The sequence below is a fragment of the Amborella trichopoda genome, chromosome 10, assembly GCF_054954075.1.
Source record: "Amborella trichopoda isolate Santa Cruz 75 chromosome 10, AtrichopodaSantaCruz75HAP2 v2.0, whole genome shotgun sequence".
In the NCBI taxonomy this organism is placed as follows: domain Eukaryota; kingdom Viridiplantae; phylum Streptophyta; class Magnoliopsida; order Amborellales; family Amborellaceae; genus Amborella; species Amborella trichopoda.
In genome coordinates this window covers 12260951-12333039 of record NC_142345.1, presented here as the reverse complement: position 1 = coordinate 12333039, position 72089 = coordinate 12260951, and the positions used below count along the sequence as shown (strand labels likewise).

General features: G+C 37.5%; 2 protein-coding genes across 3 annotated transcripts; one reads left to right on the top strand and one right to left on the bottom strand.

The window, feature by feature from the left end:
• The first annotated feature begins 41277 nt into the window (after positions 1-41277).
• Positions 41278-48365, top strand: LOC105421015 (uncharacterized). The gene is made up of 3 exons (XM_011626820.3): positions 41278-41791; positions 42150-42216; positions 48030-48365. The coding sequence occupies exons 1-3, from the start codon at positions 41578-41580 to the stop codon at positions 48172-48174; spliced, it is 426 nt and encodes a 141-aa protein (XP_011625122.2). The 5' UTR covers positions 41278-41577; the 3' UTR covers positions 48175-48365.
• Positions 48366-50719: 2354 nt separating this feature from the next.
• LOC18438878 (Na-translocating NADH-quinone reductase subunit A) lies at positions 50720-69561 on the bottom strand. Of its 2 annotated transcripts, XM_011626819.3 has the most exons (4): positions 69316-69561; positions 51765-51865; positions 51357-51405; positions 50720-51214 (listed from the first exon to the last, which is right to left on the bottom strand). In XM_011626819.3, the coding sequence occupies exons 1-4, from the start codon at positions 69365-69367 to the stop codon at positions 51156-51158; spliced, it is 261 nt and encodes an 86-aa protein (XP_011625121.1). In that variant the 5' UTR covers positions 69368-69561; the 3' UTR covers positions 50720-51155. The 2 variants fall into 2 exon arrangements, with proteins under 2 accessions (XP_011625121.1, XP_006848971.1); XM_006848908.4 differs by lacking the exon at positions 51357-51405.
• Positions 69562-72089: the final 2528 nt, after the last annotated feature.

Genomic DNA, 72089 nt, shown 5'->3' with positions numbered 1-72089 from the left:
AAATTTCCCCTATATGTCTCTTGAGTATTCAAAAACCTTAATTTCTTTGGTTAAAACGTAGCTCGAAACTTTGTTTCTGTTTCAAAATTCAATCTATCTTCAAAACCTTCTAAAGGGTTTTAGAAAACGAAGGAGGTTCATGGTGGCTTGGATATGATGCGTCCGCTACCACCAATCCTGGATTAGCATTCTTGCAAACCCTTAGGAAAACAAAGACCAACCCATAGGTTCCCATTCCAAAAAATCCTGAACTTGTGGACCCCAAGAATCATAATCAATGGCGAACAAGAGGTTCAATTCGCCAGAAATTCATCATCCTATGATTTCTTCTAATTCAAAATCTCATTCGATTGGAGAATCAAACCCTAAGAAAGAGGTCTAAAGTCGAAGATGACTACACTGGTAGCTTCCCAGGTAGCATTGGAGTGACTACAGCAAGGAGTATCACCGAATCAAAGATAGCATGGTTCCTGTTGACTGTCACTTCGAATCTTGATTGTCGAAGACCTCTCAACCGCACTGACTCAAAAGATAGCAGTGTCAGTTCAATGTCTTACGGAACAAAACCATCCATCGGCGTACCGCCTACCCAAAAGTGTACTGGTCATTCAAAAGAATGATCGCTCAAGAAAGGTTTTCCTTCCCACCACGTCTCAAGTGTCTACTTCTTTTCCATTTACCTGGTGCCCTAGGTGAATGCCAAAGAAGGGCAACTATAGACACCCCCCTCGAAATTCTGGCTAAGAGAACTCTTGAAAACCTCGATTTCGGTCTTAAAAGATCACACAAACCCTAGTAGACCATAGGAAATCTAGACCCATTTTAATTGCTTAAAAACAACCCAAATCCTATTCCAAATTGAAGTAGAGCCCGAGATCTTTCCAACGGTCCAAGAATTGCCTGAATCGGACTTATATATAAAACGATATACCAAATAATAATTTAGTCCCTGTGTGACCCAAGCGTCATGCCGCGGGCCAGGCTTGTAACGCTCCCTAGCAGGCCCATACACGGATTGATGATATAGACGTGGATTGATGATGTAGTCGATGTATTTTATGATGTAGTAAAGGCAATTTCTTGAATTAGATAAGGGTAAAACTTCAACATAAATACAAAAAATTCCAAAAACAATTCCAAAAAAATCAAGAAAAAACACCAATTGAATCTTATAAATACCCCCTCTCCCTAACCCAAAATGAGGATGAAAAATAGATAAAACAAACAAAATAAATCCCTTATAAATTCCCATAATTTGCTCAAAAATACCCAAAATAGGAAAGACCCCTTAGAAAATTCCTAAAAATTAGAAAAAATCAGAGAAAGTCTGAGAATTCATATTCAACTTCTGGATATCCTAAAACCCTTAGAAAACTAAGGAAAATCTCCTACAATCCTAAAACAAATCCTAGGTAGACCCTACCTAAAATTCCCAGCTTTTCCCCGTGCCTTAGGAACGCTAGATCTAGGTCAAAGAACCTTAGATCTACCAATTCCAGTAAGCAAAGATATCCAAAAAAAAGGAGATGCTGGCACAAATTGGAAGAGCGACCTAATCTAAACCCGAAACTCCGGGTTTCGGGTCCCTAGATGTAAGTATCACTTTTTTTTTTGTTTAATTTAGTTTATTTTTCTTCATTTAATTCTCTGTTTTATTTTAATTTTTGAGAATTAAATTATCATTAAATTTGATTAAATTTAGAAGTGTTTTTGAGTAAAAATACAGATTTGGAGCGGGGGTTGCCAGTGGACTCAGAAAAAGACTGGATATGTATAGATTTTGGATTTTTTGGCATCCATAATTCAAGCGACCCCACTCTCTCTACATTTTCAAAAGTAACTCAGTTTTTGTTAAGATTTGAGCAGATCTCATCCCAGAAATTGACGTAGATTGAAAAACTGCTTATGCTCCAATCTGCAACAATATCTGGGATGAGATCTGCTCAAATCTTTGCAAAAGCTGAGTTATTTATTAAAAAGGTAGAGAAAGTAGGGTCACTTGAAATATGGGCACAGAAAGTGGGGTCGCTTGAAAGTGGGATCTGCTCAAGTCCGGTCTTTTTTTTAATCCACTAGCAGCGCCAGTTCCAAATCCGTATTTTGACCTAAAAACGCTTCTAAATTTAATGAAATCTAATAATAATTTAATTTTCTAAAAAAAATAAAATAAAACAAAGAATTATATGAAGAAAAACAAAGTAAATTAAATAAAACAATGATACTCACCTCTAGGGACCAGAAACCCGAAGTTTCGAGCTTGAATCAAGCGCTCTTCCGATTTGTGCCACCATATCCTTTTTTGGATGCCTTTGCTTGCTGGAATTGGTAGATCTAAGGTTTTTTGACCTAGATATGTTGTTCATAAGGCAGGGGGAAAGCTGTGAATTTTATATATGGTCTACCTAGCATTTTCTTAGGATTGGAAGAAAATTTGTCTAGTTTTCTAAGGGGGATATCCAGAAGTTGAACATGAATTCTGGTATTTTTTCTTATTTTTAGGGATTTTTCCTAATTTTTTAGAAATTTCCTAAGCATTTTTTTTATTTTTTGATATTTATGGGTAATTTTTATAATTTCAAGATTTCTAAGGGATTTCTTTCTTTTTTTAGTCTCTTTTTGTCCCCTTTTTGGGCTAGGGAGAGGGGCTATTTATAAGATTCAATTGATGATTTTTCTTGATATTTTTGTTTTTTTTGGAATGTTTTAGATTTATCTTGAAGTTTTAGCCTTATCAAATTCAAGAAAACATTTTTACTGCACCATAAAATGTGTTGACTGCATCATCAGGTCGCGTTTGCATCATCATGCCGCATATGGGACTTTCGAGCCGCGTTACAGCCCGAACCTTGGCCAGACAATTGGGTCTCACAGGGACTAAATTGTCATTTATTATATCTTTTTATTCGTAAGTCTAATTCAGGCGATTCTTGAACCGTTGGAAAGATCACAGGCTCTAATTCAATTTGGAATAGAATTTGGCTAGTTTTTGAGTAATTAAATTGGGTCTAGGTTTCCTATGATCTACTAGGGTTTGTGTGATCCTTTATGATTGAAATCAAGGTTTTTAGGAGTTCCCTTAGCCAGAATTTCGAGGGGGGTGTCTACAATTTCCCTTCTTTGGCTTTCACCTGAGGCACCGGGTGAATGGAAAAGAAATAGACACCTGAGACGTGGTGGAAAGGAAAACCTTTTTTGAGCGATCATTCTTTTGAATCACCAGTACACTTTTGGGTAGGCGGTACGCCGATGGTTGGTTTTGTTCTATAAGACATGGAACTGACACTACTATATTTTGAGTCGGTATGGTTGAGAGGTCTTCAACAATCGGGATCGGTAGTAACAGTCAATAGGATCCATGTTATCTTTGATCCAATGACACTCCTTGTTGTAGTCACTCCAATGCTACTTGAGAAGCTGCCGGTGTAGTCATCTTCGACTTTAGACCTCTTTCTTAGGGTCTGATTCTCCAATCGAATGGTTTGCAGGTCCTGGATTTTTGGTATGGGAAACTATAGGTTGGTTTGTTTCCTAAAGGTTTGCAAGATTGGCAATCCAGGATTTGGTGGCGGCGGACGCATCATATCCAAGCCTCCATGAAACTCCTTCATTTTTTTTTAAACATTTTAGGAGGTTTTGAAGATAGATTGAATTTTGAAATAGAAACATAGTTTCGAGCTACGTTTTAACCAAAGAAATTAAAGGTTTTTGAAAACTCACGAAACAAATAGGGGAAATTTTGAAGATGGCTGAGAAATTTTGAAAAACTAGTTTTGGTAAGCAGTTTAAGGTCATGCTACCATGGAGCTCTCTCTCTCTCTCTCTCTCTCTCTCTCTCTCTCTCTCTTTTCTGTTTTTTTATGAGTTGAGCCTTTACTTGGGACTTTTAGGATGAGGTATCATTAAGTACTTCCTCATCTTCCATTCTTGGCTCCTCTGTCACAATTCAATAAAGATTTTTTCTTGTTTTTCAAGCAAACTGGTGTCTTGAGATGTATCTCAGAGTGCTCAAAATATCATTGGACTTCCAATTTTGTTCCTCTACTACCACTCTTTCAAACTTCAGATAGTTGAGCCTCTTTCAGTTTTCTTGAAGTGATGTCTTCCTTTGCTTTCTGACGCCATTCTACCTTGAGAATAGAAGAATTTCTGGAGATTTTGGAGAAGAGACGAAAAGATAAAGAAGTTCTATTTTTCTATCCCCCCGGGGTCCCATTCAAGTGTTCAGCCTAGTAGCTTTTTTTTCCTACTCTAAGGGTTCCTTTCCAATTTTTAGCCCAGTGGATTTTTTTTTTTTTTTTTTTTTTTTTGCCATTAAGTTCACTTTCAGGTGTTCATCCCAATGGATTTTTTTCGAACGTTCAAGATTCCTTTCAGTTTTTCATTTCAACGAATTTTTTTTTAGAAGAAGAAGATGAACAAAGAGGAGGAGGAAAAGAGTCGATGGCATTTTTTTTTTTCCTTCTTGTGGCACTTTGTCCTAAAAATATATATTAGAACCTGATCATCCTTCATTTTTCCATGTGGAAGAGAGGTTCTAGTCTTAGTCATCCTTAGATTTTCCTTGCCCCTAGTTGGTATCTGATACTTCCTTGACAAAGGTTGTCAAATCTTTTATAGAATATTATTTCCTCTTTGGATTACTCCACTGGAGTGCCTTGATCTTCAGACTCGGAGTCACTATCACCTTCCTAGTCCTTCAATCTCTTGTTGGGTTGGCTAAGCTCTATTTTTTTTTTCTTTTTTTCCCCAACTCCTTAGGTTGTCAATACCATGCAGTAGAATGCCAAAGAAGAGCATGGATGCCCCCACTTGACTTATTTAAAGGGTGGAGTGAGTGATTACCCCACGCTTTTTCGGTAATCTTTTTCAGTTGCAACTTCATGTTGCTCTTGAGAAGTATATCACCTTGAGGCATGTTGGGAGTCGTCAGATAAAGCGTGGGCCTCACCGATTGCCTCTGCTTTATTTTCATCATCAAGTGAGGGTACTCTTATCAAGTGGTTTGACAGGGCTGCCCTTGTAGGGTCTTTTTCCTGAGATCCTTTCTCTTGAGGGAATAACATGATTTGATCTTCAATGTTTTGTTCTTCATCCCATATAGATGGGTTATTATGAAAATCATTTGAATGTAGTCCGAGTGGTCCCAATTGAACTTCTAGGGGTTTGATTTCTTTTAACTCTTGCAAATGTGTTGGATCTTTAGGATTGATCAAATTTGGATCCCTTGGTTTTTGTTTGTTAATCAGCTCTTCATCCTAAATAGGTGGGTTTGCCATGAAGTCAGGTGAAGGTGACCCAAGTGGGCCTCTTAAGATTTCCAAAGGTATTTCTTTCATCCATTCTTGAGGGAATGGATCTTCTTTTGGGTTCACATTAAGGGATAGTTCAATTGAATCTTCTAGGATTGACTTTTTTGTTTCTTTGTGGATTGTACTATCGAGATTAAGGAATTCCTCACAAATGTAGTCTTGGGAGTCCCTAGCTTCAAGATCTTGATTGAGCTCATTGATGACTTGAACCTCATGTGGGTCATCCACTAAACTTATTTGAAAGATGGGATCATTTTCTTTTATGGTGACATGTATCACAGGAATGTCTTGAACTTTTCGTGCACTCGTTTCTTCAACTGGAATCGAGATTTTTCTTTTACGTTTCTCATTTTCTTAAGTTTCAGAATTCTGGCAATAATTATTCTCATCAATTGGAACATTTCCCCCTGCCCCACGGCCTAGGACAGGGGTGTCTTGAGCATTCTGCAAGTTTATTCCTTTCACTTCAATTGGAACTTCTTGTGCGAAAGTTTGCTATTTCATTCTCTCTTGAATCATGGACCCTAAGCTAAGGCAATCCTTGGCATTTTCTTTATTAAATTCCCTAGCCATAGGGTTTAAGTGTACTCATGCTCATCTGGTATTTTTTTCATAGGGTGGATAATTTGGTCCCATTGTTCTTCATATTCTCAACTTTTATTGGGACTACTGGAATTGTTTTCGCTTTTTGTGGGTTGGACTTCTCTAATTCTATAGGAGCTCCCCATGGAATAAATCCAGACCTAAGGCAATTCTTATCATTCAATTTCTGAAATTCCTAAGTAAAATACGTCACTATACCATTTCGGTTTTCATTTTTAAGGTGGTTTCTTCCTGTGCCCTAAGGCCATGTTGGATGATTTTCAGTCTTGAGCATGGATTTCAACTCATCGATCTTTATCAAGTTGATACGATCTTCATTTTCAGTGCGGTTTCTTCTTGTGCCTCAATGCCATATTGGATGATTTTCAGGCTCGACTCGTCAATCTTTATCAAGTTGATACTAGTTAGGACTTCTTCATCTACATCAATCATATCATCTTCATATTACCTAGCTTTGCTTTGAGTAAGCCTCATCTATGTCCTTAAATGATTCTGGTGATGGTTCTGACTTCAAATCGCCGTCAAATTCTTCAATTGTCATCTCTTCCGGGTTACTTTTAGATGAATCTTCATTATAGTCAGGCTCTTGTTCCTTCATGACTTCATCTGACTCTTGCCCCAGTATAGTTTCATCAGGCTTTTGCCTTAGTATAGTTTCATCAGGCTCTTGCCCCAATGTAACTGGTGAGCGATCATGGGCCCTTTCCTTTGCTCTCTCATAACGTGAAACCATTTCTAGCATTGAGTCAAAAGAGAATGGTTGAATGTTTTACTGAGGTAGAGTTTATACTCAGAGGAAGCATTCTCTATGGCAATACCGAGCTTAGAGGCTTTAAAAAGCGTGCAATCAATGACTTTTGATGCAGCCTCTCTAAATCAATGAACAAAATCTATAAAAAAACTCATCCGAATTGTGTTTGGTGGAGTCCAATTTGCCAAGGGTCATTGATCTCTCTTTGGTCTCGTGATACTGCTCAACAAAACATTGAAACAACTCATCGGGAGTTTGATTCAAGTATTTTGATACTACCTCTCTGAATCATGTTAAAGCTTGTCCGGAGAGAGTGTACTGAAACATGGCCTTGAGACGGCGAGGTTTCTCTTCAAGTGTAGGAACAGTCAATAGGTAAGCGATGATGTGATTTTCAAGATCACCTTCCTTATTGAATTTGTTTTCAAATTGAGCGAATTCGAAACCCGGAGGAAGAAGTTCAACATCCCTAAGAACATCTTTGACGTAAGGTTTTGGAGAAAGTATATTTGGAATTCTTATCTTAGCCAGGGTCTCTTTAAATGTGGTTAATTCGCCTTTCAGCTGGGCGAGTTCAACTGACTCAATGGTTTTAACATCAGAGGTCTGTTGGTTTCTCAGAATTGATGGCATAATTTGTGGTGCAGGAGATGCAATTGATATGGGATGGTGCATACATGGGGGGCTAAGTTAGAGGATAATACAAGTTGTTTACAATGCAAATTGGACAAATCTCCTGAAGAAGATCCCATAAATCTAAACACCGCAAACTGATTTTTAAAAGAAGGTAGAGATAGTGGGAACAATCGAATTCTGATCTGAGGTTAGATCTCCTAAGGAGTGAGCAGATTTGCTCTCAGATCAGTGGCAGAGCCAGCATAGATCCAATATATGAAGTACATTTAAAAGCAATGAAACTAACTATTTCTAATTAAAATGAATAAAACAAAAAAGAAATGATAAAAAAGAGTAAGAAGCGATACCAAATCGGGCTAGATGGCTCAAGATTCCCGAGGCCTCGCTCGTATCAAAATCGGCATTCTCTTTGTCTCTCATTCTCCAAGTGTTGACCAAGTCTTAGCCTGGTTGAATGGATGTGTTGACTAGACCTTAGCCTGGTTGAATGGGTGGTTTTCTGCCTTAAAGATTTTTTCTTAGGTCTAGGCTTCTCAGGTTTAGGGTTTTACAAAAGGTCTCAAACTCTGATCTAACTCTAGAGTCGACAGAGCAGACCCCTCAAGCAGCCACGAAAATGTCATTTAATGGACTGGGAATCAACTAAAAAAGGAAACATGCCCTAACCAGCAAATCACCCAGCTTGGACTGCGGTTTTGAGGGTCTTGGGCTTGGGCAACACCAGCAGTGTCACCTAGCCAAATATGGTCCAGGTTCACTGAACCTGGCCCAAAAATGGAAGAGACATTCTTGCATGCGAAAACTGTCGATTCCAGGCTGTCAGAGTTGGGTGGCACTGGTAGTGTCGCCCAAGCCAGGACTGCTCAAAATTGGCGCTTTCCGATGCAGGGCAGATTTTGGGGTTGTCAAGTTGCGGCGTACCAAATAATAGTCCGTTTTGGGTCAGTTTGAGCTTAGACTAGATCTGCCCAAAATGGCAAGTTCCTGTTCAAGACTGATCTCAGGGTTGTCCTACAAAAAATCTTCAAAATCAGGTCAATTTGGGTTGGGCAGCACTACCAGTGTCGCCCGGGCAACACTGGAGGCATCACTCAGTCTAGTAGGCGGCACTCCCAGTTTCGCCTAGTTTGGGTTGGGCGACACTACCAGTGTCGCCCGGACCACAACTGACCAAAGTTGAGAATTTTTAGTTCAGATCTACTCTACATGATCTTGTGATTCCTCTGGAAAACACTTGGGTCAAAATAAGGTATTTTATTATTTTTAGTGATTTTTTTGGTAAAACTGGGTATTTGTAGGATTCTAGATTACAGGGTAGGCAGTATGGTTCTGGATCACGGGGTAGGTAGTATGGACTATGGCCGTTTACGATATGGGGGCTCGCTAGGATAGTGTGGTCCTAAGGGTTCACAAAAACCATGAAATTCGTCAGTTTTAAAATGGGGTGTCTACAGTTGCCCCTCTTAGTATTCTTTGTCCTTCAAGGGATACGTGAGTGGCAAAGAAGTAGACATTTTGGCATTCCCTGTCCTTCAAGGGGCAGGTGAACGACAAAGATAATGCAGATATTTTAAATTTCATCTTGATGTTTCATGATCAGAGGGCACACCAACTATCCCTCCAAGACATTGCACTCCCCGATCACCCACCTGGGGCATTTTCCTCCTATGGTTTTCAGCGTCAAATATCGGTGAGTTACACAAGCTTGAAACTCGAGTTGGATTTTCTGACCATGCCACTTAACTTCATGGGTTTTCACAATTTCAAATTTATTAAACCTGACATTTTCTTTGATTTCTTTAAGGCTTCCTATGGTATTCTATAGGTTTCACCTGTTTAAGAAAAGGCTAGACAAGTCAATTCTGAAGAGCGAGATGAGGTGACAACGCGGTGATCATCATATACGGGTGTCCAATCTCCTTTGTTTTAGAAGACATTTTACAAATTTTGAAAATAGGGAGAGATTATAAATAGAACACAAAACTTGGACAGATCACAGTTTTAACAAAGGAATTAAAGTTTTTGAAAACACAAGACATATAATGAAAGTTTTGAAGAAAGAATGATATTTTGATAAAAAAAATTTAGTTAGCAGTTTTAGCTCCTGCAACCATAGAGCCCTCTAAGCAGTTTAACGTCATGCAGGATGGATAATACACCCGACCTTTTACTTCATACGAGGCTAGATGAATACACCCGACCTTTTATGTCATACGAGGCTAGACATAGATATTTTATGAATACACCCGACCTTTTACGTCATATGGGGTTGGATATTTTGTTAATACACCCGACCTTTTACATCATATGGAGCCAGACGTTTTTTGAATACACCCGACCTTTTATGTTATACGGGATTAGACGTTTTCTGAATACATCTAACCTTTAACATCATACGAGGTTAGACGTTTCCTATTTTGGCTCTTTTACGTTGCACAAGTTTGACGTTTTCATGTCTCGACACTTTTACGTCGTACGAGTTTGACAATTTTCCGGTCTCGACCCTTTTACGTTGCACGAGTTTGAAGTTTTTCCAAATTGGATTTTGGTTGGCAGTTTAGGCTCGTGCCACCAAGGAGCGCTTTATTTTATTTTATATATATATATATATATATATATATATATATATATATATATATATATATATATATATATTATTCTTTTTTAAAAAAAATTGGTTGGCAATTTAGATTCGTGCCACAGAGGAGTGTTTTCTTTTTTACTTTTTTTTTTACCTGGACGACACGGATGGTGCCGCCCAAGAAAAGAAAAAACAATTTTACTTTTTATTTTTATTTTTTGGCTAAGCGACATGGGTAGTGTCACCCAAGAAAAGAATTTTATTTTTTTATTTTTTTATTTTTGGATGGGGGACACTGGTAGTGTCGCCCATGAAAAGTTTTTTTATTTTTTTATTTTTATGTTTTTGCTAGGCGACACGAGTAGTGTGACCCAAGAAAAAAAATTATTTTTTGATTTTTCTATTTTTCGCCAAAGAAAACTTTTGATTTTTTGATGTTTACATTTTGGCTAGGCGACTCGGGTGGTGTCAGCCAAAAAAAAAATTATTTTTTTATTATTTTATGTTTAAGATGGGCAACGTGGGTAGTGTTGCCCAAGATTTTTTTATTATTATTTTATTATTTTTATGTTTTGGCTAGGTGACAAGGCTAGTGTCGCCCAAGAAAAAAAATTATTTTTGATTTTTTATTTTTTGGATGGGAGACAAAAAAAATTTATTTTTTTATTTTTGTGTTTTAGCTAAGCGACAAGAGTGGCATCACCCACGAAAAAAAAAATTGTTTATCATTATTATTATTATTATTGGCTATTGCCCTTGTTTTGGGGATTTTATTTATTTATTTATTTATTTTCAACTATCCTTGTTATTGGGTATTTGTTTATTTTTACATGTGCAATTGATTTGTCGAAGTAGAGGGGGATATTTATCTACACACACTTTTAGACTAAATTTTTGACAAACCCAGCACCCTTGGTATAAGAGTTTTTTCCCAAACTTCCGGTTATCGAACCATCATACACACACACAGGGATGAACTTGCCTCATTTTGCCTCAAGGGATCCAACTGAGAGAGAAAATGCTCCAAAACTAGCCAATGTCGTCATCGACGAGGTTCACCCATCTCCGAATATGTGTTTGTAGGCATTTAAATTCATAGAACCATGGAGTGCCTGGCTAGTTTCAAGCCTTCATAACAGGTATAGGAAGTTGGCTTCGAGAGCGAGGCCAGTTCGACTAATAGTTTAACCTCTTATAGTGATGGAGGAAGTCTTTTCTAGGAAGGAAAGATTTTTTAAAAAAATTGATCAATTTGAAAAGAATTTTCATAGAGGGACAGGCCTTAGAGGTTTTTCCACCTGTGGCCTTTTTGGTAGTCATTTTCTTTATTTTCTCTTTTTATTCATTTATTTAAAGTTGATGAAAAGGATTTCCGCATAAGATCGTGAGGGTTCAAGAGTCTTGATATTTTCCTCGGCCTTTAGAGCTCTCATCTTGTGTTTCACAGAACCATGAAGAGTTCTTTGGGTACTTATTGAGCTTCCTTCTTGGAGAGGTCTAGACATTCTTCCTGGAGTTCATTGAAGTCTTGGGTCTCCAATTCATGTTGCCCTCTCATGTCTTCTCGAGGTTGGTTCTGTTGGGAACCTGCAAGGATTAGGAGGAGTCTTCACTCTCAGGGTCTGCTTATGCAGTATTCTTGTAACTTGCAAGTACCTGTTTGTACTTGAGGTTTTAGACTAGCACATCCTTTTTGAAGGATTTTTTAAAATTTTTACCCTTTTTTATTTTTTACTCGTGATTCCATTTCAGGTTTTCACCACGTCCCTTTCTTTTTCATTTTTTTTGAGCCCATTACGAGTAGTATTTTATGAGATAAATTGCATTAATGGGGTCGTTGAGTTCATACCCCTCCTGATTTTTTATTTTATAGGAATTGCCTGCATGCACTCGAGTTACCATGAATGGTCCGTCCCTATTAAGTTTGAATTTGCCTAATGGGTGCGAATTTGCAGAAGGTTGGAAGATCTTCTTGAGTACGACGTGTCCTTCTTTGAATTGTCGGGGAACAACTTTTCTTTGGTATGCCCTCTCGATTCTACGATGGTAAGCTATGATATTTTTCATTGCTCGTAGTCCTCTATCATCTAGAGTATCAAGGGCAGTGACTCACGCTTCGATCTTTTGTTCCTAATCTAAATCTTTATGAATGAGTACTCGGAGAGATGGTATCTTGACTTCAATAGATAGCACAACCTCCATACCATACAATAATGAGTATGGGGTCATGCTAGTAGGAGTCTTCTCAATTGTTTGGTAGGCCCATAGCACGTCGTTTAGGATAAAGGATGAGAGATATGGTTAGGTACTCCTTAATTTGGTCGAACGCCTCTTGGCATTCATTGTCCCATATGAATGGAGTATCTTTCTTAAGGAGCCTATTGAATGATACACAGTTGTCTGCCAGTTGTGAGATAAAACGTCTTATGGCTTGTATGCGACCTTGAAGCCCATGGATTTCCCTGATGTTTTAGGGAGGGGGCATTTCTGTGATGGCCCATATTTTAGTTGGGTCCACCTCAATGGCCCTTTGGCTTACTATATAAAGCCTAATAATTTGTCGAATTCAACTCCAAACGCACATTTTTGTGGATTGAGTTTGAATTGATGTTTCCGGAGTCTTTCGAAAATGGTTCTCAGGTTAGTAAGGTGATCGGACCTGACCTTTGACTTAACCAAGATGTCATCGACGTAGTCTTCCATGATGGTATGCGTTAAATTGTGGAAGATGCTAGTCATTGCTCGATGATAAGTTGCCCCTGCGTTTTTTAGGCCAAAGGGCATGACACAGTAGCAGTAGGTTCCCCATTGCGTTATGAATGATGTTTTGGTTTGGTCTTCTTCTACCATGAGGATCTGGTTGTAACCCGAGAATCCATCCATGTATGACAACATCTCGTGCCCTACAGTATTATCAACCAAGGCATCTATGTTTAGTAATGAGAAATTGTCTTTGGCACATTCTTTTTTGAGGTCTCTGTAGTCGACACACACTCGGATCTTCCCAGCTTTCTTGAGTACAACCACTATGTTGGCCAACTATTCTGAATAATCAACATGGGTGATAAATTTTACCTTGAACAGTTTATCGATTTCTTCCTTAATTTTGAGCTCAAGGTGGGTCTTTTGACGTCGAAGTTTCTTCCTTACAGGCTTGGCCCCTTCGTTGCATATTAGATGATGTTTCACCAATGTGGAATCGAACCCTGGCATATCATCTTATGACCAAGCAAAGACATCACTATATTCCTTGAGAAAGGAAATCATGTTTTTCTGCTCCTCAAGAGATAGCGAGGCTCCAATCTTGGTTAACCTTGGGTCCTTCTTGGTTCCTAGGTTGACGTCGATTGTCTCTTCGATGGTAGCCGTTGGGTCACCATCAAATCTCTTCTTGAACTTCTCAACATGGGAAGTGAGTTCCTCGAGTTGAGGGATTTGTTCAGACTCTTGGTTCTCTTGATCTTCGTCCGGATTATCCAATTCGTCATCTTGGGTGTTTTGCACCATTAATGGGCTATCTTGAGTGTTTGCCATTTTTAAAAATTATTTTTCCTTATTATCAATTTTATCATGTTTTGAATTTTCAAGGGTTTTTTAAATAAGACAAGAGGTGTCCTTTATGGGACTTACTAGAGATACGTTGGGGATCGGACACACAGGGTGGTTAGGTGGCCACCCCATGCCTATCCATTTTTTGGCACCGGGACTTGAAGGTCCCGATGGTATGCTTCCAACAATTCTTAAGATAGGGGAGTGATTGACCAATTTTGTCCTTGAGTTCGAATAAACAAATGAACACGATTGGCTGTGTTAGAGCCAATTATGTATACTTTCAAGTCCAGGTTAGCAAAAAGGTCTTCAATTCCCAGTTCTTATGTGTGTTGAGGTGTGAGAGAATAATTATTCAACGTTGGGGATTCAAGGATCACCTTTGGTCGTTTTGAAGGACGGGCATCGAGAGGGTCGAGGCTTTGAATACCTCCAGAAACAAAGCCCGAATAGCTTGAAGACTTCATCCGGCTTTGAAATAAGGTGAGAGAACACCCGAGAGGTCTTCGATCCCGATTTTAAGTTTTAGCTTGGGGTGATTCAGAGATTGCCTCTGTTACACCTTGCCCTTGACTTCCCAAGCCTTAGCTTATTAGGAAGCCCTGGGAGAAGAGCATGTACCAAGTCTCAAGGGAACCGAAACCGTATCGATGTTGACATTGGATAATCGATTTTATCGATGGAAAGTTTGTACAATTTGATGAACAGGCTAACTGGCCTCTAGGCGTAAGGTTGCACAATTGGCTTGCTCAAAGGAAACGAGCAGGATTTCTCCGAGCTCGACCCCTACGGCTAGCTTCCCATTATCTACACTAAGATTCAAAAGAGAAGGGAGTTCAGCACATACCTTTGCGACACCATTTTTGGTCGGAAATTTGAGGCACTGATGGAGTGTAGAGACCACCACGAGATTTTCATACAGCCACAATCTTCCTAACATCATGTTGAATGAGGGTTTTATGTCCAAGTCATAAAACTTTATCACTTGGACGATGGGGCCGATCTTGAGTGTAAGTGTGGCAGTATGCCTTCAATTTGTCTCTTGGTTGGATTGTAGGTAGCGATATTGAGTTGACACGGCATGAAGTCATCTGAGCTCTTGCCTATCTACTTCACCATTTTCATCAGGCATATGTTTAGGGATGCCCCGTTGTCAACGAGTACCCTCTGTATTTCATATTCTTGCATGAAAACGGTGATGTGCAATGGTTGGACGTGAAAGTGGTTGAAGCTGATCAAGATGTCGTCGTCTGTGAACAAGATCGGTGTTAGTGCCATCAGCTGGTTGATCATTCCGCATAACTCATCCAGTTGTGTGTTGCTTGGGATGTGTGTCTTGGTAAGGACTTTCTCATTCTGGGCCCCATGCGCCGGTGAGTTATTAAGCAGCCCCAAAATGGAGATTTGAGCCTGGAGTTTTTTGAGGTGAGCTGATAGAACATAGATGGTCGAGTTTTCTCATGACTCCTTTTAGGGATCTTGATTTAAAGTAATCGTTCATTGCTTTGACCCATAGGTTCCTCATATTCTCTCCTCGAGGGTATCGGCCATCAATCTGATGAGCTTGAGAACTCGACATTTTCGGGTCAATGAGTCTACTTCACCTTTTTGAAGTTCGATAGGATCCACCCTTGCAAGAGTAATGGGGAACTTTGGGGCGTTGGCCCCCTGATTGGAGGATGATCCCTTTTCATTAACCCCGACCATATCGATCTCTAACATATTGTCTTTATCATATTGATCCCACTTAGGTGGGTCGTCAAGGTTTTGAGGTGAAGGGTTTCCTTTTAAAAGATCCAAAAGATCTTCTTCAAGCTATTAGAGGAAGTGACCTTAAGCAAATATGAATTGAGCCAGGTCATCTTCCTCATCTCCACTCTCAATCATGTGAATGACAATGTTCCCCTTGGGGTTGTCTTGAGCTCCCTTTTTCCAACCGTTGTGACCGTATTTTCAGGGAGAGGATTTGCAAAGATACCCAACTTTTGATTAGGCTCTTTAACAGACTGATTTTTTGGTGGGACAATGATACTTCCCTTTTCGATCAACCCTTGAATAACCCATTTCCAATGATAGCAATTTTGAGTGTCATGTGCATGGTTCTGGTGCCATTTGCATTTGCTCTTATCTATGACTTGAAATGGTGGCTCAGATGGTGGTGTGAGATAAACCATGTCTCTAGACAAGTGTAATTGTAGAACCTTTTCTAACGGGTCTTTGAGAGGAGTGAAATTATCCTCTCGCCTTTGGTTGTTATTTTGAACATTGACTCTAGGCCGACCTCTTTGGTTTTAGTTCTGATTGTTTCGTTGAATGGTTGATCCTTGAGTCGACCCGTTAATGACAATTTCATTAACCTGGCTAGAAGCATTCCCCTTGTTGCACTTTTTTTTTTTGTTATTTATTTTGGGAAGTGGTTATCGATTTATTCTTGGGCCTGGTGTTGAGGGGTGTTCCTCTAGCCCTTTCATAACGTGCCACCCTCTCTATCCTGGAGTCGAAAGAGTAGGGAATAAGACCTTGGCTGAAGAAGGTCCTGTATTCGGGAGCGACATTTTCTAAGGCCATAGAGATTTTGGCTGAGTCTGTCAGTAGATATTCGATGACTCGCATTGCCGCTTCACGGAATCGATTGATAAAGTCCTCGATAGATGCTCCCAGGTTTTGTTTTGTTACACTGAGTTCTTCTAGGGAAAGAGGCCTTGGTGTCGATCAACGATAGTGGGAAACGAGTAGATTGAACATTTCATCTGAACTGATGTGAGGTTGAGTACTCATCATTCTTTGATGCCTATTCAGAGCCTCACCAGACACCGTTTGTGAAAATATGGCCTTCAGTTGATTGGGCCTATCTCACAATGGTCGAACGGAGAGGAGGTATGCGTTAACATGGATATCCGGATCGCTCTTCCTGTTAAACTTGTTTCGAAATTTTGGGATAACGAATCTGAAGGGAAGGTCCTCCATGCCTCCGAGGGTCTCATGAACATAGGCCTTCGGGGGTAAAATTTCTTGAATGCCCATTCTTACAAGCATATCTTGCATTATTTTCATGGTGCCTTTATATTGGCATTCGGTATGACGACAGGCTCGCCGATTAGCGGGTTCCCAAGTGTAGATTGATGAGTCAAGGCTTGGGGAATGTATTGGCCCGTATGGACCTGAGGTTGTTGAGCCACAGTCACCTGGGCAGTTTGGTATACATGTGCTTGACGGACGTACTATCCCATAGGTGTCACTACCGGCTACGAAAATTGCACGGTCTGTTGGACCAGATGGACTGCAGGGACCGATTGAAGAACCGGTTGACTCGGTTGTCCTAGGGGTTGCCCTATACCACAAAACTAGTTTAGAATTGACCCAGGTGTTGGGGCATGAATAGTGTAACCTCGGTCAATTAAACTTTGGAGGGCAGCTTGGATACCTACATCACCTAAGGGTCGGTTCAGGTCGATACCTCTATTTTGTACAACGTTCAGGTTATCATGAGTTGTATTATGGTGGCTTGAGGCTGGTTTAGATGCCCTAGACCTAAATGGGTCTTGGTTTCGAGGTCACCATGCCTCGAGGTTATCTTAGTTTGAGTTATGGGAATTGGTGTTAGATACTGCATGAATATTTTCCCTAACTCAACTTCTACTTGGGTTGCTCAAGAGCCCTTGTAGTACGACCCCGGGTCGGACCCCTTGACTATTCAAAGTCTTTCGAGCGGAGCTAGCTTTTATGGTTACACAGATCGCAGGATTAGGAGCCGATCCTTGAGACTCTACCTCTAATTAAAGACTCGAAAGCTAAAAAATGGACAGACCCGGGTTCGGACTGTAATTCCAAGGGATTGCAATATATTGGTCCCTAGGTTTAGGAAGGTTAGGTTTGGAGTCGGTTGTGGAGCAATCATCATAGTCGCCCTGGGTGATCGGCATGGCGACTTCTCCTTAACTTGGTTCTAGATTCTAGACATAGGGTGAGATCTAAACTCGACGGCTTAGAATAGACCTAGTCTGACTCTAGGGGCAAAACCCTAACTAAGATCTAGGCGAGGACTAAACCGGATGAATCTCGCTATACTCAATGGGTTTTAGTTCAAACCCTGAACTAGGGTAAGCCTAGTCTAGCTCTAGAGGTAATTCTAAGCTTAGGCCTATGCTCGAACATGGGTACGAGTCTCGACTCGGTCCACATGTGGGTCCAGGTTCAGACCTGGGTGTAAGCCTGGTTCGGACCTGGACTAAGCTGGGAGCAAGCCTAGGGCTAGATTAAGAGGGTTTTGAAGATCAGATCGGGTGTGAACCCAAACCGGATCAAGGTTGGGTTAGGCACGAACCCTAACTTGAACCAAAAGGGGGCTTAGGTTCGGACCTAGCGGTGAACTTGGTTCGGACTTGAGCTAGGCTAAGTACAAGACTGAGCTTGGACCAAGAGTGTTTTGAAGATCAGACAGGGTGTGGACCTGAACTAGATCAAGGTTGAGCTAGGCACGAGCCCTTGGCTCGGATTAAAAGGGGGCCTAGGTTCGGACCTAGGTGTGAACCAGGTTCGGACTTGAGCTAGGCTGGGCACATGACTGGGCTTGGACCAAGAGGGTTTTGAAAATCAGACCGAGTGTGGACCTGAGCTGAATCAAAGTTTGTTTAAGCACTGCTTGGACCCAAAGGGGCCCTAGGTTCAGACCTAGGTGTGAAACTAGTTCGAACCTAGGCTAGACTAGATACAAGCTTGGGCTTGGACCAAGAGAGTTTTGAAACTCAAACCGGGTGTGGACTCGGACTGGATCAAAGTTGGTTTAGGCACGAGCCCCTGGCTTGAACCAAAAGGGGACCTAGGTTCGGACCTGAGTGTGAACCTGGTTCAGACCTGGGCTAGGCTGGGTACATGCCTGGACTTAAACCCAGAGGGTTTTAGCTCAAACCAGAAGCGGATCCAAACTGAGAGCTAAGACTAAACAACTTAGATAAGCAAACACAACACTCGAAAACTTTTGACCTAAATTATGGGTTGGCTTGGTCTGAGAGGGCTCCTGACTATTGAAATGCGGTTAAGCTGAGTAGGTCCCCACGTAGGTCCTGACCTCCTGTTATAGGATTTTCACCAGGTTTTACTATATGCGGAGTTGCTTTGAGGCAAAGGATTATGGAGGGGAACTCACAATTAAAGTTACGCGAATCCCAACTGCCTCTGCTCTCAATGCTAAGTTCCCTTCAAGCAGTTATTCTGGATTTTGGGCATTTTCGAAAATATTTATTGATTTCCCGGGCATTCCCGGTCCGATGTGTGCAAGAGTGTGTAAAGAAGCACGCAAGGAAAAATAAAGTGGCAAGCAAGCAGGCACACAATGCAAGAAAGAAATAAAACGAGCGCTCGACACAAATCATGTCAAGCGATGCGTGCTTTGAGGCAGAGCTCGCTCGATTACACAGTAAAGATTGAGAGGTAAGCAACCCCTAAGAAAATAATCAGTAAAATCAGTGAAACCAGGCAGAGTCCATGCATAGTCAATCATGGCTCGAGTCAAAGGTAGCTCGAACAATACACAATTCAAAGAGGGTGCAAGCATATATGTGTATATATATATATATATATACATATATATATATATATATATATATATATATATATATATATATATATATATATATATATATATATATATATATATATTAATTTTGTAGAGCCGGGTTAAAATAAGCATGATAAAGCAGGGAAATCATGATTTCTAACAAATTAATTAAAGTAAAATAATATTAGAAAATCACAAATAGAGAAGACCTATCTTAAGCAAAGAATTTTTTTTTTTGTATTTTTTAAACAATTTATTTGACCCAGATATTGGTGAGCAATAAGAAAAAAGGGTGCCTGGAACACCGCCGTGGCGTCTCGGGACTTTTTCGGGACCTCTGAATCTGAGCAACACATGTAGCGTCGCCTAGGCGGCACAGGTGGTGTTACCCGGATCTGGGCAGCACTAATGGTGTCACCCAAGGCAAGCAGCACTACTCACACGTTTCAAGAAAATACTTTTTTTGTATTTTAAAAAATTTTATTTTTACCTACAAATTGGTGTGTAGCAAGAACCAAAGCCTTGAAATAAGACTAGTTGTTGGCAGTTATATTCATGGAACCATGGAGTGCCTGGCTAGTTTCAAGCCTTCGTAATAGACATAGGAAGTTGGCTTCGAGAGCAAGACCAGATCAACTAACAGTTTAACCTCTTATAGTGATGGAGGAAGTCCTTTTTAGGAAGGAAAGATTTTTTAAAAAAATGGATCAATTTGAAAGGAATTTTCAAAGAAGGGCGGGCCTTAGAGGTTTTGCCACCTGTGGCCTTTGTTGTGGTCATTTTCTTTATTTGCTCTTTTTATTCATTTATTTAAAGTTGATGAAAAGGATTTCCTTGTAATATCGTGAGGGTTCAAGATTCTTAACATTTCCCTTGGCTTTTAGAGCTCTGATCTTGTGTTTCGTAAAACCATGAAGAGTCCTTAGGGTGCTTGTTGAGCTTCCTTCTTGGAGTGGTCCTGACATTCTTCCTGAAGTTCGTTGAAGTCCTGGGTCTCCAATTCATGATGTCTTCTCATGTCTTCCCGAGGTTGGTATTGTTGGGAACCTGTAAGGATTATGAGTCTTCTTCATCCTTAGGGTCTGCTTATGCAGTACTGTTGTAACTTGCAAGTACCTGTTTGTAGTTGAGGTTTTAGACTAGCGCCTTCTTTTTGGAGGATTTTGTAAAAAAAAATTTCTTTTTTAGTTTTTACTCGTGATTCCTTTTCAGGTTTTCACCACGTCCCTTTCTTTTTCATGTTTTTTCAGCCCATGACGGGTAGTATTTTTTGAGATACATTGCATTAATGGGGTCATTGAGTTCATACCCCTCCTGATTTTTTACTTTATAGGAATTGCCTGCATGTACTCGGGTTACCACGAATGGTCCATCCCAATTAGGTTTGAATTTGTCTAATGGGTGTGGATTTGCAGGAGTGTGGAAGATCTTCTTTAGTACCATGTCTCCTTCTCTGAATTGTCAAGAAACAACTTTTCTTTGGTATGCCCTCTCGATTCTACGATGGTAAGCTATGATATTTTACTTTGCTCGTAGTTGTTTTTCATCTAGAGAATCAAGGGCAGCGACTCATGCTTCGATCATTTGTTCCTCATCTAAATCTTTATGAATGAGTACTCGGAGAGATGGTATCTCGATTTCAATGGGTAGCACAACCTCCATATCATACACTAATGAGTATGGGGTCATGCTAGTAGGAGTCTTCTCAGTTGTTCGGTAGGCCCATAGCACGTCGTTTAGCTTTTATGTCAATCTTTGCCACCTTCTATTATTCTGTCTATAATTCTGAGAAGTCCTTTGCTTGTGGCCTCTACTTGTCTATTTCCTTGAGGGTAGTAGGGTGTGGAGAATTTATGTGTCATCTCAAACTTTTTGCACACCTTAGTGACCCTTTCATTTTTGAAGTTAGTTCCATTGTCAGTAATGATTGACTGGGGAATGCCAAATCTTAATACAATGTTGTTCTTTATGAAACGAGCCACATGTTGTCCTTCGATTTTTACAAATAATGCGGCCTCTACCCATTTTGTGAAGTATTTTGTAGCCGTTAGTATGTAACGGTGGTCATTAGAGGCTTTTAGTGAAATCATTCTGATGATATCAAGACCCCACATGGCAAAGGCCATACTGGTGGTGTTGAGTTAAGTGGCACTGACGGTGCGTGGATAAGGTCTCCATAAAGCTGACATTTGGGACACCTATTAACGAATTTCCAACAATCTTCGGCCTTAATGGTCCAATAATAGCCTTGACGCCTAATTTTTTGAGCTAAGGCAGCTGCCCCAGAATGACCTCCTTCATTATGTAATTATGTTAATACTTGGTCAATTTTTGGATGGTCGAGGCACCGCAAAGTCATCAAAGGATTTCTTGAACAGAAGGTCATCTCTTATCAAGAAACCCATAGAAAACCTTCGAAGGGCTTCCTTATCCTTTTTGGTGGCTCCGTCGGGGTATGACCCGTCTTTCAACAGGGACAAAACATCATGAAACCATGGTTTTGCCATGACTAGTGCATCTGAAGCTGACTAGTGCATCTGAGGCCACGAAAGATATTTCCCCATCATTCTCATTTTCTTGCTCTATTTCTTTTTCGATCTTTGGTGGGGAAGGGTCATGCTTGTGCCTGATGTAGAATGACAGCATGGTGACTTCTAAATGAATATCGAACATCGAAGCAAGGGTCACAAGGGTGTCAGCGAACCGATTGTTTTCCCTAGTTACATGCTGGAAGGTGATTTTCTTAAAATATTTTATCATCTTTTCCACTTTTCTTTATAGGGTTTAAGCTTATCTTCTTTAACCTTCTAAATCCCCTGAACTTGGTTTATGACAAGCAAGGAGTCATCGATCACTCGTATTTGCTGAATCTTCAATTCCGTGGCATTCTCAAGCCCGGCTATCAAGGCTTTGTAATCAGTAATATTATTGGTACATGGGAAATTCGGTCTGATAGTGGTTGGCATTAAAAATTTTCTCTGGTGAGCATAGTATAACCCCTACACCTGATCAGTATTCATTCCTTGCACCGTCAAAGTATAGCTCCCAAATTGATTCCTCAATTGTGAAGAGGTTTTCATCAGGGACATCCGTGTTAACGGGAGTGTTATATGGCAATGCGTGTTCCGCTAAGTGGTCAACAATGGCTTGTCCTTTGATGGATTTTTGAGTGACATATTCGATCTTGAACTTGGTTAATAGTATTTTCCATTTTGCCAAACATCCGTTAAGGACTGGTCTCTCCAATAGGTACTTGAGTGGGTATATTTCTGAGATGAGCTTGACTGTATGAGATAAGACATAGTGTCCTAATTTTTGCATAGCCCACACAGGCATTAAGCAATGCTTCTCCACATCTGTATATCTTGTCTCATAGTCCACCATGGTTTTGCTGTTGTGCTATATGGTTTGTTTTTTTTCATGGTCATCATATTGTCCTAACATTGCCCATGTGGTCATGTCTTTCACAGATATATATATAGGAATAGGGGTTTTTCGGGATTGGGAGGACTAAGGACGGGAGATTTGGTTAGGTACTCCTTAATTTGGCCAAACGTCTCTTTGCATTCATTGTCCCATATGAATAGAGTATCTTTCTTAAGGAGCTAATTGAATGGTGCACACATGTCTACCAGTTGTGAGATAAAACGCCTTATGGCTTGTATGCAACCTTGAAGCCCACAGATTTCTCTAATGTTCTGGGGAATGGGCATTTTGGTGATTGCCCATATTTTGGATGGGTCCACTTCAATGGCCCTTTGGCTTACTATAAAGCCTAGTAATTTGTCGAATTCAACTCCAAACACACATTTTTGTGCATTGAGTTTGAGTTGATGTTTCCAAAGTCTTTTGAAAATGGTTTTCAGGTTAATAAGGTGATCAGACCGTGCCTTGACTTGACTAAGATACATCAACATAGTCTTCCATGATGGTATGCATTAAATTGTGTAAGATGCTGGTCATTGTTCGTTGATAAGTTGCCCCTGTACTTTTAAGACCAAAGGGCATGACACAGTAGCAGTAGGTTCCCCATTGTGTTGTGAACAATGTTTTGGTTTGGTCTTCTTCTACCATGAGAATCTGGTTATAACCTGAGAAGCTGTCCAGGAATGACAACATCTCATGCCCCGTAGTGTTGTCGACCAAGGCATCTATGTTTTGGTAATGAGAAATTGTCTTTGGGACATTCCTTGTTGAGCTCTCTATAGTCGACACACACTCAGATCTTCCCTTCTTTCTTAGGTACAACCACTATGTTGGCCAACCATTCTGAATAATCAACATTGGTGATAAAATTTTGCTTGAGCATTTTATCGATTTCTTCCTTAATTTTGAGCTCAAGGTGGACCTTTTGACGTCGGAGTTTCTGCCTTACAGGCTTCGCCCCGTCGTTGAATATTAGGTGATGTTTCACCAATGTGGAATCTAACCCTGTCATATCATCGTATGACCAGGCGAAGACATCACGATATTCCTTGAGAAAGGAAATCATGTTTTTCTACTCCTCAAGAGATAGGGACGCTCCAATCTTGGTTAACCTTGGGTCCTTCTCGGTTCCTAGGTTGACGTCGATTTTCTCTTCGATGGTAGCCAGTGGATCACCATTAAATCTCTTCTTGAACTGCTCAACATGGGAAGTGAGTTCCTAGGGTTGAGGGATTTCTTTAGACTCTTGGTTCTCTGGATCTTCGTCCAGATTATTTCATTCGTCATTTTGGATGTTTGACACCGTTAATGGGCTATCTTGAATGTTTGCCATTTTTTAATAATCTTTTTTCTTATTATTAATTTTATCATGTTTTGAATTTTCAACGGTTTTTGAAATAAGACAAGAGGTGTCCCTTATGGGACTCACGAGAGATATGTTGAGGATCGGACGCACAGGGTGGATAGGTGGCCACCCGACGCCCATCCATTTATTGGCACCGAGACTTGAAGGAGCCGCTGGTATGCTTCCAGCGATTCTTAAGATAGGGGAGTGATTGACCAATTTTGTCCCTGGGTTTGAACAGACAAATGAACACGATTGGTTGTGTCAGAGCTAATTATGTATACTTTCAAGTTCACGTCAGCAAAAAGGTCTTCAGTTCTCAGTTCTTGTGTGTGTTGACGTTGGGGATTCAAGGATCACCTTTGGACGTTTTGGAGGATGACCATCGAGAGGGTCGAGGCTTTGAAATCCTCCAGTTACAAAGCCCGGATAGCTTGAAGGCTTCATCCTGTTTTGAAATAAGGTGAGAGAACACCCGAGACCTCTTCGATCCCGATTTTATGTTCTAGCTTGGGGTGATTCCGATATTGCCTCTGTTACGCCTCGCCCTTGACTTCCCAAGCCTTGGCTTGGTTGGAAGCCCTGCCAGAAAAGCATGTACTAAGCATCGAGGGACCCAAAACCGTATCGATGTTGACATTGGATAATCTCGTCTATCGATGGGAAAGTTTTTAAAATTTGATGAACAGGGTAGTTGGACTCTAGGTGTAAGGTTGCATAATTGGCTTGCTCGAAGGAAACAAGCAAGATTTCTTCGAGCTCGACCCCTATGACTAGCTTCTCATTATCTACACTAGGATTCAGAAGGGAAGGGAGTTCAGCACATACCTTCATGACACCACTTTTTGTCAGAAATTTGAGGCACTAATGGAGTGTAGAGGCCACCACTAGATTTTCATATTGCCACGATCTTCCTAACATCATGTAAAATGAGGGTTTTATGTCTAAGGCATAAAACTTTATCACTTTGACGATGGGGCCGATCTTGAGTGTAAGTGGCAGTATGCCTTCATTTTATCTCTTGATCCGATCGTGGGCAGCGATAATGAGTTGACACGGTTCGAAGTCATCCGAGCTCTTGCCTATCTGCTTCACCATTTTCATAGGACATATGTTTAGGGATGCCCCGTTGTCAATGAGTACCCTTCGTATTTCATATTCTTGCACGAAAACGATGACGTGCAATGGTTGGATGTGAAAGTGGTTGAAGCTGGTCAGAATGTCGTCACCTGTGAACACGATCGGTGTTGGTGCCATTAGCTAGTTTATCATTCCGCATAACTCATCCAGTTGTGTGTTGCTTGGGATGTGTGTCTTGGCAAGGACTTTCTCAATCTGGGCCCTATGCGCCAGTGAGTTATTAAGCAGTTCCAAGATGGAGATTTTAGCCTGGATTTTTTCGAGGTGAGCTGATAGATCATAGATGGTCGAGTTTTCTCGTGACTCCTTTTGGGGATCTTGATTTCAGGTGATCGTCGATTGCTTTGACCCAGAGGTTCCTCCTATTCTCTCCTCGAGGGTATCGGCCATCAATCCGATGAGCTTGAAAACTCGGCCTCTTCAGGTCAATGAGTCTACTTCACCTTCTTGAAGTTTGATAGGATCTACCATTGCGAGAGTAATGGGGAACTATGGGGCGTTGGCCCTCTGATTGGAGGATGATCCCTTTTTGTTGACCCCGACCATATCGATCTCTAACATATCATCTGTATCATATTGATCCCACTTAGGTGGGTCGTTGAGGTTTTGAGGTGAAGGGTTTCCTTTTAGAATATCCAAAAGATCTTCTTTGGGCTATTGGAGGTAGTGACCATAGGAAAATATGAATTGAGCCAGGTCATCTTCCTCGTCTCCACTCTCAATCATGTGAATGACAATGTTCCCTTTCGAGTTGTCTTGGGCTCCCGTTTTTCTAGCCGTTGTGATCGCATTTTCAGGGAGAGGATTTGCAAAGATACCCATTATTTGATTAGGCTCTTTAATAGACCGATTTTTTTTGTGGGACAATGATACTTCCCTTACCGATCAACCCTTGAATAACCCGTTTCAAATGATAGAAATTTTGAGTGTCATGTGCATGGTTATGGTGCCATTTGCACCATTTTCTCTTGTCTGTGACTTGGAATGGTGGCGGGAGATAAACCATGTCTCTAAACAAGTGTAATTGTATAACCTTTTCGAGCGGGTCTTTGAGAGGAGTGAAATTATCCTCTCGCATTTGGTTGTTATTTTGAGCGTTGACTCTAGGCCGACCCTTTTGGTTTTGGTTTTGATTGTTTCGTTGAATGGTTAAACCTCGAGCCGACCGGTTAATGTTAATTTCATTAACCTAGCCGGAAGCATTCCCCTTATTGTTGTTGTTGTTGTTGTTTTTTTTTTTTTTTTTGGAAAGTGGTTATCGGTTTATTCTCGGGCCAACTATTGAGGGGTGTTCCTCTAGCCCTTTAATGACGTGCCACCCGCTCAATCTTGAAGTCGAAAGAGTAGGGGATAAGACCTTAGCTGAAGAAGGTCCTGCATTAAGGAGCAGCATTTTCTTGGGCCATAGAGATTTTGGCTGGATCTGTGAGGGGACATTCGATGACCCGCATTGCCGCCTCACTGAATCGATTGATAAAGTCATCGAAGGATTCTCCCAAGTTTTGTTTTGTTACACTGAGCTCGCCCAGGAAGAGAGGCCTTGGTGTCAATCAATGATTGTGGGAAACGAATAGATTGAACATTTCATCTAGAGTGATGTGCAGTTGAGTACTCATCATTCTTTAATGCCAGTTCAGAGCCTCACCGGACAACGTTTGTGAAAATATGGCCTTCAATTGATTGAGCCTATCTCGCAATGGTCGAATGGAGAGGAGGTATGCGTTAACATGGGTATCTGGATTGCTCTTCCTATTAAACTTGTTTCGAAATTCTGAGACGTCAAATTTGAAGGGAAGGTTCTCCATGCCTCCGAGGGTCTCATGAATATAGGCCTTCGGGGGTAAAATTTCTTGAATGCCCATTCTTATTAGCATATCTTGCATTATTTTCATGGTGCCTTCATATTGGGCATTCGGTGTGACGATAGGCCTGTCGGTTGGCAGGTTCCCAAGTGTAGACTGATGAATCAAGGCTTGGGGTATGTATTGGCCCATATGGACCTGAGGTTGATGAACCGCAGTCACTAGGGCGGTTTGGTATACATGTCCTTGAGGGACGTACTATCCCAAAGGTGTCACCACCTGCTACGTAAATTGCACAGTCTGTTGGACCAGATGGACTACAGGGACCGATTGAAGAACCAGCTGACACGGTTGTTCTAGGGGTTGCCCTATACCACTAAACTAGTTTGGAATCGACCTATGTGCTGGGGCATGAATAGTGTAACCTCGATCAACTAAACTTTGGAGGGTAGCTTGGATACCTCCATCACCTAAGGGTCGGTTCAGGTCGATACCTTTGTTTTGTACAGCGTTCAGGTTATCATGAGCTGTACTATGGTAGCTTGAGGCTGGTTCAGATCCCCTAGAGGTCTTGGTTTCGAGGTTGTCGTGCCTCGAGGTTATCTTGGTTTGAGTTATGGGAATTGGTGTAAGATACTGCATGAACTTTTTCCTTGACTCCACTTCTACTTTGGTTACTTAGGAGTCCTTGTAGTACGACCCCAAGTGACTATTAAAAGTCTTTCAGATGGAGCTAGTTTTTTGGGCCACACAGATCTCAGGATTAAGAGCTGATCCTTAAGACTCCACCTCTAATTGAAGACTCGGACGCCGAGAAATGGACGGACCCGGGTTCTGACCATAATCCCAAGGGATTGCAGCATATTGGTCCCTAAGTTTGGGAAGGTTAGGTTTGGAGTCGGTTGTGGAGCAATCATCATAGTCTCCCTCGGTGATTGACATGGCGACTTCTCCTTAACTCGATTCTAGATTCTAAACTTAGGGTGAGATCTAGACTCTACGACTTAGGATAGACCTAGTCTAACTCTTGGGGAAAAACCCTAACTAAGACCAAGGCTACAACTAGACCGGATGAATCTCGCTATACTCAATGGGTTTTGGTTCAAATCCTGAACTAGGGTAAGCCTAGTCTAGTTCTAGAGGCAATTCTAAGCTTAGACCTATGCTATAACCTAGACTGAGATCTAGACTAGATGGGTATGAGTCTCGACTCGGACCAAGAGTGGGTCTAGGTTCAGACCTGGGTGTAAGCCTGGGTCGGGCCTGAACAGAGCTAGGTGCAAGCCTGGGGCTGGACCAAGAGGGTTTTGAAGATCAGACAGGGTGTGAACCCGAACCGGATCAAGGTTGGGTTAGACCCGAGCCCTGACTCGAACCAAAAGAGGGCTTAGGTTCGGACTTGGGTGTGAACCACATTCGGACCTGGGCTAAGCTAGGTACATGACTAAACTTAGACCGAGAGAGCGATCGCAGGTCCCGGGTCCATCTCGAACCAAGAACCACGCCACCAGGAGAGCGAGATCAAGGCACCTAACCAGCTTGGCGACTCCACTGGGGACACGCTACCCCATCGTTGGATCGTTCTTGTTTGGCCTTCCTTTCTTTTTATTCCTGCTCACTATACACACACTTGTCTTTGGGCTTGCTCAACCTACCTTCATCCGAGTTGAGGTTTTTATAATCCCCGCACTCGTGAGTCTTCATCACAAACAGGTTCTGCGAACCTCGTTCCCGACCTTTCTCCTTAGCATCGACCTTGTGTCGCGCTTCCAAGTCATCACCTGAAAAGAGGTGAGGATGGACCTAAAAATCCCTCGCTCCCTACCTCCTTACAATGGTGGACCCTTTGCCAATGCACCCTGCATTGGTGGCATACATGCCACCACACACAGCACTCACCCTGCTACCGACAACTCACTTGTCTGTCCCACTACTAGGGGCAGCCCGGAGGCCACCCTTCCCTCTCCTGCGACTGGCAGTTCATTTGTCGTTGCTCCTGCGGGTCGCCACGAGGCTACCCCTCAATCTTTATCACTGCGGGACCCTGTAACAGGATGCTCGACACCACGAGGAGGCCGCTCTAAGGCCACCACCTCACACACCCACCAAAGCTAGTGGACCATCCATTCTAGCTACACCTCACACACACTATCAGGGTTCGGGTCTTCTTGAACCTAGCCATATACATCCTTTGCATGCACATTGCACCAATCGGAGCAACCTTCACATTACCTTGGGACACTGTCAGGATTCGGCTCTTCTTGGATCCAGCCCTGCACACCCCTTGCATATGCACTGCATCGCTCGGGGCAGCCTTGTTGTTACGTCTGCTCGAGCACACGAGGGGGAACCTCCCAGTACCCCCTCCCAGCACATGTCCGCTCACTCTGTGAGGGATGGTCACACGGCCATTCCATCACACACACAAGCTCATGGCATCGGTCCTCTTAAGGCCAGACACGGTTCGGGTTGACCCCCAGGTCACCCGAAGTTCTTTTCTAAGGGGCGCACGAGCGCCAATCTCCCCGCCCATCGAGAGCACACCTTTGCACCGTGCACATACGCACGGATCTAGCACTCCACCCAGTTCCAAGGGCAATCATGAGAATGGGTTGGAAGAATAGTTAGCCTTCGCCCGACAACAGTTCTACTTGGCCATAAAGAAAAGAAATCATGGTCAGACCTAAAAATGGGGCCGGGAGACCAAGGAATTGAAGTCTCAGCTCGGGGCCAAAGAAAAGAAAGCGATTGAAGGCTTCCCTTCCAATGATGAGAACCCTTTCTCCCCTCTCATTCCCCTTTATGCGGATGATGCTGAAAAAGCATGGGGTGAGGTAAATACCATAAAGATTGATCGGGGCATGCCGTGAGGTAAACACCGAGCCTATCAAGAACCCACGTGAGGTAAGTCCCACCTCACGACCCTAATTCATCTCTAACTGGTTGGTACTCCTGCCCGTGTCTTCTTCACATGGTTCTCGAGAGAGCGATCTCAGGTCTCGGGTCCATCTCGAACCCAAAACCACGTCACGAAGTCAACCCAACCTAGAGGGTGAGATCGAAGCACCTAACCAATGAGATCTATTTCTAATCTAAATAGATAAAGTAGAGAAAGCCTAGATCTATTTTATTTTTCTTTTCTCCTTTTTTTTTAAATATATATCTATATATATATATATATATATATTATCAAAAGAGGTGAACAAATTCTTCTTCTTTTATTAGGAAAGAGAAAAAGATTCTTTCTAAAAGATGTATTCTAAAAAGATAAAGATGCACTTAAAGAACATGATTATGATCTGAAGAAGATAAAATATGATCTACAGATGATAAGCATGAATGAAAGAAGTTATGAAAAAGATGATATATATGATATCAAGATGCATCTAAAGATGTTCCAAAAAAAAAAAAGATGATAAATATGATCTAAAAGATTATTTAGAAAGATAATCTAAAAGGTGAACATAAAAGAAGATCTAATGATAACAATGATCAAGATGGATATAAAAGAAAGATGATCTAAAAAATGAATTTAAAGAAGATCTAAAAATAGAGATGACCAAGACGGGATCTAAAAAGAAGATGATAAAAAAATAAAGATGATCTGAAGAGGATCTAAAGTTAAAAGAAGATCAAGATAGGATCTAAAAGAAAGATGATCTAGAAAAAATAAAGATGATCTAAATATAAAGAAGATCAAGATGAGATCTTAAAGAAAGATGATCTAAAAAAATAAAATATAGATAATCTAAAGATTGAGAACAAAAATATCTTAATTTTTTTATGGAGAAAGAAAAAAATAAGATCTAGAAAGAAAAGATAAAATCTAATAAAAATAAATCTTTTCAAATCTATCTCTTTTTTTTATTATTATTATTATTTCATTTTTTCTGAAAAAATAAATATGAGAAAAAAAATATGCTTTTTTAAATCTAAAATATCGATCTAAAGCTCAAGGTGCCCCACGGTGGGCGCCAAACTATTTATGCTCCGATCTGCGCCGATATCTAGGATGAGATCTTCTCAAATCATAGCAAAAACTGAGTTATTTTTTAAAAAAGTAGAGAAAGTGTGGTCGCGTGAATTATGGGCTCCGAAGAATCTCAAATCTATACAGATTCCGTCTTTTTCTTAATCAACTGGTAGCGCCAGTTCCAAATCCTTATTTTGACCTAAAAACGCTTCTAAATTTAATCAAATCTAATAATAATTTAATTTCCAAAAAAAATAAAATAAAACAGAGAATTAAATGAAGAAAAACATACCAAATTAAGTAAAAAAAAAATGATACTTACCTTTAAGGACTCAAACCCGGAGTTTCGTGCTTGGATCAAGTCGCTCTTTCGATTTGCACTATCATCTCCTTTTTTGGATGCTTTTATTTGCTGGAATTGGAAGATCTAAGGTTCTTTGATCAAGATCTAGTATTCCTAAGACAGGGAGAAAAGCTAGGAATTTAAGGTAGGGTCCACCTAGGTTTTTTTAAGGATTTGAGGATAATTTTTTTAGTTTTATAAGGGTTTTGAGATCTCCAGAAGAATATGAATTTTGGGATTTTCTCTAATTTTTTTCGATTTTTTGGGATTTTTCCTAATTTTTTTTGAATTTTCTAAGGATTTTTCCTATTTTTGAGCAATTTTTCTGATTTCGAGAATTTCTAAGGGACTTCTTTCTTTTTTTGGTATCTTTTTCGTCCTTTTTTGGGTTAGAGAAAGGGGGTATTTATAAGATTCAATTGGTGATTTTTCTTGATTTGTTTGGAACCTTTTCTGAAATTTTTTGGATTTATCTTGAAGTTTATCCTTATCTAATTTAAGAAAACATCTTTACTGCATCATAAAATACGTTGATTGTATCATCAAGTTGTGTCTGCATCATCAAGCCGCGTATGGGCCTTCCGTGCAGCGTTATAGCCCAGCCCGCGGCCACACTTGGGTCTCACAGAGACTAAATTATTATTTATTATGTATTTTTATCTGTGAGTCCGATTCATGCGATTCTTGGACCGTTAGAAAGATCTCGAGCTTTACTACATGTTGGGATATGATTGGATAGTTTTGGAGCAATTAAAATTGGTCTAGATTGCCTATGGTCTACTAGGGTTGTGTGGTCCTTTAAGACCAGAATCGAGGTTTTTAGGAGTTCCCTTAGCTAAAATTTTGAGGGGGGTGTGCTTATGCTTCCTCGGTCTGATATATTTGAGAAATATTTTTCAATATGAAATTGTAACCACCTTATTCTCAAAAAAAAATTTGAGTTTTCTTATGCTTAGGTCTCACTCTCTAAAACTTGGACAGATTTCTATTCAATCTTGAGATATTATCTTTTTCTAGTGCTTAAAGGGTGCAATTAGAAAAAAAATTTATTGATGTTAATATATGTACTAAAGAGACTCATAGAAAGTTTTAGAAAAGTTTAACGTTGTCTACCTACCGAACACAACCCATCTCCTTTACCAAGACTTGGGATGGGCTAAAGAAAAATTTAAGGTCCTCAACCTTCTTAGACCAATGTGCTAAGGAAGTTATATCCATAAAATTTGAGGTCTTAAAACTAATTCTAGGTGGGGTTTTAACCGAGGAGTAACTGGACAAAATACTACCGAGGGAATATCTTTTGGGAATACACAACGTTTATATGATTCTTGGGTATAATAAAGGAACTTTATTAAATCCTTTCTGGTAAATGGTAAAGGAGTTTTTAGATTATCCAAGTCTAGGCTCCCTTAGCATGAAAATATACTTTTTGTTGTCGTAAAACAAATGGTATTAATTAGGTTTAGGTCAAAAAATACAACAAACAACAACATGCCAAGAATTACATGACTATTTTCTATTGGGTGTGGTTTGTATAAGGTTGAAGTTCTAAACAATCAAAATAAAGTGTGTTGGGTGTATATGGTCATTAAAGGTCTTATGAGAGCATGTAAATCAAAATTTTATAATGGAACATAGACTAAGTGGGAATGTGATCTTGTGTAAGCCGTACTGTGCAAATGTTATTTTTAAACTCAAACATGGCTTTACTTGCTAGTTTGTCGAGTTTAAAAACCCTTGATACCTGAGCATGGAGCAAAAACCGATGGTTTATAGGTGATCCCTTGATAAGGTCTAAGTTGCCCAAATGAGTAAACCAATGGACTATGTGACTCTTATGTATGATGGTTGGTTTTTAAAGACGAGAGCCAAACCCTCATCATATATCCATCACATTGTATGTGCATATGATAGTCATACTGGAAAGACAGGTCACCATTGAAGGTGATACATGCATATGTACCAGCGATTATCCCTATACACTATAAAGTTGTAATAGCATCAGGTTTATGTGAACTTAGAACTTGTCCCTAAAAGACAACCTGTAATCTATAGACTGCGATTATGTCCTATTGCCTATTGGCTAACTTTGGTGGCCTAATCACGAACACCTACAATGGTCTGTGAGTTATAGGAACTACTGGGTCAATTTGAGAATGCAAATGTGGATTAGTCCATAGTAGAAGATGAAGTGCTTCAAAATTATTAATTCCTAGACCTAGAATAATCTTATGCCCATCAAAGTTATTTTTTATTAATCGATTTTAATGTTAATTGAATTTCAAATGATTGTATCAATTTTTATAAATCTCTAGATATTTTATTTTTACAAAACAAATTCATAAATAATAAAAAATCAATTTATATTGTTTTTATAATGCCATCTTTGAACCTTGAATTCTTAAATTTGATTTAAGAAATCTTCTTCTAGATCTAAGTACGAAGAAGAGGGTTTTTCTCTCTCTTCTAATTTTTTAATTCTTTCTTTTAATTTTCTAATTTTTTTTAGTTTTATTTATTTTTAATTTTAAATTATTTATAGAGAGTGAACTCTCTTTCTTTCCTTTTTTACTGGCTTTTTGTAGTATGTTATGAAAATTATAGAAATCTTTAGGTTCTTTAGATTCATTCAATTTTAACAATTCTTTAGATTCATTCAATTTTTCAAAATGAACTTTTAATAATTTTAATTTTTAATTGTTTAGGTTCTTTAAATTCATTCAATTTCTCAAAATAATCTTTTAATAATTTTAGTTTTTCACTTTCTTCAAAGTTTTCTATTTATTTTATTAACTTAGTCTGTTCAGTGGTTAGAACATTTAAACTATTAGATTTTACACGTTCATCCAAATAGTAGGAGATCCAAATGATCCGCTGAACCACTTAGTCAGAGCCAAATTAGAATTTAGTCCAAATCCAAATATCGATTAGAACCCTTAATCAGAGCCAAACTCGAGTCTAAGTTCAAAGTCAAATTCTGATTAAAACACATGTTTAGGACCCAAATTTCGATAAAAACCAGTGTAAAGCCATATTCTATTCAACTTTAGTAATTAGGTTGTAATATAGAACTAGTTACTAACTAGTACTTCCGAAATCTAGTTTTGCTTTAGAAATAGTTTTGTTTGAAGTTAAAATATAACTAGAGGTGAGACCCAAGGGTAGAAGCCAACATGTAAGCAGTTATTTTATCAGTGTGGGAGGCCATTGTATGCCCGCTTAAGATGATAAAGGGCTTTTGAAGGCCGTTATTCACTGAGACGGTTATTGCTAGGTAGGACGTTTTAAGCCTAAGGCAGGTCGGACGTAGTAAATAAAGGTTAGATGGAAACTTTGAACCAAACTAGGACTGAATCTAAACTAGAGCAATAAGTTTTAGATAGTAGCCATTCTGGATTCACAATTCTAAATACTGAAGAATAGAAGTTTGAATATTTAGTTGTCCCTACTAATTGGAAACTACCTCCTATAAAACTCACTAGTATCCATAGGATAGGAACCAGAGCCAAATACACTATTAGGACAATAGGAAAACTCTATCATTAAAAGACAACCAAACTCTCATACAACTATTTGATAAAAATTTGTTAAAAAAATATAAAATATAACTGCATATACATAGGAACTCTACAAGTAGCAATTGTACCACTAACTAAACAAGGTTTAAATACAGCAGTATTAGCGTGTGTTCAGGATAATAAATAGTTAGATTTTTAGGATTTTTTATTAAGAGTCATAGAAGCTAGTCTATATCAAGGCCAGTTTATTTTAATTGTTATCCTAATTATATATTAAGTTTAGATAATCCCAACCTATTAAAAAGTCTGACTGTAACCATAGGAACCCAAGGATTCAGTATGATACCTAGATCTCAAAATCTAGCTGTAATATATAGAATATATTACAGAGTACTTAATACACTTAATCCTAATGAAAAACATATAAATATAAGAGGTTTAACTACTCTATTTGAATGGAATACTCATAATAAAACTATAATACCAAAACCAATTAAATAGGAAATCGTAGGACTCCCAAAAAATTGGAAGCTGATACCCGACACCCTACATGGAAGTGACGACAACTCTAAAGGATTGAAATTTATAATATTAGGAAATTACCAAGAGGAGACTTACTTTTCAAGAAACACTTTTGAGACTTAAAGCACCACCAAGAAATTCCACTAAAAAGCAAAAGCAAAACTTTAGAAGAATCTACTTTCAATAATAATAATAAAATAGATACACCAATAGGAGTTAGTTATCGTGTGTATAGAAATCAAATTTTTTGTTAATGCCATAGTCTTACGCAAAGAAATGATTTATTTCGAAATATATAAAGAATTACTAGGAAAAGAATTCCACTCAGTAAAAAATAAAGAACAAAGAAATTGTTCTTTAAAAGTTCTAAGGAAGAAAGAGATAAAATTCAAGAAGAATTTTACTTGTACATAGGAAAAAATAAGTGTCATGTATTTTTCTTTAATTGGTTTAAAAATATATACCTAGATGAAATTACATTAAAAGTACAAACTATCCAAAAAATAACTAAAACTTGAAAAAGTGTATAAAGTATAGTAGAAGCGGTACATCCGCCTACACAACATGTAATAATAAATCAAGAAACTAACACTTTAGCTATTCCAATAAGGGATACTAACACAAAAATTGAAAGATTAAATGAAATAGCCGAACAATTAAATTTTACAAATGTCTACTTAGAATCTATTGGTTATCATAACAAATAGAAATAAAAATAAATAATATAAAAGAAGAAACTAAAACTATAGAAAAAAATAAAACAGATGGAGGAAAAGAAATATATAAACAATTTGTTCCACAAATAAGCAGAAATATTAGTTTAATAAAACCTTCTTTTATTACAACCCCTTCTATACCTAATTCAGTAAAATTAGAAAAAAAAAAAAAAAAAAATCCATTAAAAATCAAAAATAATATAGTGCCTTTTTAGTGCATGAAAGTTTCACTATCACCATTTTTTTTTAATATATTACTGTAGTTATCATGCGAATATCCGTATGAATATAATTTATTGCCATATATTATATGGGCGCATATGGACTCAACAAATACGATCTTTAAATGTGATTTATAATCCAAAATGTAAATAACTCTGTATGCAATTTAATTTGCAAGTTTCTAATTTGAAATTAATTACGAAAAGAGTTTATATAGGTTGATGCCCTAAACATTCTAATTGATATACTTATGTGAGTATCTATTAAAGAGTTTATAAAGAGATATTAGAAATTAAGAAGAAGTCAAGGAGAGAAGAAGAGGATGAAGAAGACATTGTTTTAAATAGTTCGGTCTCTTGGACCTATATCCACGATTTGAAGGGCTATTTTCTTGTGCATGTTATTTCATTCATCAAGTATTATATAGATGATACAAGATCTCAATAAAAAAAAACTGGTTCCCCAAATCTCTCCTAAATATATCAAAAATATATTTTACAAAATTAGTTACCTAAAATAAGGGACTTGTATATGGATGTCCACCGTATAAGAGATTGGGTATTAGTTGTACACAGTTTCAGCACTCCCCCTTAAGTTGGTGCTCAGATATTTATCAACCCCGACTTCCTTATTATTTCTTGAAACTATATTTTGTTTGTAGGAAGTTGATTTTTTCTTCTGACAAATGGAGAGCAATTCTCTTGGCTTGAATGTTCTTTCTCACAAAATGACAATTTCTTTTTATGTGCCTAGTTCATTCATGAAATACCAGATTTGATGTGATATGCATAGCGGCTTGGTTGTCGCAGTTCATACCCACTGGACACAAAATATTGAAACCCGCATCTCTAAGAAAAAAATTTAGTCAAATTAATTTGCAAGTTGCAGTTGATATGGCTCTGCATTCGACCTCTGCACCAGATCGAGTAACCACCAACTGTTTCTTACTTTTCCAAGTTACAAGTTCACCCCCATACAATATCATGCGATAGATCTTTAATCTACAGGACTACCTACCAATCAGCATTAGAAAATGCAATAATATCAATATGTCCATTGTTTTTCATTAAAATTCATTTTCCAATGGATGACTTAAGATACGTTAAAATCTGATTGACACCTCCAAAATGAGCAATTTTTGGAGAATTTAGGAATTGACTTACCATACTGACCGCATAAGCAATATCAGGTCGAGTGATAGTGAGATACATATAAGTCGACCAACCACACATTAAAACATCCCAATATCGTTCAAAACTTTGCCTTAGTCTATTTTGGCTTTATCATTTGTCTTTTCAATAGGTTTACACCCTAAGTAGCTAGTTTCAAGCAAAAGATCTAAAACATACCCCTGTGAGAGTAAGCAACCTCAATTCCAAGAAAATATTTGAGTTTTTTCAAATCTTTATTATCAAACTTCGTATGAAGGTAATCTTTCAATTTTATCATGGCATTTAAATCACTTCCTGTTATAACAATTTCATCAACATCGATAAGGACAATAGACATTCCCGGATTGCCATCTTTTTACAAACATGGATGAATAAGCATTGCTCTGAGAGAAGCCTATATCAATGAGATCTTGACTTCACTTTGCAAACCATGCACTGGGAGACTATTTAACCTCATAAGTTGCTTTCTTGAGTCTACAGACCAGAGTTTTGTTGCCTTCTTGAGGATGACCAGGAGAAAGTTTTATGTAAACTTCTTCCAAATCTCCATACAATAAGGTATTTTTTACATCTAGTTGATTCAATGACTGGTTATTGCTGGCAGCAATAAAAAGTAAAACCCTCACAATATTTAGATTAACCACAGGAGCAAAGGTTTCCTTGTAGTCAACACTATAGATTTAGGTTAATCCCTTTGCAACAAGTCTTGCCTTGTATCTCTCAATTATTTCATCACTTTTGTATTTCGTTTTATAGACTCACTCATAGCCAACTAGTTTTTTCTCTTTAGGAAGAGTAACGATATCCCAAGTATAACTTTCTTTAAAATAACAAGTTTCTCTTTTATAGCAGTTCTCTGTACTGCATGAGAAATTAGCTTCCTCGAAGCTAGTCGATTCTTTTGTTGAGGAAATATTGGTAGAAAAACACAATATTTAGGAGATAATTTATTAAAATCCATATATATTTTTCAATGGTGTAATGTATTTTGTGATTGCTTTCCTTGACATGATATGTATAGTAATCGTTTAAACCATATGGAGGTTGAGTAATTCGACCAGATTGTCTTGGCTAGAAGTCTCGAGGGATTATTTCTCCCTAATATTCATTTGATTATTCCTCCTCATTGGAGTTGTATAGAGTTTCAAGAATGGATTCTTCTTGTATAAGTTGAGGTATTTCCTTATTAGGTGTAGTGCTCTTAATGATTTCGATTCTGAAATTGAGACCATTCATTTCTTAGAGATCGTGAGTAGAAGTTGTTTTGTTAATCTTCCCCTGATGATTATTAGTTTGAAAATAAGGAATTTGTTTATTGAATTCAACATTTCATGAAACATACTTTCACCTCGTTTTGGGTGGTGAATATCCCATGAATATACATTGAAAGGATCGCTTTTTAGCAAGTTTTTCTCTATGATTTTCTGATAAATACACAGTGCATTCACAACTAAATATCTTTAAATGATGAATAATAGGAGGACAACCATGCAATATTTCATAGGGGCTACTATCATCCAAGATTCTAGTCGGCGATCGATTTATAAGATGACAAGCAGTAAGAATACCATCAAACTAGTATGATTTAGGAACATTCATTTAAAAAAGTAAGGCACATGTTACTTCAAGAAAATGTCTATTTTTCCTCTTAACAATTCCATTTTGCTAAGGAGTTTTGACAAATGATCTGGTGAATGATCCCCTGATCAATCAAATACAAAGAAAAAATTTAGTTGTACATTCTATGCCATTATCAATTCTAAAAAATTTCAGTTTAGTATCAAATTGATTTTTAATCATGGGATAGAATTCTTTAAAGGTAATGAAGGCATCACTCTTGACCTTCAACAGATAAATCCAAACATAACAAGTTATATCATTGATAAAGGAAATTACATATCTAAAACCAGAAAATAGTCAATTAGAGTAGGTCCTCATAAGTATAAATGAATAATATCAAAGTTATTTTTGTTGATTCTATGATAATTTTGAAATGGAAATCTAATATGTTTAGTATATTGATAGACCTCATAAGATGCAAAGGATGCATCAATATTAGAGACCGCCTACTTTAGATCTTATCAATGGATGTTCCAATCTACAATGCCATGTACTGTTTTTTATTGCATTTTTCCTGCAATTTTTCTTTTGAGGTTTGATCCAATAGGCACCCATGTGATTGGTTACTCTCACCAATCTTCTTCCCAGAGACCCGATACTGAAAAACAATATTGTTAGCAGAAAAATAGTAAAACAATTATAAGATTTTGTGATTTGGATAACTGACAATACTAAGGGAAAGAAGAGATATACAAAACTTAAGATGGTTTATCCTTAGAAAAGAGGTTAATATTCCTCCTCCACAAATTGGTGCCATACTCGAAGACATGTGTCCCAACCCTTCAAGTCCCTCACAATGGCCAGTCATATGATATGTGGCTCCAGTATCAACGATCCAGGTAAGACAATTAATAGAAGATAGGTAAGCAGAAAGATTACCTTGTGTAGCAGGTAGTATCTGAGAATAAGAAGCAATGTTCGCCTTCCCTATATATTGAAGTAACCCCTTTAGTTTGTCAACAGAGAGGAGCATCTCACTTTAAGCAACTTGAGCAGCAGGTTTCCCCTACCAGGGGGTTTTCCATGGAGATCCCAACACCTTTCTTTAGTATATTCGTACTTTTTACAATAAGTGCACTTAGGTCGACCACGACCACGACCACGACCATTATTCTCTAATTTGTCATCGGTAGGGGTAATTTTAAGAAAGACTGATTTCTCAATGTTGTCATTGAGATCCTCCTTTTTAATGACAAGGTCCATAACCTTATGCCTAGTTTCTTTTTTTTGAATAGTGGTGCATGCATAGGCATAAGAAGGAAATTCAGAATCCATTAGGATTTGGATTGTAATGGCCTCATACTCAGGAGCAAGGCCTGTCAATATGCAAAGGTTTCATCTTGTTTAACTTCTTTTATTCTATTATTTTTATCATCAGTTATGGGAGTGTACTGGGACAACTCATCCCACATGCCTTCAAGCATTCTTGTGTATTTACTAAATGGTTTTCCTTGCTGCTTAATTTGGCATATATCTTGTTTAAGATGGAAAATCTTAGCTGCATTATTTTTTTATCCAGAAATCTCTTTAAGAGACTTCCATAATTCTTCAGCAGTAGGCTAGAAATACATCCTTTGACCAAATCGTGGTTCCATTGAGTTTATAGGCCACGACTTAACGAGGTTGTCTTCAAACTCCCGCTATTCATAGGTAGGATCATCAGGTTTTGGGGCTGCTTTTTTTTCCATTCACAAAACCCAACCTACATCTGTTGTTGAGATACATGGTTGTAGCTCTAGACCAAGTTTCATTATTGGTTCCATTAAGAAGTGTGGGAGTAATTTTGATATTTGAGTTGTAGTCCTCATGCACTACAATGTTTGAACCGGAATTTTGATCCCCCATTTAGAAGAAAAGAGGCTTAGAGATTACGTAATTTCATACAAAGGAAATTGGCAGCAACTATATACTAAAGATCGGTGAATAGAAGCTTAGAGATTACCTAATTTCATACAAACGTTTCAAAGAAGAATTGACGACAGTAGTGGATGAAGGTTGTGGACAGCATGCTTCTTTTGATGAACTTAATCACAACAAGAATTATCACGACTTAGTTTTATGGATAGTAAGACGGTTTGATGCTAATGTACTACTTTGTAGAAGAAAGAGCCTGAAGACAGTTGGATCGGTGCTTTGATACCATATTAAAGTATTTATAAAGAAATACTAAAAACTGAAAAAAAGAGTCAAGGAGATAAGAAGAGGAAGAAGAAGACATTGTTTTACGTGGTTCGGTCTCTTGGACCTACATCTATAGTTGAAGGGCTATTCTCCCGTGCCCGTTATTCCATTCATCAAGTATTATATACCGATACAAGATCTCAACAAAATAAAAATTGATTCTCCAAATATCTCCTAAATATGTCACAAATATATTCTACACAATTAGTTATACAAACCAATGGATTTGTTTATGGTTGTCCACCGTGTAAGGAAGGGATTTGAGTATTAGCTATATAGGGTTTCAATAATATCAAAGATGTTTTATACACATAATGTTGTGTACATAAATCCACATAAATAACGGTATCATACTGCATTCTTTAGCCGGCGTACTAGATACTCAATACTCTTACAAAAGTGTCACTAGTTTGATCGTTTTTTATATTCGAATTTATGTTTTTTCCATAGATGATTGAGTTGCAAGTTTCTCCACAAATTGCTTGTTGCATCAAATATCTGAGGGCGTGCGGCGTTGTAAAGATGCGGCTTGTGCAAAATGGTAATACCGATCTCATGGCGATGATGGTATTTCCGGAAACAAAAGGTGATGATAAGGGTATTATGGGTAAATGGTCCAGCAGCACCAATCCAATCGGAGAAAGAACAGTGTGATAGGACACAGGATAAGGCCCCATATCCAAATGGCTGCCATGGCTGCCATGGCTAGTATTTCCTTTTCCAATGTTGCCCCTCAGCGACCATCCCCATTCACAAGCCTTCAATCAAAGCCTCTCTCCAAGTTCCCTTTTCATCTGCAAAAATCAAGAGTTCTTGCCAAATTGGGTAAGAAAAGAATCTCTTGAGTTTATTTGAGACTTTTTTCCCTTTAATTTATTCAGTTGTTCATCTCTGTTGATTAATTTTATTATTAATTTCAAGCATACATTTTGCTTCAAACTTTTAATACTGAATACCAACCTACATGAAATTTTTGTGCTCTTTGATTTTTCTAACAGATTTTGCTGACAGATTTGTAACATTTTTTCTATCAGTTTGTTTGCTTTTTAATTCATTTATCTTGATTTTTATTTTATTTTCTATTTTCATGGTTAGTTATTCTATATGAAGTACTTATATTTTCGCTAAAGGTTATGGGTTGTTTGCTATGTTTAATTAAATCGAAACTTACTTACAATTGCAGGCGGAGGAGATGGCGATGCCAAGCGACTCGAAAAGAAGTTCATCACTAGAGAAGAGGAACCTGAACAGTATCTCTCTCTCTCTCAAAATAGACTTCTTGGTTTATGAATTGGTTTTCTTAGATTACTTGAATTAATCAAAATTATTTATCCATGATCGAATAGATTTGGGTAATTGCTTTCTTATTGAAGTGTGTATATCCTTAGAGCAGAAGTGCTGTTTAAAAAGAAAATAATTCTTATTTGAAATTTTAAAACTCATTTAAGAATTACCAAATGATTGTTTCTGAAAATTAAATTTTGAGGGCTTAAATGATGCCCATCTAAAAATTGGATCGCCCTTGACAAGATTTTCTATTTGAGGCAACTATGTAGTGTTTTTTATTTTTGTTTTGTTTAAGCGGTTCTTGATTTCTAACTGCGGACTTTATTTTATTCCTTCAATGCCATAATACTTCGTAGTTTGGTTATCAGTTGAAAGTTGAGTACCCAATATTGTAAGCGAAAGTGGTTAAAGAAAAGTTCAATTACTAATCATAGTTATCAAAAGCAAACTGGGCCACTTGGTTGGGACGATTATCAAAGCCAGACAGGTCCAATCATTTTTACTTCTGACCAATGCCTTGGGCAATCCAATCTAAAACAAAAATCTGAGTTGATTGAAAATCTGTCATGTCAAAATTGTTGCTTGAGCAGTTTTTGGCAATCAAGTATTTAGATTTTGACCGGTTCAATTTACTAAGCAAAATTGAGAAACCTTTCTTTTAATATATTTTATATTTGAAACTATTATTCTTATTTTTTTTATATTTTATAAGAATGTGGTCGATTTTAGTGGTCAAATTGGTTTTGATTGGACCAAGCTCTTTAAAAAATCGATGGCCAATTAGCCCGTAGAACCAATCAAAACCGAATAGGTTGATGGCCAATTGGCCCGTAGAACCAATTAAAACCGAATTGTTCGACTGGTTAAAATTGATTAAAGATTGATTTTGATTGATTTTCGTCCAAAGCATATCTTTGGTTAAGACGAACCAGCCAGGACACCAGTCAGCCCAGCCGTTCAGATTGATCAATTTCAAATTTTTCATAAATAAAGTTTAAGAGAAACTTTTAGCAATGTCTTTCTTGGGGATCACATGTAATAACCCTAACGTGCCACGAAATCAGTACATACCTGACATAAAGCAAATGTAATACAAAAGGACTCAAAAGTTATTTTACAAAATCATTAAGGCTGTCAAAAAATCCCAACAAATAATGACGGGTTTAACTTTATAAAAATTTAGTAACTTTTCTATTTGAAATCATTTTTGTATAAAGTAAAACTTAAATCTATGAGGTAAGAGGGCGTGAGAGAGCTAAGTTGGGTGTAGAGAGAGAGAGAGGTGACGGCGTGAGAGAGTTTGGGAGAGGAGAAAAGATACAGTTTAGGCATGGGATATGTACATTTTATTACGGCAATTCGTCATTATCAAAATATTTTTTTAACTAATTTGGATCAGCTACACGAATCTTGATCTATCATTCTACTTTATTAAGAGCCACACCTTCGATAAGGCCATAAGTTCCCATAATTTTTCTCACCACTTTTAAATATATGTTATTGGGCCTACCCCTTGCCTTGTTTTAGGCTTCCACTTGAACTAAATCTCACTTATTTACAGATGTTGTACTAGGTCTACGTCACATAAAAAGCCCGTCCACCTAAATCTACTTTATGGATGTCATACTTAAATCCTCCCAAATATATTCATTTTGAATTCTATTCCTTCTTGTATTGTCACTCATCCATCTCAACATCATCATCTCAACTACGTTTATTCTATAGTTGTGTTATTTATTGACTGCCCAATATTATGCCCCATCAAGAAAGCTAGTCTCACAGCTGTCCTATAGAACTTGCCCTTCAGCTTTATTAATAAGCGACGATCACATAAAACTCAGGTTCCACATCTCTACTTCGCCCACCAATTCTAATTTTATGTGTGACACCTTCCTCAATCTTTCTATTTTCCTAGATTAACGATCCAAGATATCGAAAGTATGCTCTTTTCAGTATTTTTTTATGTCGATGTTAACTACTTCCTCGTTCTCTATTCATATTATTACTAAACTTGCATTTCATATACTATGATTTAGTCTTGCTAATTTTAAAACATTTAGATTCTAGAGTATCCCTCTAAAGTTCTAACTTTGTCGTGATGCTGCTTCGAGTCTTATCAATCAAAAGCATCTTGTCTGCAAAGAACATACACCACGGTATCTCATCTCATAGGTGCCTAGTTAAGTCATCTACAACTAAGACAAAGAGGTATGAGCTCAAGTGCTGACCCCCTTTATGTAGACCTATTGTCATTGAAAGCTCAATCCTCGCTCCACTAGTTATTCGTACATTAGTTAGCGCTCCCTCGTACATATCTTGTTTGGTCAGCCAATCAATGCCAATCTCCTCAATGCACTTCAAAACATCTATCAAAATACCATCTGGCCCTAAAGCATATCCCATTTTCATCCTCTTCAAGGTGTCTTTTACTTCCGATATTCTAATCCTATAAATGTATCTATGACCCCCTAATGAATGCCAATATTTTTTCTACTACTGTATTCCCATTGTGTTCATCATTTAATTTTAAAAATAAACTCTCCACCTTTTGTTAACCTATTCATCATTCGTTACGACCTTTTGAGCCACACTTTTAATGCATTTAATATGATTTAGACCCTCACTTTTTTCTCTCATTTTTGCTAATTGAAGACATCATTTTCAGCTTTTCTTTGTCACTAGTTTACTGTATAGATTATGATATGCCTTAAGTTTAATTTTATTTATTTATTTAACGTTCTTTTTAGCATTTTTATATTCTTCTAAGTTTTGATCATTTTTATTACATTGCCAAGTTTTATAACATGATCGTTTTTGTTAATGAACTTCTGAACCTCATCACTCCACCACCAAATTTCTTTTTTGGAATTTATTTTCCCTCTATATGTTTCTAAAACTTCTTTTGCCACTTTCTTAATACACTCAACCATCTCATTCCACATAATATGGACCACATATTTATAGTTCTATTTTCTTTCTTGAACTAATTTATCCCTAAATAAGTTTATGTTCTTATTTTTAAAATTCCACCATCTAGTTCTTTGACATCTATTTATTTCACTCCTTCTCTTCCCTGTCTTAATACATATGTCCATAATCACGAACCTATGTTGGGTACTCAAACTCTCTCCTAGGATAACCTTACCATCTTTACATGATGATCGATCTGTCTTCTTAACTATGCGATCCACTTTTATAGGTTATTAAATGTTCATCTTTTTTGTTAAAGTAAGTGTTAGCTATTACTAGGTCATATGCCATTTTTTTAATTAGGGCAATTAAGAGGAAATAAAGTAGGGACACGGAATGGGAAGAAATATTTTTGAGAAAGTATTATGCTGCTAGATATTTATAGAATGGGAGCGGATACCATGAAACTGATCTCAATTTTAGGGGAATATATTTACCTATTATGATATAAAGATGCAGTTTGCATAAGGTTGCAACCTTAAACAATCAAAATAAGGCGCACATCAAAACTTTGTCATTGAGTGCAATTTTTGTATAAAAAATTCTTAGGATGGTACAAGAAACTATTTTTTCTATGATTATAAAATTTTAAACTCCAAAAATAGTTCAAATCAAGTAGATCTATAAAAACATAAAATTTAAAAAATGAACAATCTTAAGATAATATGTTGCAAGATGTACTATTTTTAAAACTTGAAATCTCTTTTTTCCTTCATATTTGTATATTTTGATCTCAAGATGATCAATTATGTCTTTTTCCAACATATAAACAACTTTTCTCGAAGAATTTTAGACGTGCACCTTAATTCTATATCTTACGGTGTCAACCTTATATAAACTTTTTCCATATAATCACAATAAGTTGGGTTAACCTAGACCCAGAGCTGAGTTGACCGGGTCTACATTTCCAAAAATAGCACCCAGACCCAAATACGTGTAGATCAGGTTTGTGGGTTGACCCAACCTGTTTCCCACCCCTAAAGAGTATACCCCACGAAACATAGCCAATTTAGTTGTATGCATGTCTCACTCTCCTTCCATCACCCGTCAACCCTTAGATCAAATGATGATAAGCCTTATGACTAATGCTGTTATCAATGAGCACGTGGATCATGCTATAGGTTTCTACATTGATGTGGTCTGACCATTTCATAAAATCGCTCAATCTAACCGCCCGGTTAGATAGAAACTGGCCAATGGCCGGTTTCGGTTTTGGGCAGATAGGGTGATCAACCGGTATTTAAAAAACAAAAACTCAAAAAAATGTATATAAATTCTCAAAATGAAGAATTTGATTTGTAATGCATTTTTAAATATTCTTTACATTAAGGTAAAGATTAAAAATTGTTTTGGTCATTAATACTCACTTTTATATTTTTCCATTTTTTTAAAAAAATTTTAAAAATATTCCTTGGAAAATATAAAATGGATTAAAATCTATTTTTTCAATAATTTTCAACTTCATTTGAATGTGTTTTGTTTTAATTATTCTTTATATGTTTTTCATATTTTAATAGATTTTTTTTTTTTTAACACTTTTTTTACCACCCGAGACTTGACCGGTTAAAGCGGTTGAATAGGCCGGTTTATCGATTAAGCTGGTTAAACTACTTCCAGTCCCATATCCGATTAACTATTCCAATTCGATTTTGCGAACACTGGATTTGACCGAAATTTTGGGATCTTAAATATTGGGTCGTCTTAAATATTGGGTCTGCATAATATGTGATCCATGTGATCATGGAAAGCTCATGGCCGGGTTATCAACATCCCAACATAGGGTTGAACCTAAATATCATACAAGGGAATCAATACTACTATAACCATATGGATCATATTATATTTTCTCTTAAATATTTGCAAATGAAACTCCTAGTCGATGACCTTGCGTATTTGTTTTCCGTCTTTTTTTAATTTATTTTAAACCGTTTTTTATCTTCTTTAACCTTCCCTTAATGAGGAGTTCATATTCCTGCTATTTCTAAGTATTTCATGGGGTGCTAAAACCTACATGTTTGCCAGAAACCCCTCCAAACGCTCTCATTCACCATGCAGAAAATTTTCGGACTTGATTTCATTTATAGATTTTTATTTTATTTTTTTGACATTTTACGAACTTTATCGATAATTCTAAGAAATACAAAAATTACATAGACAAACTTCATTTGCTTCCCTGTAGACATGCACCACCAAACAGCTGCAAATGTCCAAAATCTCTAGAGAATATCTCAAACTCCATGGTGGCATTCCCAACTTGCTGCACTAGCTTGCTACATTGAGAGTCCCCCTCCATAATACAACAACAATCAACATATCTACTCTTAATTAACTTAGAGTAAAGCTACAAACACTTGGCAGCTATAATGAATAGTAATATAGGTAGAATTTCAGTCATCAAATCTTCATCGGGTGGTTCAAAATACATATCACTATCTGAATTTTAATACGCATATCCAAAATTTCATCATGATCCAATTTTGTAAAAAAATATTAAAATTCAAATAGTGATATGTATTTTGAACCACCCGATGAAGATCTGACGGTTGGGATTCCACCTATCTTACTATGTATTATAGCTACCAAGTTTTGTTAGTTTTTTCTATTAATTTAACCCTGCAAAAGTGCCACAAGTTCAACTTTATTCACTGTCGACAAACTGCAAGGACCATAACAACAAAAAAATCAATTCACCATTTGAATTTCGGACCACTCCACTAAATACTTATAGAAATTTTATTTGTGAATTTTTGGTTCGAATTTTCTTCTTTTCCATTTGTGAGGCAAAAGCATAGCTCAATTTTTGCAGGTATTGGCAAACTGCTGGAGAGAGAGAAGGGGAGAACCCCATGAAGACTCCCCTACCATACATCATCATCTTTGGGATGTCGACCCCATTCGTAATATTAGCCATTGCTTTTGCCAACGGTTGGATCAAGGTTCCTGTGCGATGATGTGCAACAGATTGAAAATTCATCACTGCTTTTCAAGGTTATGTTATGTCATACATATGTTAAAAATGTTGTGCGTTCATTTTTTTTAATGGAAAATTGTTTGATAAGGTTGTAGCCTTATCAAAATAAGTAAGGCCTCACTTCATAACTCATCGAAAATTATGATTCAAGCATTGGAAAATATTTGCATCGATCATCTTAGCTTGTACATTATGATTGTGAAAAAAAATTATAATTTCAAGCTCTAAAAATAATGTATATTGTGACAAATTATCTTAGATCGTCCATTTGGCTATAAAAATAAGTGTTTTTATATTTTCAAGATTTGTATCATTTTTTGAGTTTCTAATTTCATTATCGATGTTGAAAATTGATTTTAGAGTCATCATGGAGATTTCCATTGCCGAAAGTGCTTTCTTGACAAGGATTTTAGGTGAGGCTTTATTTTGTTTTCATAAAGCCTAGGCCTTATAGAAACTTCATCATGTTTTAATTTTATAAGTCACATCCTAGCCCTTACTCATTTTTAAGTACTAATAAATTCACTGTTTATTGGGATTGTATACTATGAGACCATTTGTCTTTGTTGCAAGTAAGTCACAATTACTCCTAGCGATTAGATATGAAATTGGATTGCTTGAGGTGCCATGAAGTTCAATAAATTCTTTTTTGAACTTTGAGTCTAGTGAATTACAGTCTTACAACCACCTTATTTGAAATCTGATGGACAAGAGTGATTATGACCTCCTTATACCAAAAATGAATGTTCTCTTTCTATCCTTTTTGTAGTTTATTCGTCAAATTCCAACTAATGGTTGCGAAAGCCACAGAGTCAAGACTCAAGACAGCCAAATATACAAAAGATAAATGGATAACATGCCAACTCTAGATTTTTGTTCACTTTCTTTACCCGAAGAGTTTTTTCTTTTTTCTTTTTTTGTTTTTTCATTTTTTGTTTTGCCTATGTAGTGGTGAACACCAAAGTAGAGCGTGTGAGATTTTTAATTTTTTTGGGTAATTCAGTGGGGATGACAGACTCTTCCCATTTATTCCTATGAATTGGGGAATTAACTTTTCTTGAAGGTATCAAGTGTCAACTTGGTACCTTAGTATGGACTTTCTACCACTACGATCCAGCCCCTTTCCTAGTGGGTGAGAAACTAGCATGAGGAACTGTCCACATCTAGAAATATTTTGAAGACGATTTGGGGAGCTTCTAAAAGACATAGATTTTCACCCAAAAGCATATCCAAACTTAAATAGTACTAGAATTCTACAAGTCGGCCTCAATTATCAAAAGGAGGTTACCAACCCCATGTAACGGAGATTGATCATTTAACTCGACTTCAGTGGCTACAAGACGGCAATCCAAGTATTTAGATGAGACCAAAGTTTTAAAACTGGATTTGTCACGGCCTGGATTACCATGAATTCAAATCCAATTGGGTGGCCAGATTGGTCGTTAGACGGACCGGTCTATGATCGCCAATTTGGGGAGAATGAGACCAACTCTGCATCATGGTTGTCGGTCCAAAAAAGAAAATTAAAACATTATTTTTTAATTTGAAAATATTTTTAAAATAAAAAAATAAAATAAAATGGGTAGAAAATATGCACTTCTATTTGACAAAATTGCCTGATACCTTGAGCGACTTGCTCGATTCTCTGACATTCTCCTATAAAACCAGGCTAGTCACTCAACTAGATCAATTCCTACTGTACATGGCAAACAATAGGGTGCCCACCAATGCTGATCCAGACTGGCGGTCGAGTGATTTAGACCAATAAAAGCAGCCACGAAAAATTCCATTAGTCACGAGAGAATCAGGTTAAGTTTACCCATTGAATTCATCTAGCCCTGAAACAAATGAAATTTGGAGAATTCAGTGTTTGCAAAACCAGCCGGATTGACCCAGTCACAGCCGTGTTACCAAGAACCGGACAATAGCCATGGCCGATTTTGGCCAGTTGCTACTTAGGGCGGTCAAGCCAAGAACTTAAAAAAACTTCAAAAAATTATAAAAAATCTAAAAAAATAAAAAATTTGTTTGCTAGCTTGTTAAATATGTTCTATTTGCTTTAGAGAAGATTGGGAAGCACTTTGACTGTAATACTTTTTTTTACATTTTTTTTTCTTTTTTATTATTTCAAAGATTTCTATAATACCCCTTGGACACAAATGGATTTCACGACTTTTTTAATCGCATTTGGATATATTTGTTTAATTATATTTTAAACATACTTTTTGGGACTTTTTTGTAAATTTTTTGAACCCTTTTTAATTACCAGGACCAGCCCATGGCCAGGTTCCATTCCCCGGTCAAGTTTTCTAACAGTGGAAGAATCCAGAATTCGAATCGCGGCAATATCACTGCCAAGGGAGAACTTTAGCACTAGCAACGCATCTTCTATTGTTGCACTTGGTTGCCGTTCTAGTTTGGAGTCCAAATCCTAAGCTCGCCAAAATCTCTCTCTCTCTCTCTCTCTCTCTAAATTCACAAATACAAACCAAATCTTACCACAAATAACATGAGGCACACCTACGTAGAAACTAAATTACTCTCATGTGGCATGTGGAAATGGAAGAACCACTAATATCAAATGTAAACATATACCTCGAAGTCACTAACCATAAATAACGATACATCACCCACTACTAATGTCAGTACTAGTAATGCTCTATCCTGTAGAAGGAATTATCTCTATAGACAGTTTGACACCAAAGCAGTCCTATCTCTCTCTCTCTCTCTCTCTCTCTCTAGTGAGAAGACCTCTCAAACTGTGACTCATGGCAGTGGGGGTCAAGCCAATCTCGAGGAGAAGTCTTTGACATAACAGCGCTTACCTTATTACCCCCACCAACTATCTCTCGAATCTGCTCGACCTTGTTTTCACGACCAACACCAGAAAATTTCTTGTCAGCGTCTTTAAGTTTATGCTTGAGTCGTTGCTTCCGGCCCGAGGCACTCAGTTCTTGTTGCTTAGTGAGAGAGGGAGGAGCACCGTGTGGACCCAAGTATATCTTCTCTTCTTTGTTTATCTGTAAAAAGCCCCCACATTAGTCATTCAAAAAGCTCAAAGTTCTAAATCTAGAACTTAATTGGTTAGCACTTGACAATTTGTATCGCTACAGCCTAGGCTCAATTCCTACAAGCGAAGGGGTCCTCTCCCCACTGACTCACCAAAAAAAAAATCTAGATGAGAGAGAGTTGGTGCTTCTTGACATGTGCCCTGGATGAGAAAGACTTTATGAGAGACATTAAGGCCAAATATTTATTCATTGTGCATATTGGTGCATCTGTAACATCAGTCTCATGAAAGGAATTCCAGAATAATGAAACAGAAGTTTTCAGATGGAAAATTGCAGCCAAATACTAAATTACAGAGGAATCTACTGTAGGAGACAAATGGATGCAAAATACTAAATGTGAGAGAAACTTAATGGCGGCTTATCAGAGAAATGTGGTTAGATATTAAATGTGCAAAAAAATTGAGAGAAAGTTCAGGCCAAAATCTAAATACTAGTAAGATTTGGAGGCCCTGAAGATGTTGTGTTGACAGAAATTTATGAAAGAGAAAGGCAGCCTAACCTTTGGAGAGGAAGGCTTTGAATCATTTGCTGTAGGTTCATCCGGCTCACTCAAATCCTTTTGTCCCAATCCCAAGCTTGGTATCACAAAACCATCTGCATCTGAAATATTCCAAACAAAATTTTCCACAAGAGTCGCAAATCCCACAAGCCAAGAAGTAAACACACAACAAACCCAACAATCCGTAAAATTGGAAAGGCTTCATGAATTCATTAACATGCATAAAATAAACAGGCAGTCAAGACCATAGTTGCTGGAATCTCGCACCCCAAGTGGCAATTCCTATACAGAATACCGATCCTGCAATTCCATCAAGGAATTTTTATTGAACCCATTCCCTTGAAGTCAGGAATCTCGATTTAACATTTAGGAATCTCGGTTCTACTCTTTTTAATCTTGATTCCAACATATTCTGAATTTCGATTCAACATTTGTTAAATCTCGATTCCACATTCTTTGAATCTGGATTCCATTTTTGAGGAATCCAGTCCCACAGCAGTATATTTTTTATTACATGTATTTTTTACTCTCTTCTAATCATAAAATCTCTGTCACCCTTTCTCCATAAGTGTGCTTGTGATGTTGAGATTTTTAGCACTTGTTCCACTAACGCTACAATACAATGTGATGTAAACAAAAACATGTTATTCGATCGCTTTCTCTCATTAAATGTACTCACTTTCACTTCATCATGTCAATTGAATAGTATATTTGGAAAATGAGGTTAGGGAATCCTAGACATTTCTAATAGTGCTAGAACCTGGTGGCTATTTTTTAAAGATATTTGGGAAAAAGATTTGGGTCCAGTTCAGATTACATTTCTAAGAGTGGTAGAATTGGCGACTTTTTTTAATGAATACAGGGAAGGAGATTTGGGTTCCATTTGTATTACAACACAGTACAACACAATGGCCTAAAGAAATTCGTTTTTTACAACTACAAATATGAAATCAAAATCTTTCAAATATGCATCAGTTAATATTTGTATTTTTTGTAAACACTATCATAAATCCCCTGGTAGACCATAGGCATTTGTTAATTGTACTTAACCCAAATCTAGCATTATGGCCACTCAACCTTAATTCTTATACTGCAATTAAGGTTCAATACATCGATTTCAATGGCAAGGGAACCCCTGTTCAGGTCTTTATAACCTTTGAGGATCTCGATTCCCATATTAGGGGAAGCATGGCTAGGCATACCCAATACATCAATTCCTATACCAAGGGCTTCTTGCATAAGATTACATCAGAACCTCGAACCTTTTGCCCTAAGAAACAAATTTCCTGATGATTTCTGATGTGGTTCTAAGTTGTCAGGTGTGCGATCCCATAGATGTGGAAATATCTATTACAATTGGATTGAAACTCAATCCCATAGAAGTAGGAATCTCGATTCCGTGTGGGTTGAAACTCGATTCCAAAGTGCTATCAATCTCGATTCCAATTTGTCTGAAACTCAATTCTAAAGAGGTAGGAATCTTGATTCCATTTGGGTTGAAACTTCACTCCATAGAGGTAGAAATCTTGATTCCATTTGGATGGAAACTCAGTTCCGATAAAGCAGGAATCTCGTTTCCTGCAATTCCCCATGTACAGATAGCGATCCCCACAACAAGAATCTTCCAGCCACCCGTGATTCGCGATTCACGATTCTGATTCCTAAATCAATTTGGAATCTCAGGACTACAGTTATGGAGAAACCCTCTAGAAATCCATAAACCTCGAACATTAGCAGACTAGCAGCTAATCAAGTCTGGCCAGTTCCTCTTGTACATACTCTTTCACACACCACAGAATAGCTTTACAAAACCTTTTTCCTCTTTCTTTACTTTTAGAGATCAACCAGCCAATTAGGAGTCCCATGCAAACCTAAGGTCTTCTAAATTTATCAAGTTAGACCCAAAAAAATTAGAACAAAATACGACTTTTCTACTGCTTATATGCCCAGTGTCAGAATGGAGAATCATATGTTACTTGAGATCCCCTAGACTAGCCCCCTCAAGCTCTATCCCAACCTGATCTCCCAACATAGTGCTCCACTATTCTAAAGTGGAATTGTATAGGCATATAACTGTGATAATTTTACCATCTACTAAAACTTGCTAAACACCCTAAGTTAAAAATTCAACTACACCAAGATTGACATATCAACAAAATGCCCATGGATTCAGCTTCCAAAACTAAGCACGCAATAAGGAACTTTTAGAACTTGCCAAGATTCAAATTTCAGCTGCATGGCCGAAGCTAACTGCCCTAATTGAGCAACCTAGGTGTTGAGGTACCTAGGAGCCCGCATAGGTTCTTGAGGGAGGGGCTGCCTAGGCACCAGCCTGTGCCCATGAGCCTAGGCGGTGAGATGTCCATGGCGAGGGGGGAAAAATGCCCTTGCCAAGGGCAAACAACATAATTATCTCACATTGAAAAGGGGGAAAAGGGTTTTGGGAGGCGATCCCAACCTTTAAAACCATTTTTGCTAGCTTTGGAGCGGAGAAGAAAAAAATTCCACAACACTAGATTTTTTACTTTTTTGATGATCAAGCAAATCTCAAACTTCAAGAAGTCGAAAAGAATTCAATCCTATACTTTTTGTTGTTTAAAGTGGTTTAAAAGAGGACTTAGACTGGCAACCAAAGATCGCCAATTCGAACCAAGATCAATTGCATTTTGAAATATTAATATATTTAAACTTTTGGGTAAGAGTTTGGTGATGTTTATAAATGTTGGGTTTTTATTTTATTTTTTTTATTTTTCTTTTTGTACCTGTACTTTTTTCAAAGTTTAGCTTAGATTTGTTAATCATATTCAAGAGTGGTTTTGGTTTGTGTTTAATGCCATTTTATTAAGATTGGGCAACCCAATCTCAATAGAATGTCATTAAATTAGCCGATCTTAATAAAATGGCATTGAACCTAATCCACATGGATTTTCTCCCTACTTTTTATTAGTCTTTTCCATTTATTGGTGATTTCTTTTTAATATTTGGTGTTGCATAGTGATTTTTTCAATATTTGGGTAAGTGGATTATCATTTTGTAAATTTTCTTGTAGTTTTGATTCTTCTTTTGAATTTGTAAATTATTAATTACTTCTTTAGGTTGGGTAACTTCAGTGTTTCAAATTTCAATACTTTTTTGTGAGAATGGCATAGGGTCTTGGCGGTAGTATTGCCGAGCCTTATGTTGAGGTCTCTAACTCCATTCTCACCAGAGGGTAGGGGCCCAAATCCCCACTGACATACTACTTTTCACTTACCCAAAAAAAGTTTCAATACTTACTTGAGAATGGGGATATGGTCGTGATAGTAGTACCACTTGTGTCCCAGCTAAGGTCTAAGCTTCCATTCTCACCTAACACATTGAAAAACCACTAAGGATTTAAAAAAGAGGGTAAGGGCTTGTCATCCCCACTGAATTACCCAAAAAAAAAAAAAAAAATTTCAAATATCTACTTATCCCCTATATTTTACTTCTGTCTCTTGAGACCCAAGGAATGAAAATATTACTTGTAAAAAAAAGGTCTCTATTTTTCTATCTTACAACCTCCTGACCCATTTGAACATGAATTTTTTATCCAAACAAAAACTAAAATGACACCCTCAACACTTTTGTTTTCCTTTCACCTTTCTCCCAAAAGGTTTTCCAAACTCCCTCTCTCTCTCTCTCTCTCTACCCACACTCTCTTTCTCTCTCTAGCCAAACTCCCTCTCCCTCTACCCTGCCTCTCTCTCAATGCCCAAACTCCTCTCTCACTAGAAATGAAAAGAGGCGATGATGGGCTCCAGGAAATGCCACTGGAATCTGAGACACCAAGCTCTTTGAAAGCCATCACGGCATTGTTCAACCTGCTCCATTTCCCAGTCTCCAAGTCAATGGTTTGTGCCGCAATTGCACTTCTCAAATCAGCAAAGCTCTTCATCACTATAACATCAAAATCAGGGGCCATTGCCAATACCCTGTAACCTTTGGTCAACAGAGGCCCAGACTTGAGAATCCTGAACCAAGACCTATTCTTTTTGAGCCACCTGATCTTGCCATCTACAGTGGTGTTTAATGGGGGAACTAAAGAGTTCTCATTGTCCTCTTTTTGTGTCAAAAGCTTGAAGCTCCGATGGGTTTCAAGCTCTTTAGAGAGATGATTTTCTTCTTCCTTGAGAGCATACATGACTGAAACTGTTCATGGACCCCTGACTGTGTTTTCCAGTGAGAAATGGGCGCTTTTCGATGTGGGCTTTACCGGAAAAGGGAGATGGAGGCAGAAGATGGTGACTCCATTGCAGACCGAGAGTAAGAGCAAGAGAGCAGCTAGAGAGAAAGTGGGTAAGAAGAAGAGAGAGAAACTTCTCAGTGAAGAAGTAGTGATCTTTTGAAGGTTAAGACGAAGGGTTCTGAGCATGACCACCATAACTGACTGCTCTCATCTTCTCACAAGTTCGAGATAGGGAGGCTGATGCAGAAGAAAGTGGCCTGCCATTAATGGCGGGGCAAAATAAAAATGCATCTCACTTTCTAGAGAGAGAGAAAGAAATAATTATCAAGCAAAAGAGGTTTTTAGAGAGAGAAATGGAATCGATAAACCGACATGTCCTTTAATGGCACGGCAAAATCGAAAAAGCATTTTTCACTTTGAAGAGAGAGAGCAAGAGAGGTAGAAGAGAAAAGAGGGGGAAGGAGTTGAGGGTGTCATTTTAGTTTTTTGTTTGCGGTCAAAAATTCATGTTCAAATGGGTCCAGGGGGTTGTAAGATAGCAAAAATTGAGACCTTTTGCTTACAAGTAATATTTTCATTCCTTGGGTCTCAAGAGATACAGAAGTAAAAAAAAAGGGATACGGAGATATTTTCCCAAGAAAAAATTCAATACTTACTTTAGTGTTGCATCCAAGACTAATTAATTGAGTCTTGTAAATCACTAAATACTACATTATCAAATAGTCAATTCTTAAATTTTGCATACATACTTTCGATTTTTAAATTAATCAATTTTTGTCTTCTCAATATTGCAATAGTGGCCTTTCTTAATAAAGTTTTTGGTTTGTATTGCAGGATTTAGGTGAAGTTGTCTTCTTCTAGTTCTAAAAAACAACTTAGAAATACAGATTATGCCCAAATTCCAATGACAAGAACTATGTTGAGTAAATTCTGTAGGAAACACTACAATGCTGCCATTAATAGATTAAAGAATCATTTGGCCGGTATTAGAAGATATGTAGCCCCATGTACTCAAGTCCCTTCAGAAGTTAGTAGAGAGATGTAAGACCATTTGTAAGGGGTCCAACACAACCCCCATTAGTTAACAAGGCCTGGGTGAGGAGTGGGGTGACTAGATGTGCCACTTCTTTATTGCCTTTGGAGTCTATTTCAGCCCTAAAAGAGAAGCTCAAGGGCATGTTTGTATCTCAAGACTGGTTGCAATGCAAGTTGGCTAAGACAACAAGTAGGAAGACAGGGGCTAACATTAGTTTTGGCACCCAAGGTTTGGAATGAGGTTTGGCCAAGCCCTCCAAGCCTTTGAACTTTCAGTTAAGGTTTTGCACATAGTGGACAATGAGGAGGAGCCAGCTATGGGTCATATTTACTAGGCAATGGGAAGTAAAATTGGGAAGAATTTGGATATAACGAAAGCTATATTCTTCTATTGTGAAGATTATTGAAAAAGACTGGAACTCATTAAATAGGCCCTCCACGTAGCAGGGTATTATCTCAACCCTGGCTTTTCTATGATAATACTGAGATTGATACTTTGGGATGTTCTATGTTTGCAATCAACAAGTGCTTAAAGAGACTCATCCCCAGGGTAAAAGAACAAGACCATGTGTCAAGGAATTGATAATAAGGCAGAGAAAAATACACTTCCCCGGCAAGTTCAAAATTTTCTTCTTCATTGTGAAGTTGTGATTTGAGTAGTTAGTTCCATGTCGAACGTCTAATATCTAATTTGACTTCTAAACATAATTATATACTCTTATACTTTATTTCCTTTCATTAATATTGTACTGTGGGTTCATGGTGGATCAATCGTGCTAGTCACTTGTAGAGGGCCATAACGCATATTGAGGTTGATATGCAGCTCATCTGGTTGCAACCACAACTTTCGTTCATTTGAGATGGCAATTTCTTAAATTATTTAACTGATTGTCCATTTCACTCATACTTGAAATATATATTTTAATTTTTTAAGTTCTTATCAAGCATCATCCTCGATCCACTAGATTCATACATATATGTGAATCATACAAATATGTGAAACAGGCTTGAGCAGAAAAGACTGAAGGGCCTCATTTTTGGTTTAGTATAATCAGAACTTAATGAACACTATCTGGATCACGATGTAATAGACCCCATTACTGTCATAAATATGGATGATACATGTGAGTGGTTGGTTGATGTTGGCGATGATCCAATATTCCTTGGAGAAGACTTGAATTGGAGTTGAAGTTCATGAGTCAATTGGAAGTCAATTAAGCTCCATGAGAGCCACTAGATCACAATCTTGATGGAAGAGATTGAAAACTTGAGGAAGGAGGATGAGGAGGAGGGCAGATTTACAAGATATCCAGGAAGATTTTCAGCCAATTTTGTAGCTTTTTTTGCATCAAATTGAGGTAAAAAAAATTTAGGCGGAATTTTTTTTTTCATAGAAATCTTCAATTTAGCGGTTGTTTGATACTTGGATGTTCATTGGATGCCTTTGATTGTTGATTTGGAGATGTTAGGGTAAATTTGTGATAAAAAATTGGGGGCTTCAAGTACTTCACAAAGTCGGTAAATTTTTTTTCTTTCTTGTACAATATTTACTATTATACATATTTTTGGGGCAATGTCTTCTTCCCAATCTTCTAGTAATAAGGATCCGACTCGAAAATATCCTAAACTAAAAAATCCCAAAGATAGAAATTGTGTGATGCTTGCTCTGTAGAAATACTTATATGGGTGGATAACTGGATACAGAATCTCCAACAGCTAATAGTTTTGAAGTTAATCATTAAACTAAAATACCTACTATCACATATATCACCTTCATATTTTTTTCTATGCATTAACTTATTTTTTAAAAAAATTTAGAATTTTTTACATTTATTGACCGCATCATCGCGATGCACCCGCATCGGCCCCCCACCGCATCTGGTCCGCATCCCACATTTTAAAACACTGCTACACATACAGCCTAACTTATGTGATTACCTAATGGAATGCAGTTCATATGCTTATAAAAGATATAGGATTAGCTTGAGCAACTGAAAATTCTGTCTTTGGTTGCTGAATATATCAAAATTTAAAGCTTTAGAAATTGTGTTGATCTATTGACCTTGATTGATATAAAACGAAGGAAAATATCAACGAAATGGTCAAACCACCTTAAAAAGTTACTAAGACCCTTAAATCAATCAATTTACCTATAAAGTGCGCCTTACTGACCCTTAAATCAATCAATTTACCTATAAAGTGGGCCTGGTGAAGATTCTCAACTCTTCCTCTGACAAGAACCGCTTACGCGTTCCTCCCTCACAAAGCGCGGGGAAAGCGTAAACCACTAGTCGATTCCTCTCCTTCCTTAATACGCCCACTCCTTTATTCGTTTTCCCCCGGTCAATTTATAAAAATCCTTTCACTTAGGTATCTCCCCAATTATTTTGTTTAAAAAAGCACAAACTACTCTTATTTTGGATTTCGAATGTGGAACACGTAGAGGCATTTCAGTAATTTGGCCCAACAAGAGTCACTTGAGGCAAATGACAGACCTACAGTCGCTTGGTCAAGATTACAAACCTAATAAATATCAGTTTTAGGTCAAAATTGCATGTTTTAGGTAGCCAATGCTTAATGAGTTAAGGTAGCTTTGTTATTTCGCTCAACTTAAGTCTCTCAAGCAAAATAACGTAACGACCCTCGACTATTCAAGGTTCCATGTCCAAAGCATATATTTTTCTACAGAAATTGCTCATTTTGGGTTTGGAACCCTAAACAGACAAGGGTTGTTATGTCATTTGGCTTGAGTTAAGTCATACGAGCCAAATGGTGTGAATATTCCTTCTTTTTATTTCTCAGTCGCTTGTTCAGGGTTTCAGTGGGTAGAAATAAAATCTCTCTCAAGACCTAAGCCAAATGGCATGACTACCCTCACTCGTTCGAGGTTCCAAAAATAAACATCTCTAGCTTCATTGTTTTCAAACTTTCCTCCTTAGGTCCAAATTCAAATTGGAGGTTCCATGAGGGCCCTCAAAAAAACCATCCTCCACCTTGCAGCCCAGATTGCAGGCAATGGCATCATTCGCGAGAAAAGGCTACTAATGGATGTTTTCAAACATCTACTCCCACTGCCACCTACTAGCTTTTTGCTATTGCCATGTCAACTGAAAGAATATCCTACAAGGTCCAAAACATTCATTTTTCTTTTATGCCTTCCATCATAAGCATATTCTTCCTTAGCATACTATTTCAAAACTACCTCGACCAACCTTGTTTCTGAATCCAATATCTGAATCAACTTAGAAAAGAAACTTGTGTGCTAAAATATTTGATTACTACTCAATCCCCTTCAATCTTAACGGTTTACAAACCCCCTTCTATTTAGAAGATGAAAATCGTTCCCATTTTATTACAAAAATTACTCTATATTTTTCTCAACTACTACCTTGGCCATCCAAAAAGGGCATTTGAAGTGAATCTAAATAATTAAGAAATTAGCTCCCCTCAAGAAAGAAATTTTATCCCTTCATCTCACTTTCTTCTAAGTGTTAAATGCCGCTGATTTGAAGAAGTTTCCAAGATGCAATCGTTCCCATTGAGCACACTCCCAGTATACAATCAGCCCAATAAAAAGTTGTCGTAAGATCTCCTAGTTGCACTCTAGATGATCATCTAAAATAAAAAATCTTCTCTGATTTTTGTAGTCAAATCAGTTTGGTTTCAATACGCTTCCATTTGACACTGATTTTACAAAAGAACCAACTCATAAATCTTAATTATTTGAGTAGAAAATTACCCCCTTTCGAAGAATAGAGAGAACGGAGTTACAGACTCCATAACAGAATGTTCTTGTTTTTCCTCTTTTTTTAATCGATAAAAAGGGAGAGAGTTTTAATTCATTTCTCCCCTTTAAATGAGAGAGAGAGAGAAGCATATTAAAATTTAAAATAAAAATAAAAAAAATGCTACATGTCAACGTGACGGTGACACATAGCACCATTCCATAAAGATAGGGAGGCCACATATGGTGGCCTCCCGCCAAAAGGGAAGAAAGGGACACCCACACACACACATACACACACACACACACACACAGGGAGGAAGGGAGGGGAATCCTATGAGTGGTGGTCCATGGGACAGTCCATGGGACATACACTTGAATGACCATCATGGCGGTGATGGACCACCATGGTGGTCAAAAGACCAACTCACCATGAACTTTTAGTTTACTTGCAATAAACTTTAAGTTTGCTTGTGATGAACAAAGAAAATCCCCTTAAATATAGTATATATTTTTTCTCTAATTTCAGATAAATAAATACATGGTCCATAGGAATTGCAACATCCAGAAAATAAAATAATAAAGAAAAAATTAGCAAATCTCAATTGCAGTCCAACACATACACCTGGAGCGTCATTTGTCACACAACTCCTCCTTTAAGAAATTGTCCCAAACAAATCATGAAAACCTGAACTTGTTTTGAAACACAACTTAAACAAAAATATAACAATTTCCCACTTGTTTAAAAAACTAGACTAAAAAGCAAACTCTCAATTTCGAAATCAGGAAAGATAACGCATAAGTGAAAGTGTCTACTAGACTTGAAACCCCACATGGTGTTATATGGAATCCCTACTAAATCAGTGAGTGGATGAACCTTAAAAGTATGTCCATTATTGATAAGCCTTACACATACCTCACGTTACCCTTCAAAAAGTTGTGATTTTCTACGTGGCCCTATGTATTTAAAGCCCCACGCCATTCTTGGCTTTTATGAGCACTCTAGAGAATGTCCAATTCTCATTGGAATCCGCCCCGCTTCTACACTCATATAGGTGAATCCATGGGGGATGACTAATAGCGAGACACCCCAGCTTAGGGTGTACATCATCTAGGCAAATGGACTTATTAGGAGCAAAGCTCTACCTCTCCATTCATTGCAATACATTGTACCACAGCCAAGGATTGGATAGAAATTTTTAAATTTTTATTGTGGTACATACATACATCAATAAGTGATTTATTTTTCCCTTTTGAACCTTGGAATTGGGATCTCCCTATCCTTAGGCAGGGTTTCCATCACTTAATGGCATAATCTCATATGTGCTTCAATCCCATCCCTCTAACTGCTTTCCAAACTTGATCCCTAGCAAAGCCTTCCGTTAGTGGATTCATCAAGTTCTAGTTAGAATATACATGGAGTAATGATACACAATAACAGTGCCTCTAAGTGAATATATTTAGATTTCCCGGAATAAATCTCACTTTTCGCTCGGTATGCTAGGCTTCGCAGTCACAACATACTAAGACCGCAGGCATAGGCCATTGAACAAGCAGTACATCCACTAAGAAGTTCCTTAGCTGCTTAGCCTCTTTCCCAGAGACTTCCCAAGCAACTAACTCTGATTACGTCGTGGATCTGGAGATATAGGTCTGCTTATTAGAACCCTAAGCAAAGGTAACCCCGCCATAAGTGAAGATCCATCTACTGGGTAGTCATGGATTCATCAGAGTCAATGGTCCAATCTGCGTCGTTGTAACCTTCTAATGTAGCGGGCTTGTCCACACAAAGCAGGTCATAGCAGTGTTTCCTAGACATTTCATATATCTCTCGATGTCATGTGTCGACATGAGCATACATACTATCGATAAGTACAGATTACATGACTGATGATATTTCATATATATAGTACGTGTCAACACCCCTAATAAGAGCGTCAATATCGCAGACACAACATACCCATTTTATAGGTACCACAAAACCCTCTTTATATAGGTTAAAAAAGCCAACAGCCATAGTATTTGCTTACACCGTGGGGTTCACCCCGAGATTACTTGATTGGGATCCTGTGTCATCAACCACATGGGCAACTGAGCTATTTTTATGTAAGTAGATAGTTTTTGGGGGTTTTCCTTAATTGATCAGGATCCTGCCCCATCAAAACATGGGCGACATTTTCAGCATATATATGTTGTTTTTTATAAATTATTGGTAGTTCTGGAGGCAAGAGTTCAAGAATGTTTTCATTTTTAAATATTAAGTCTATCACGTATTCACATGTGATCAGCCACTCTATCACAATTGCCATGGTTGTTCATGTTAAATGAGTAAGATTTTATTATAAACGCATCAGCTTGTCTAATGTCTACACACTAGCCTATGTTATTGATGTTAAATGTGTAATTAAATTTTATTATAAAGCATAAATTAGAAAAAACAAATAATGGACACTTCAACATTGCATCTGATAGAACATTTGAACCAATGACCTCTTATCTTCTCCACATCTGGAGGGGTTTGACTGCCTAGGCCACACAACGGGTATGACTAAAGTTCTGAATTTAAAATTAAAGTATAAAAATGTAAAATAAATATTATAAGCATATCACTTTACACTTTTGCTCAAAATTATCCCACGTCACTAAAACAATTTCAAGGTCGTGTACCCTCAACATCTTGGTAGGGCAATTACATTATTTCTATGAATTTCTATCTTCTTTAGTTTATATCTCCTTCTGTTATTAGTAATGTCATCATGGTCTTTTTGTATTTTTTATGTTTTTCTATGATTTTATTCTATGCTAGTTGTAATTCAAGATGAAATTTCTTAACATTCCTTATTTTTGAATTTTTCAAATTTTTCTATTTTTCTAATTTTTACATATTTTATATAAGATTTATAACTTGCAATTGAATTGTACAGACATGTCGTGGAAGCACTGAATTTTTGGCCCCATGCACTAGAGACCTCGACACGTACTAGACATCCCATGCATGTTGGTGACAATGCAACATTGGGACATATAGTCTTTGGTTCCTTTGAGATATCCCAGGACCCTATAGACAGCAATCCAATGGTCTTTATCTGGGTTGCCGGTGTACCTACTTAACTTGTCCATGGCAAAGGAAAGTTCCGGTCTAGTACAAGACATTACATATATTATACATCCATTGACTCTTACATTTCCGATTGGGTAACAAAATCATCACAATTCTTTCTAAGTTTGATATGAGCATATAACGGTCAAAACTGATTTGTATTCAAAGTGATCAAAACTTTTAACCATTTTCTCTATAGGATCCAGTTTCTATGAGTGTCCCGACTCATACTATTTTCATGCGAGCTCCCTTGAACACCCATTATTTTTATCGATCTTGCATCCAAATTTGTAGTGATCCATGATCTACACTAAAATATAATAAAATAAAATTTTAAAACATTTTTATTAGAATTTTTTCCTATCCATTTGATAGGAATCTTTAGTTGTGGATGTTCATGTTAAAGATGGACGTTTGTGAGTGAGTCCGCTCACAAAACACTTTTTCTTTTCTATCATTTGGCTTTGAGTGAAAACATAGACAGTCAGTTTACTCACTATTTTACTTCCAAGTATCACAACAGCTTGCCTCATGTCTTTCATATTAAATTCAAAAGACAATACTTTCTTTATGTCCTCAACGCATGTAATATTACTACCAAATATGGGCATATCATCCACATACAGATAACTAATTACAGCCTCACCATCAAAAACTTTGGCATATACAAGAGAATCAACATCGCTGATTTGAAATACTTGTAATAAAATAATTCTATTGAATTTTTCATGCAATTATTTTGGTGATTGTTTCAATCCATATAGGGATTTCGCAAGTTTACATACATTGTGTTCCTGTCCCTTAAGGACAAGTACCTCTGGATGTTCGATATAAATTTCTCATCTAATTCATGGACAAAAACAATTTGAACATCCATATGGTGAATCTCTAGATGATATATCGATGCCAAGGCAATAAGTACGCGAAGGGTAGCGATTTGTAGAACTAGTGCATAGGTGTCAAAGAAATCAACTTCTTTTTGTCTAAAATCTTTTCCAACCAGACTTGATTTATATTTCTCAATAGTGCCTTCCACTTTTATTTTCTTTTGAAAATTCATTTACATCCTAAAGGATTAGTACCAGGAGGTAAATCAACTAGTCTCCAAGTATCATTGGCCAGCACTAAATCCACCCCATTGTTGACTACCTCCCTCTAAAATGGAGGGTCACTTGAGGACATGGCTTCTTGGAAAGTTTTAAGATCTTCCGCGAGATAGATATGAAAGCCAAGTCCAAAATCATTTGGTTTATATCCTTTCCAGAGTTCATATTGAGTAGCATTAGATTTTGAATACGGTATATATCTTTCAAAATCTAACATGCCAATATTAAACCCTCTCCCCAAAAATTAGTAGGGAGGTTTGAACTAATAAGTATGGCATTCATCATATCCACAAGCATGCAATTTTTTGTCACCTAAAAGCCTAAAAGTAGGGGGCAGTAACTTGGTGAATTATTCCATCTTCCTCATAATACTCAATAAAGATTTTTTCAAGCTTTAAGGAAAAAAGATTCTTTTACAAAAAAAAATTAAGTAAAAAAGGGATATTTGATTTGACCAATTAGTCCCTGCAAGCACACTGCCATTTTACAACTGGCCCGACAAAAAATATTCGAGTTGTACTCTCGATGATCTTCTAAAATCAAAGCTCTTCGCTGATTTTCGTAGTCAAATTGGTAGGAATTCAATACGCTTCAATTTAACACTATTTTTGCAACAACAAAAAAAATGACTCCTAAATCTCAAATTATTCAAGTCAAAAGTTTCCCTCTTTTAAAGAACAACTAAGAGAATGGAGATACAAACTCCGTATTACAAGGTTTTAAATTTTTCCTTTTCTTTTTTTAATCAGTAAAAAGAGAGAGGGAATTAATTGATTTCTCCCCTTTATATAAGAGAGGGCCTTTCAAAAAAAAAAAAAATTGTGCCACATCCACGTGGTGACACATGGCACCCTCCCACAAAGACGGGGAAGCCACACATGGAGGCCTTCCCCCCCCCCCTAAAGGGAAGAATATGTTGGGGAATCCTACAAGTGGCAGTCCATGGACTACCACACATTTGAAGGACCACCATGGCAATCCAAGTCAATGGGCCACCGTCGTGGTCAAAAGTTTACCTCGTGGTAAAGTTTAAGTTTGCTTTTGGTCAACTTTAGGTCTACTCGCTCACAGTGAACTTTTAGTTTGCTGAACTACAAAATTCCCTTATATAGAGTATGTTTTCCTTTTTTAAAATCCAAATAAATAAACAAATGTCCATAGGGACCGCAACATCTGTAAAATAAAATAAAAAATAAAAAATAAAAATAAGTGAAGCGCAATTGCAATCCTACACATACGCCTAGGGCATTGTTCGGCCCTTGCCTACAAGCACACGCATCACACAATTCCTCCTTTGAGAAACTGTCAACACGAATCACGAAAAAAAAAAATTGTTTTGAGATGCAGCGTACAAAAAACTATAACAAGTCGAACAGCCCAAGTAATCTCAAATCAATGACAACATCATTTTGTATTCGAACTACAACTTTCTTGATCTTCAAATCTACATTGGAACCCACACACTTAGCAAAACAGATTTGTATTACATAGCACAAGACAAATTTTGATCCAAGGTCCACCTAGAACCACAAAAGTAACCATATCGTCCACAAATTGAAGGTGTGAAGTCCCTAAAATGCCCTCCCCATGGGAGAAACCTTGATCCAACCTAAATAAGCACCTTTTTCAGTATTATACTAAGACATCCCACCATATTCGTGAATGGGAACCTGGATAACATGTCCCTCGCCTAAGTCCTTTGGGGTACCCATTTATCATAAAAAGAATCTGATTTTACATGTTTCTAGTTTTCTGTAAAGGATAAGAAAGAGAAAATCTTCATTTTACCTATTAACTGTTTATGGCAACCATATTCTTGTTCAACCATCTTGATTTTGTATTCATAATCTTGTAACCATATCTTATCCTCTTGTATAGCAAAGGGCATTCTGTTATTAAAATACATCACTCAGATCCATAGAGTGTGACTAAGCTTTCATTCCTAATATGCCATCAGACTTATCCCCTATCTTTTGGATTCTTTTCACTCCAATCTCTTTTTTGTTCTTCTCCTCATGTTGCTCTACGGTGTAATCAACCTCTTCAACTGATGTGACACCCATGGGAGTCAAAAACTTTCACAATCTTGCAAGCCTTGTCTCTTTTAAAGTTGACCAAGACTATTTTCTTTTGTTGAAAACTCAAATGCTGTCAATAATGAACAACATGGACCTCTACCGATTTATAGATGGATCCAACCCAGTTCCCTTGAAGTTTCCAAAACAAAAGGAGGGCGCCGATAAGCTGGAGATCAATCCAGATTATCTTGTTTGACATTGAACAGACCAGATATTATTAAGTTGAATCAGTTCTACTGTAACACCACTGCTCCTTGCTCAAATCGCAACTTCACATAGCAAGAAGGGAGGTTTATCAATGTCAGAAGATCTACAAAAGATGAAGTATGTACCTGATGCACTTGTAGCCTCTTTAGAAATAGTTTCAGATACAGATCTCATCCTCCATACTTGAACGACCACAGATGTTTTATCAGCGAATGTGAGAACTAGGTCAGAACTCCCCAACTTTTATCAATTAGTCGAATTGTTTATCAACAAGAAAGCAGATTGGAAACTTTACATCAAAAGGATTCTGATTCGACCAAAATCATAGCCTTTTTCTCATCTTGAGGAAAAGGGTGTGGGATTCCCAAACATGGTAATCAATTGGGACAAAGAAAAAAAAATGGGACATGTTTTGGAGGAAACAGATTCCATGGGAAACAAATTGCCCGAGAAGGTGATATGGGTTCTAGTTCCTTGAACCTTGATAATTCTAGACAAACAAATCCTTTATGTTTGTAAATAAATAAATGAATCCATTGAATCTACAGCTTCCGAAAGCCAAACACCACCTCATGTGATCCAAAATCCAACCGAACATAATGGCAAGCTTTATCTAGAAAAACGTTTCTATACAGACAGAACACACATGTATGTGTTTCTATGCAATGACAACATTAGTGTTTAAAACAGTATGCTAGCATCTCCTCAATCAATGCAAACAACAAAGAGTCTCATTTTGCTTGTTACTCCTATAAAAGTTTGTCCAAGTTTTTTGCTGGACTATAAGAGGAGGAATATAAAACCCCAATTGTTCATTGGACGGATAGCTTGTGCGGTGCTAAATAACTGTCTGTGCTAAATAACTGTCTGAACCCAACCCTCTCTCACACTCTAGAACCCCAAAAATAAATAAATAAAGGGCATGGTTTGTATAAGGCTGAGGCCCTAAACAATCAAAGTAAGGTACACCTTCAAATAGTGTTGAAAAATGTTGTTTCAATACTGGAAACATTTGTGATGTCCTGAAAATTGATTTCATCTCTAATTATACAATTTAAAGCTTCAAACATAGTGTAGATCAAGCAGATCTATGAAAACTTGAAAATCTTGAAAATTGACGGTCCGAAAATGCATTACAAGATGTACTATTTTCAAGACTTGAAATCCACTTTTTCTCATGTCCATGCATCTTGAGGTTGAGATGATCAATTTAAGGATTTTTGGGCATTGAAGCAACCTCTTCCAGTAAAATTTTTTACGTACGCCCTAATTTGATTGTTTAGGGCCTCGCCCTTATATAAACTTTTCCATAAATAAATAAATGCTAGCATAGTATACCTTTCCTACATATATTTGTATTTATATGCTTGGGGTGTGCACGTGCTTCCTTATGCACACCCATTGTCAATTCTAGAAGCATGAAACACAAAGAAAATCATTACCAAATAAAGAAGCCATTATCACAAAAACGAAGAAAGACAAAACAAATCAAAACGCAGTTCCCTCATACCAACGTTAAAGAAGAAGAACCAAATTACATCAATGCACCTCAGTGCATAATATCACATATTAACTACAGATAGAAAAGCTCACAGCTTGATCTAGTAAAGACAGGATTCTACGCTCCAATTATATCAGCTATCATGCATACAAAAAATTCTAAATCAAACAGAACAAATGGCATACTGTGTCTAGAGTCAAACACCCAAATACTATTTCCAGTCCCATCAATAGTCGTAAACATCCATAAACTTATTATCAATTAATCAGACCCAAGCCAAATATCAGAAGCAAGAAAATCCAAATAGTTTTACCAAGCAGAAAAATAATATCAAAGGAAACAGAACAATTTTTTATGGAAAAACATAATAAAGCTGCCAATCAATAAGATCCAATAGAATAAATCTCAGTATCCTAACATATAAAATCTGCATACCTATCCTGATAAAACAAATGGCCAATCACATACGCATTAGCTTTTCCTCTTAAACGAAAAATGCAAGTGTCCCCAACACACAACTTGATCAAATTGCTGTTTTAGAAAGATAAGCAAATAGTGATTAATGTAGGATGGTTAGAGAGAGAAAGGCTCACCCCATTCATCATCTTCAATGGAAGAAGGGGCATGGGCAGAAGCTGGATCCATTGGGTGCAGAAGCTCATGGATTTATTGCATACAGGGCAAAGGCCCAGCACTTGCAGAGCTCTCAAATCCTAATATTAAAACCTCGCCTTTGGGATAATACAGGTAATGTCGTCTCCCTCCCTCTCTCTCTCTCTTTCTGAGCTCTCTCCAACTTCTCTCTGCACCGCTGTTTCTCCCTATATATTTGGGAGCTCTGGGTTGCTCTTCGCTTCCTTTCGGTTTATATTGACTATTTTTTTACAATTTCATGAAATTGCTCTACTTTATATTCAAAATATCCTTTTATGAGGATACGGTAATCCTGGGGACCATGAAAGAATCGTGCTCCTTTGGTCATCTCCGATGATTCAATTGGACGATGGTGATCCTAAGGAGTATAGTTTTTCCATAGTCCTAAAGAGTATAAAATGTTCTAACTCGTATAGGAGAGTATATAGAGAAAATGCGTATTATTTTGTATTGGACCAAAATAAGTTGGGTGTATCACAAAGCTCGATAAAATTTCATTTGACCTTTGAGTTTGGTCTATTAATAAATACAGCCACCCAATGTCACACCAAATGGTAAAGATTACTTGTAACACCTTGTACCAAAGTATGTAATGAGATTATTTAACATTTACCTTTGGTATATGGTGGTCACAATTATTATTTTTTGTGACCACTATTTTTTGGATGCACTAAACTCAAACTTTAAAAAAAAAAAATTTGAATATTGTGACGCATCCAAGTTATTGGATTTCATATCGGATGGTTAAAAGTAATTGTGAACCCCTTGTATGAAATGTAAATGGTTACATTGAATATTATCCAAAAAAAATTATTTATTTTTTTATATTTACCTCAGCATAATTGCAGGTGAATTGCTAAAACAAAGTTTTACTATTGAAACAAGCACTTTAATTATCGGACCATAAAAAAACAAAAATGGTCAAACCTACTTAAGGCACATATTTTTCCTTTTAGGAAAAGTTTATATAAGGTTGCAACTTTATACTATTAAAGTAAGGTGCACCTTAAGTATCCTATAAAGAGACTATTTCCGTGTTTGAGAACCCTTTAATCTATCATCTCGACCTAGAGATATATAGATTTGAAGAGAAAAAATAAAACTAAATATTAAAAATAGTGCATCTTGTAACAAATTATCTAGATTGTCGATTTTTAAGATTTTCAAATATTTTTGATCTACTCAGTTTGTATTATTTTTAAAATTTTATAATTAAGGATAAGAATAAAATTTCAAACGATCATAAGAGTTCTGACACTTAAAACAACATCTCTATTTTTTGTTTATATTTAAGGGTTAGTGGTAAGCAATTACATTATTCAAGTTGGATGAACTATCCCTAAAAGTTTTATGTGCAATAATATTAAAATTAATAGCGAGTATACTTTTAATTTGGCAGCAAAATAGAAGAAAAAGAACAAAATGGTAGCAAACTTGAAAAGGAAATGATACGATGCGATTATGCGAGCCTCATGTTTTTCAAATAGCAAAGATAGTCACATTTTGTGGCCCAAGCCCTAATTTTTTAGGGGTCACATTTTGTGCCCCAAGCCTTAATTTTTTAGGGCCGGGTTACCCAACCCATTGCCAACCCTATCCTTGACCCACTTCGAGCAAAGGAAGAGCTCATTTAGCAGTCGCTTTTTACTTCGGATGGCTTTCGAGGTGGGGGTGGCAACAGATCGGGTCTGGCTAGACTTGGACCCGACCTTTTGGTTCAAAAATTTGGACCTATACTCGGACATGAGGTCTGATCTACCCGTCGTGTCCTGGGTTTGGTTGGTTCATTACCACACAATGACTATGAGTTTCTTTTCTTTCATTTTTTTGCCCTTTTTTTTACCATCGTACACCTATATTGTTGGCAACATTTACAGTATAGCACAACATTTATGGATGCCCACACATATCCACATTCCTTGCTGATTTATGTAATAACTTAAAATTCTTAAAAAAACAAATGTTTTGACAATATTATAAATACACACATGTACCCTTATTATTCGGGTCGGGTCCGGTTGGACACGGTTCTGAATAGTATTCCGATGCAAGTTTGACACTCATAGCTGACTTTTTGGGTCTAAATTTTTTACCCATGGCAGGACCCAAGATCAGATCTACTCCTCAGGTCCCAGGTATGGTCGAGTACTTTGCCACCCGTTGCAAAGATTAGTACTTTCATCGTAAAAGTCCCAAGAAGAGATTTATCCATTCCAAGCACCTGTTTGATATTATAACGTTTTTCCTGAGCATAAAATTGAGTTTTCAAGGCCTCTAAGAAAGCTTCTCTCACTCACATGATGAGCTTCAATGGGCATGATGAGGCCAACAATATTCAGAAGACGCAATCAAAGGTCAACCATCATTTAATTACACACTTTTGATGACTACTAATCATTGTTATTAAATTTTAAATTGTAGTTTCCTTTTTCACATGGAGAAACTTAAAACTGCTTCGTAAGTTGTGGGAGAGACGGGAAAAATAAAGGGTGTGGTTTGTATACAACCGAGGCTCTAAACAATCAAGTAAAGCCCACCTTTAAATAGTATCGGGAAATACCATTTCAATACTAGAAAACTTTGCGATAGGCTTAAAATATATTTTTATTTTTAATTATAAAATTTAAAGCTTCAAAAATAATGTAGAACAAGCAGATCTATAAAAAATTGAAAAACTTGAAAATCGATGGTCCAAAAATGCATTACAAGATGC

Coding starts and splice junctions, on each gene's coding strand:
- LOC105421015 (XM_011626820.3), top strand. CDS start 41,578: ATGGTCCAGCAGCACCAATCCAATCGGAGAAAGAACAGTGTGATAGGA. Junction 41,792..42,149: donor AAGAGTTCTTGCCAAATTGG/GTAAGAAAAGAA, acceptor TTACAATTGCAG/GCGGAGGAGATGGCGATGCC. Junction 42,217..48,029: donor AGAGAAGAGGAACCTGAACA/GTATCTCTCTCT, acceptor CAATTTTTGCAG/GTATTGGCAAACTGCTGGAG.
- LOC18438878 (XM_006848908.4), bottom strand. CDS start 69,367: ATGGATCCAGCTTCTGCCCATGCCCCTTCTTCCATTGAAGATGATGAA. Junction 51,866..69,315: donor CATTGAAGATGATGAATGGG/GTGAGCCTTTCT, acceptor GGAATATTTCAG/ATGCAGATGGTTTTGTGATA. Junction 51,215..51,764: donor CAAAGCCTTCCTCTCCAAAG/GTTAGGCTGCCT, acceptor GGCTTTTTACAG/ATAAACAAAGAAGAGAAGAT.